The sequence below is a fragment of the Mustela lutreola genome, chromosome 3 (genome assembly GCF_030435805.1).
Source record: "Mustela lutreola isolate mMusLut2 chromosome 3, mMusLut2.pri, whole genome shotgun sequence".
In the NCBI taxonomy this organism is placed as follows: domain Eukaryota; kingdom Metazoa; phylum Chordata; class Mammalia; order Carnivora; family Mustelidae; genus Mustela; species Mustela lutreola.
The window spans coordinates 112,406,318-112,478,406 of NC_081292.1; the positions used below are offsets into that span (position 1 = coordinate 112,406,318).

At 39.0% G+C, this 72,089-nt stretch overlaps 1 long non-coding RNA gene across 1 annotated transcript; it reads left to right on the top strand.

Moving 5' to 3' along the window:
- Positions 1 to 30,566: 30,566 nt before the first annotated feature.
- On the top strand, positions 30,567 to 34,884 carry LOC131828096 (uncharacterized). The gene is made up of 4 exons (XR_009352230.1): positions 30,567 to 30,746; positions 32,083 to 32,173; positions 33,872 to 34,069; positions 34,579 to 34,884. It is a non-coding gene; the product is annotated as an uncharacterized LOC131828096 (long non-coding RNA).
- The last annotated feature ends 37,205 nt before the right edge of the window (positions 34,885 to 72,089 follow it).

The window sequence follows — 72,089 nt, forward strand, 5'->3', positions numbered from 1 at the left end:
AACCACAAAGGACCCCAAATGGACAAGATAAACTTGGGGAAAAAAAAAAAACAACAACAGCAGCAAAGCTGCAGTATCACACTCCTGATTTCAAACTATACTACAAGGTTGTAGTAATCAAAACAATATGATTCTAGCACAAAAATAGAACATAGATCAAAGGAATGGAATAGAAAGCCCAAAAAGAACACAGGCTTAGTTGGTCAATTAACCCACAACAAAGGAGGCAAGAAAATACAATGGGGAAAAGATGCTCTCTTCAATAAACAGTGTTGAGAAAGCTAGACAGTTACATGCTAAAGAATGAAACTAGATCAGATTCTTAAAAATTAAAATATATTAAGATTTGAATGTAAGACTTGAAACCCCAAAATCCTTAGAAGAAAACATAATCAGTAAGCCTTTGACATGGATATTAGCAATTTTTTTAAAGATTTTATTTATTTATTTGACAGAGAGAAATCACAAGTAGATGGAGAGGCATGCAGAGAGAGGGAAGCAGGCTCCCCGCCGAGCAGAGAGCCTGACGCGGGACTCGATCCCAGGACTCTGAGATCATGACCCGAGCCGAAGGCAGCGGCTTAACCCACCGAGCCACCCAGGCGCCCTAGTAATTTTTTTTTTTGATGTGTCTCATCATCATGAGGGAAGGATAATAAAAACAAAACTCAATTAATGGGACTACATGAAATTTAAAAGATACTACCAACAAAACAAAAAGGCAACTTACTGAATGTAAAAATATATTCACAAATGATATATCCAATAATGGATTAACATCTAAAGCATACAAATAACTTTTACAATTCAATATGAAAACTCCAATTTAAAAAAAAAGATGGGGACAGGATGGGAGTCGATGTTTTTCCAATGATGACGTACAAAAGGCCAACAAGCACAACAAAAAAATCTCAGCATTACTATGCACCAGGAAAATACTAATCAAAACCATGAGAAATCACCTTTTATCTGTCAAAATGGCTATTATTAAAATAAAATAACAAGTGTTGACAAGGACGTGAAGCAAAAGGAACCCCCACACACTGTTGGTGGGAATGTAAACTGTTGTAGCCACTGGGGAAAACAGCATGGAGTTTCCTCAAAAAATTAAAAATAGATCTACCATAGAATCTATCAATTCCACTTAAAGGTATTTATCTGAAGAAGACAAAAACATGAATTTGAAAGATGTATGCACCCCTACGTTCATCATACATTACTTACAATAATTTACAATAGCCAAGATATGAAAGCAACTAAAATGTCTACTGATAGATAATGGATAAAGAAGTAGTATGTGTGTGTGTGTGTGTGTGTGTGTGTGTATACACACACATACATATTATGGAATATTAGTCAGCCGTAAGAATGAAATTTTGCCATTTATGACAACATGGATGGACACAGAGGGCATTATGCTAAGTACACTAAGAGAAAAAAAATCCTATATGATTTCATTTATATGTGGAACCTAAAAATAAATGAACAAACAAAACAGGGTAGAACAAATTCATAAATACACATAATTGATGGTTGACAGAGGAGGGGGTGGGTGGGTAGATGAAACAGGTGAAGGAGATTAGAGGTACAGTCTTCCAATTATAAAATAAGTAAGACATGTCTAGCATAGAGAATATGTTCAATAATATTGCAATAACTTTATATGGAGACAAATGGCAACCAGACTTAATAATGCATATAAATATCAAGTCACTATATTGTATACCTGAAACTAATATGTGTCAATTATTCTTCAGTATAAAACAAAAACAAAAACAAAACAAAACAAAACAACAATAAAAATTATGGTAAATACATCTCTAAGAACTGTACTTGAAAACTGCTTGAAGATTTGTGGTGGGGGGGTAAATCTGAGAAGACCTAAGACTGGTGACAATGTAAAGCATTAGCTATTAAAGTTAAAAAATAGACACATACTATGGTTCAGCAATTTAACTCTTAGGTAAATACACCATAGAAACCATAGATACATAGGCACCAAGATACATGTACAATAATTAAATAGCAGCATAGATTTTATAGCCAAAAATCTAGGGAACACTTCAGTAGCAGAATATGTTACACTTATAAAACAGTAATGAAAATAAACTAAAGCAAGGTGCATCAACTTGGATGAATCATATAAACATAATATTGAGTGAAAAGAAGCACAGCACAATGGAATATAAATATAGACATATACACATATGCTATAGTATACTGTTTATATTCTGTTCACAAAGCACGAACAAAAAGCAATGTCAATGGACACATATATGAAGCTAAATTCAAAAAGCAAAGCAAAGAAATGATCACCATAAAATTTCAGCCACTAGCAAGTAAAGATAGGTGGGAGTAGTGCAGAATGAATACACAAGAGCTTCAGGAAAAGTGACAATGCTTTATTTCTTGACCTGTATGGTAGTTTATGGGTTTTACTTTATAAATCATCCCATTACACAGGTTTAGGTTTATACACTTTTCCTGTGTGTTACATTTAAAAGATTATGTTAAGTGAAATAAGTCACACTGAGAAAGATAATACCATATGAATTTTTCTTAAATGTGGAATTCAGAAAATAAAACAAATGAATAAACACACAAGTAGAATCAGACCTGTGAATACAGAGAATATACTCATGGCTGACAAAAGGAAGGGGTGAGGGAACGGGCAAAATGGGTGAAAGGGAGTGGGTGATACAGGCTTCCAGTTATGGAATGAATTAAGTCACAGTAAAGGGTAGAGCTCAGAGAACACAGCCAGTGGTATTGTAATAGTGTTGTAAGGTGACAGATGGTAGCTATACTTGTGTGACAACTGTAACCTAATGTATGGAAATATTGAATCAATGTGCAGTCATACCTGAAACTAATATAGCATTGTGTGTCAAATTACACTCAAAAAATAATTAAGATTTACAGAACCAAATTTTATATCACAGTCCACACACTAGGTTCAATCCCCACAAACCTATATAATTGCCCACAGTCACATAAAATGGTTGGAAAGACATATACACTTTGCTTTTCACACTGCATTCAATTCCCAATATTCAGTAAACAAATATTAGCTGAGAACCTACTTTGTGACAGGCATAGTGCTAGGCATCTGGAATTCGATCAGCGAAGCAAAAGAAAAATGGCTGCACTGATTTAAGGAGCTTAGAGTCTAGTTTATGTTTGAAATGAGGAATCTTTTCAGCAGTTGTAAGAATAAAGGGAATCTTGCCTCAGGAAAGAGCGCATCCAGGGACAGCATCACAATTCTGTCTCCTCCTCTTTATCTCTCACCTGGCTTAAAAGTTGTAGTTCAGTCTTTTTTTTCCCCCCCAGACCATTCCGTAAGTTAGAGGACATTACCACAATTAACTTGTTAGTCACAATATTTCTGTTTTTACTTAAAGGAGAAAGTAGACCATCTGTTTTCACAATATCTTAAAAAAAAAAAAAAATCCTGAGAAAGAGCTCTGATTGGCTACTTCAAGTTCATTATTTCATCCATGAGCCAATCACTGAGGCCTACCTCATGGTGTGTGGTGACTGGTTAAGCCTTGACCTTCTACCCAATCCTATAATCAAAGAAATCTGGTCCTGTAATCGGGAGCCCCCCTGGAATGGCATGGAGAAGGTGACAATTTCCAAATGAAAATAGTGCTGAAATCAGAATTGGATTAAGTAGTGCTGGGTGGACTGAAACCAGACATAAAATAGGTCACACACTGATTAAGGGCGTTCATTAAAAAAAAAAAAAAAAACAAGAACAAAGTACTGCGGATTCACAGAAAAAGGGAATAGTTATTTCTAACAGAAGAACCAAGGGAAGTTTCATGGACTCGCACCTACCCTCCCTGACACCACAGAGCCAGATCTCAATTCTATCCCTGAAAGAATCGAGCTGGTCATTTTGTTCAGAACGAAAGAAACTCGTACCTAAGAGGGACATTAAGGTCATGCCGGCTGTCCTAACACTTTCTGAACAGAACGAGCGACGGCAAAATCCATAAGGTTGGCAGAAGGTTCCAGGAAGAAACCCCATCATCTGTCTCAGCAAGCCGACCCGGAGTTTAATAGTCCTTATCTTTTCTGCCAGGTTTAAAGACTGCTTTCCTTAGCCAAGCTGAGGTAACCTGAGTTTATAAAACAGTCAATAAAGGACAATGATGCAACCAGAATGACCAGACTGGAGAGCCGAGAAGTGCTCTGAGTGTAAGCTCTCTGTCCCCAGTCAACGTTTCAGAAAGCCCTTCCCTGCAGCTCAGAGGGACCTGAATGTATGTCCAACAATGAGGTTCTGTTCTCTCCTCTGACCCGTTGCTGTGAAACTGGGGGGGGGGGGGGGGGGCTAGCTTACTGGAATCTTGATTCATTGTTTTAAGCAACCATTACAAAATATGGCTGTCTTCTTCAGACCCTGTGTTTGAACTTTTCATTCATTCAGCATAGTCTAGTATCAATATTCTGGTTACAAAAAGTTTAACATGGGCCCCTCTATGACTCCTCCTCTCCTCACACTCTGATAGGATTCTCTATGATCAACTGTGACAGAAAATGTCCACATCCTGGCAGGAGCCCCCTCCTGGGACACCCTGAAAGGTGGCTAACTCCACAGCCAGCCCCCTATCTTCATGACTTTGCTCTGTCTTTGCACCTGTCTCTCCCCCAACTCCACTGCTAAGTTAAAGTCCCTTTGGTGTAAGAGACTGCTTCCCTTATCTTTAAACTTATAAACTTATATTCATCATACTTTATGAAAAGCAGACATTTGATAAGTGGTTAACTGTTAATTTTCAAAATGTTACCTTAAAGAATAAGTGATTCTGCCATCACTTAGCTTTCCAATATCCAAATCTTGGCAGGCTTTTTCAGCTCTTTGCCTCTCTGTTCCTTATTTACAAGGTGGGAATAATGCTCTTCTCTCAGAGTCATTATGGGGATTAAGGGAAATAAAGTATGTAAAAATATTAAACTTGCATAGAGATAAGACTTTAATAAACAGTGATATATGTGGGTGGAATTGTATTTCGAACTCCTTGTCATGCTGGGTGATGGAAGCCTAATCTCAGCTAGTGTGGGGTCTCTAACTTAGGAAGTCATTTATGGAGTTTCAGGGTACAGAGTTGGATAGAGGTGTGTGTTTCACGGGTAGGCACTGAAATAGCTGGACATTTGCCAGCAGGTCATTGCTGACAGTCTCCTGGTTCCAATCTTCTCAACTCCCTAATTCTCTCAGCTCTCTGCTAACTCTGTGCCCAACTGGGAAAGAAATCTTGGTGACACCATCTATGGTCCTGTCAACCATTCCCTTTCTGGAATATTTTTGCCTGAAGAAAATACAGAACATCTTCAATCGATTGAGTTTTGTCTCTCCCCAAGTTCCTGTCAGACGAACAGTAAGTACACTGTGTCCTCTTGTAATCCACCAAACTCTGCTCTCAGGATCTCCCCACCCTCACCCTCTCCCCAACCTGTGGGATTTTTCTCTGTATAGTGAAACAGTCCTATTCTTCACAAAGTCAAGTCTCCCAAGTAACTGCCTTTACCTCAAGTCCTCTCAGAATCCTTAAGGGCCCTGGACATTGACCACTGAAGCCAGGAAAACCCCCCTTTTTTCTTCTATTTCATGCTTTCCTCCTGCAGTTGTGGAGCTGGAGGACAGAAGCAAGGATACAGGTAAAATGAAAGCAAAGGGAAAACACTAGGAGGAGAAGCCGCCCAGCAAGGGGCATTATTACTAGTTCAATAGCAGATGGAAACGGACAACGTACTTTTAATACTTTAATGCTTTAGCTATTTTCTGAATGCTTTCTCCATATTCCTTAGGGAAGAGTGTCCCAAATAGGAAACTTTTTTTTTCTTTAAATCTAGTAATTTCTTTTCTTTTTTCTTTTTTAATTTTTTATTTTTTATAAACATATATTTTTATCCCCAGGGGTACAGGTCTGTGAATCACCAGGTTTACACACTTCACAGCACTCACCAAAGCACATACCCTCCCCAGTGTCCATAATCCCACCCCCTTCTCTCAAACCCCCTCCCCCCAGCAACCCTCATTTTTTTAAAAAAGATTTTATTTCTTTATTTGACAGACAGAAATCACAAGTAGGCAGAGAAGCAGGCAGAGGGGGTGGGAGGGAGGCAGGCTCCTCACTGAACAGAGAGCCCAATGCAGGGCTCGATCATAGGACCCTAGGATCATGATCTGAACAGAAGGCAGAGGCTTTAACCCACTGAGCCACTCAGGCGGCCCAGGAAACCCTATTTTTATAAGATCACTGCCAAGTAAAAGTCACAACTGTTACAGAATTGGAGAACATGGAATTTTCTGGGAAGAAAGAAGAAAGTAGACTGTAAGCAGACTTTGCCTTTGCCTTTTCAGTACTCCTGTCTCTCCCCCAGAGGTCCCACTTTGTATTCTTTTTCATATCCTGGAAACTTCTTTCTTCTTTGATTCAGGCATTTGCTTTTTCAATCTTCACAGATATTTATACACAATTTATACACATTTTCCCTTCTGAGTCTGTACCACATGTCAGTGCTACTTCCTTTAGCACAAATTCCATCACCTTAGTAATTAGCTCATTCTCGTATCCAAACCTTGACTCAACACTCCAAAGGATGGCTCCATTTTAAAGGATACTGAGGGAAGGAATCCACAGTATCAACTAGCAGATAGCCATGCTTTTTGATAACTGGAGATTCTTATAGTCTCCCAAATTTAAAGCACATAACAACTATAGAATATATGTTCTTTTTAAGGGTGTCATTTGCCAAAATGACCAATATTGGGTCATAAAGCAAGCAGGAAATTTTAATGGAATGAAATCATACAGATTGTACTTACAACCATGCTGTAATTAGATAGCAACAAAAAATATAGCTAGCAACACACAAATTTTGAAAATTAAGGAAATATCTCTAGTTATATCAATATGTCAAAGAAGAAATCATACTGAAAAATTTAAAATATGTTTGTACTGAATAGTAGCAAAAAAATTCATTGCAAAATATGTGGGATACAGATGAAGCAAAAATTCAAGAAAAAAATTCCAGATTTGATGCATTGTATTTGAAAATAGTGTGTGAAAATCAACAGATGTTCCTCTGACCCAGATCCTTCTTCACAGAAAGACTTGCTGCCCAGATGTGGACAGTACAGTCAGTAGACAATCTTTATCAGTTAACTCCATCACTATCTGCCTCAGTCACAGAGAGCTGCCTACCCTAAGGCCATGACCACATCTAATAACTATGTGAAGAAGGGGTTTAACAGTCCAGTCCAATGCTGAAAACCAAGTGAGGACTGCATTCTCCAGAGTTTCCCACCAAGTTGGCTCAGGCTTATTCAGCCTGCATCACAGTTTGGCTTCTCCTTATCTTTTAATTCTGAGAAATTAAGGAAATAATCCCTTTTACCCTTGTACCAAAAGGAATACAATACCTAGAGGGAGCTGAAAGAGCTGTGCAATATAAATTACAAGATACTGATAAAAGAAGTGGAAGATACAAACAAATGGAAAGGCATTCTGTGCTGAGAAAATCTGGAAGAATGAAAATTGTTAATCTACAAAATGAGTGGAGTCACTATCAAAATACCAAAGGCATTTTTCACAGGAATAAAAAATAATTCTAAAATTTTCATGAAACCACAAAAAACACAGGATAAGCAACAGATAAAGCAACAGGATAAACACAGATAAAGCAACCTTGAGAGAGAACTAACCTGGAGGTATCATACTCTCTGATTTCAAAACATACTACAAGCTATGGTAGTTAATATAGTATGGTACTGGCACAGAAACCGATACATAGGTCAATAGAACAGAATAGAGAGCCCAGAAATAAACCTACACATTTATGGTCAATTAATATGCAACAAAGGAGCCAAGAATATACTGTCTTCAACAAATGGTGTTGGGAAAGCTCAACAGCCAAATGCAAAGAATTAACTGGGATTCATGTCTTATGCCATACATAAAAATTAACTCAAACTGAATTAAAGACTTAAACTTAAGACCTGATGCTACTAAACTCCTAGGAAAAAACATAGGTGGTAAGCTCCTTGAAACGGTCTTTGGGATTGATTTTATTTTGGATACAACATGAAAAGCAAAGGCAGCAAAGGAGAAAATAAACAAATGGGACTACATCAAACTAAAAAGTTTTTGCAGAGGAAAAAAATCATTAACAAAATGAGAAAGCAACCTACTCAGTAGGAGAAAATATTTGCAAATCATATATCTGATAAGAGGTTAATATCCAAAATATATAAAGAAGTCCTACAATAGCAAAGCAAAACCAATCCAGTTATAAAAAGGCAGAGTATCTGAATAGACAATTTTCCTAAGACAATACAGCTGACCAACAGACCCATGAAAAGATGCTTAACATCACTGATCAGAGAAATGCAAATTAAAACAACAATCAGATTATCACCTCACCACTGTCAGAATGGCTAGTATCAAAGAGACAAGAAGCAACAAGTGTTGGCAAGGATGTGGAGAAAAGGGAATGATTGTGAACTGTTTATGGGAATATAAGTTGGTACAGCTACAATTTTTCCTCAAAAAAATTAAAAATTAAAAAAAAATTAAAAATAGGTATGATCCAGCAGTTTCCCTTCGGGTATTTATCCAACAAAACAAAAAATGCTAACTTGAGAAGATATATATATCTTCCGTGTTCGCTGAAGCTTTATTTACAATAGCTAAGGTGTGGAGACAACCTAAATTCTAAATTTTCATCAGTGGATGAATGGGTAAAGAAAATGTGAGATACACACACATACATACACACACTAGGATACTATTCAGTCATAAAAAATGAAATCTTGCCATTTGTAACAACATGGATGGACCTTGAGAACATTACGCTAAGTGAAATAAGTCAGACAGAAAGACTAATACCATATGAACTCACTTATATGTGATATCTAAAAAAAAAAAAATCAACTGCATAAATGTAGAGAACAGATGGTGATTGTCAGAGGGAGGCTCGAGTCAATAAAACAGGTGAACTTCCAGTTATAAAATAAGTCATGGGGATATAATATACAGTATAGTGGTTATATTTAATAATAATGTACTGCATATTTGAAGGCTTTGAAGAGTAGACCTTAAAATTTCTCATATCAAGAAAAATTCTGTAACTGTATGGTGAGGGATATTAAGACTAATTATGAGGACCATTTTACAATATATAAAAACATTTAATCACTGTGTTTTATACCTGAAATTAATATGATGTAGTATGTCAGTTAAAATAAAAATAATAAAGTATTTTGAAATGCAAAGGGACCAAGGACAACCAAGACACATAAATAAGAAAATGGGCCGGGAAGGTTTCCTCTACCATATCTTAAGTTTATTTTTTTTTTTATACTTTTTTTATTTTTTATAAACATATATTTTTATCCCCAGGGGTACAGGTCTGTGAATCACCAGGTTTACACACTTCACAGCACTCACCAAAGCACATACCCTCCCCAATGTCCATAATCCCAACCCCTTCTCCCAAACCCCCTCCCCTCGGCAACCCTCAGTTTGTTTTGTGAGATTAAGAGTCACTTATGGTTTGTCTCCCTCCCAATCCCATCTTGTTTCATTTATTCTTCTTCTACCGACTTAAGCCTCCATGTTGCATCACCACTTCCTCATATCAGGGAGATCATATGATAGTTGTCTTTCTCTGCTTGACTTATTTCGCTAAGCATGATACGCTCTAGTTCCATCCATGTTGTTGCAAATGGCAAGATTTCATTTCTTTTGATGGCTGCATAAGTTTATTTTTAAACTTGGTAATAAAATATGTATGGACACATACAGCAAGGTAACAAAGAGCAGAGAAACAGATTTATCCATAATGGATATCTGATATATAACAGAGATGGCATTTCAGGTAAGTAAGAAGATAACAGACATTACAATGAATAATTCTTAGACAAGTAGATAGTCATACAGTGAAATTGAAGCCTTTCCTCATTTCATACATAACTAGCAGGTCCAGGTAAAGATCTAAATGCAAAAGGTGAAATAATAAAGATTTTATGAGTTAAAAAACATAGTTTCTTAGACAAGATGCAGAAGTACTATCCATTAAGAAAAATACTGATACTTTCAATTGCATTAATATTAAAAACTTTTGTTCATAAGACAATAAAAAAAAGTTCAGATATGCAGAAGCCATTTGCAGCAAAAACAACTTGAAGACTATCCAGGATGTATAAAAAAATTTCTATGGATTAGTAAAAACGACACTATCCAATTTCTAATGAACAAATAATTTGTACACTCACTTGTATCAAAGCAGACTAATATAAATGAAAAGTAGAGTTTCATGTAAAATCGGGGAAATACAAAAATTATAATTAAATACCACTGCACACTCACTAGCTTGGCAAAGGGTTAAAAGTTTGACGCTATCAGATGTTGGCGAGGATGCTGAGAAACTTAACACACCAAATGTGGTTGGAAGAATAGAAAATGTTTGGCATTATCTTGTAAATGAAAAATATATAACCTATGACTCAGCCATTCCATTTCTAGGAATATACTTTACAGAAACTCTTATATATGTGTACCACGGTACTTGTACAGATATGTTAATAGAAGCATAATTCGTAGTAATTCTAAACTGGAAAAGTCCACTTAGAGAAGGATAGATAAGTGGATTGCAGTATATGCCTACAACATTATACCATAACAGCAGTAAAGATGAACTACTCTGACATTCAACATTATGGATGGATCTCATAAACAAAATGTCAAGTAAAAGAAGACCTTAACATATATATTTGATTCTACTTTTATAAAACTGAAAAAATAAAAACCTAAAGTATATTAATTAGTGATACATATATAATTGATTATGTGATTTTTCTATATTGATATATTTTGCAGCACTTAAAATCAGTAACAATAAAAGTAATGATTGCAACAACTTTTTTTTTTTTTTTTTTTTTTTTTTTTAATTTTTTATTTTTTATAAACATATATTTTTTATATACATATATTTTTATCCCCAGGTCTGTGAATCACCAGGTTTACACACCTCTTAATCTCGCAACAACTTTTAATAGGAAAAATGTATCAAATCATTATGCTGTGCACGTTAAGCTTACACAATATTATGTATCAGTTATATTTCAATAAAGCTAAAAGAAACCCACTATAAGTAACAAAAGGCTAAGAACATTCATATGCCCACTTCAAAATAATAATGCATTTAATTAAAAAAAAGGAAGAAAAAGACTAACTAGTGTGGAAAATAGAGTCAAAGGAACCATTTTTTTAAGAAAATACATGACTATATTTATATATGTTATCAGAAGGTGCAGTAAGGAAGTAATCATGTGATTCTTCAGAAAGCAAAAACTGATAGAATCAGAAGGTAGACATAAGAGAAGGAAAGAATGGATGCAGATGAAAGCAATTTTGTAAATGACAGGCCACTCATCTGATGGCTCCATTTTCTCTGTAAGGTAGGAAATGAGATGGTGCTCCAAAAACTAGCCTTCTTGGCAAAAAGAAAGCTGACTGTACTTTTCCTCTTCCCTGCTCCAGCTTACTGGGTTGAAGCCTCTCATCACTGCAAAGCCAAGAGCAGCAGCTATGCAAATGATGCTCAGTGTAGATGCCAACGTGTCCACCAATGCCAATGTCATGGGCATCCAAGCTCTTGCCAAGAGCTCTGGAGCTGTCTCCTGTAGGTGTCAAAGCCTCATGCACCAAAGCTGCCAGAGACCGCTGAATTCAAATCCCACACTGATTTTAACTTCCCCCAGTGTTTTATTGAGCCCATCATATCCAATCCAGGAAAAGAAAGCTGGAAACTCCAAAGTTTTGACAATACTCAGTCATTTCTTTCTTCAGGATGCCTTTGTTACAGAAATCTCCAAGTGGTATTTGTCCAAATCTAATGGGTAGCTTCTGATCCAGTAGAATGTGAGGAGAAATGTGATTCTCCACTGTTAACAATCTCCCAGTTGACCTCGATGCTGATCCCCAAACCACACCATGACGAACAAAGTCCTAGGAATTTCATGTTAAGAGGCATTGGAGGCTCAACGTTATCTAACCACATAACATTTCAAACCATGCCTGAATTATAGGTAATACAGCTGAAGTTCACACTGGGATACTCTTCAAAACTATACCCATCTAAGTGAATGATTAGCATATCTGTCAGTCAAAACTAATTGAGCACCCTCTATGTGTCCCACTATGTGGGCTGCAGACAATTAGTAGGTATTGTCTCTGCCTTTCTTGAATTTATTTTTGACTCAGTGAGAGGCAGCAAGATACTGCAAGTATCAAGAACACCAGGGACACTTGGGCTAAAAATAGAGTATGCAACTACACACAGCCCTGTGGAACTGTACTTGAGTTCTGGGTTTCCACTTGCTGACATGTTATCAAATTTTCTGGCATACCTTGATCAAATTTCCTAGACTAGAATCACAGTCATCCTGTATGTATTTGTTTCCCCTATGGGTCTTTAGCTAAAGGAAAATTATCCAGTTAATTAGGCATGGGAACATAAAGTGGCCATGCCTTCTTTCTCTTAAGAGTAAAAACAAGGCCCTTCTAGGCTGAGAAGATGAACAGCTGGTGGTAATTCAATTTGAGATTTGTTCTATCTCATTTTGGCAAAGCAAAAGGTGTTCACCAAGAATATGGAAAATTTAATGAAAATAGAGTTACTTAGAAAAGTTTTATCTACAGATCTAGAGAAAGAATCCTACAGGGATGTGATGTGATAAGCAGTGGGTGTTGTATGCAACAATGAATTCTCAAACTCTACATCTGAAACTAATGATGTACTATATGCTGACTAATTAAATTTAAGTAATAAAAAGAATCCTATAGATATTCAAGGATCAACAGAAAGACCATGACAGAAGCAAATTTTAGCTAAATTCAGACTTCCCTTTCACAACATGAAAACAAAACAGTGTAGAATTTTAGGTAAAAAGCTCTTACCTAAAAATATCTGTATTTATTTGAGTTGTCATTTGTGTAGAAATGCTACAAATTTTTATTTTCAGATATATAAGGAATCAAAAATTCTAATACTTAAGTATCCTTTCTGAGGAATTACTGAAAGACATACACCAGCTGGCAGAAGCATTATTCAAAATTGACATTCAAGAATAAAGAAGTTGTGTTTTTTTTATTGTGATTTTAAAAGGATGAACTATGAGCACTAAAATGAGTTAACTGCTGAATTTATAAGGTTAAAAAGAAACCACCAGAATGAAAATATAAATAATCCAGATCTAAATTCCAACTTATTTAAACAAAGCTAAGAAATACATGATGAGGACAGAAAAAGCTTAAAAATGTTAACATCATTCATTTAATAAATACATTTTGAAGATCTACTAAATGCCAGATATTTTGTTAGATGCTCCTCTTACAAACTGTGGTTTATCTTTAAGCTTCAAATATTAGAGAAATTTAAGTGGCAGTATTTTTTTATTCTGGTAGACTGTTGTTTATAAGTCTGTTCTGCAGATTAAATATTCTAGTCAGTTTTTATCCAAAATAAGGTCTCCTTTTTTTTAAAATTCAAACAGCATAGAGAGATTCTAATCAAAAATATCTCATCACCTCAACTCACCCTCATTTCAGTACCGAGAAGCACTTCATTTTAATGATTTCAGTTTTGTTTTCCTAAATTTTAGTTACATATTTTCTATGTAAATGTCAATGTCTTCGATTAAATGTTTTAATGCTTCATTTTTCAATATTTGATAGCATTTGTTTATGCTGTAGACGAGAAAAATGTAGCTCGTTCACGGGATTTTCTAAAATCTGTCTGTCCCCTTTTTTCTTTCAGGCTTTAAGCTTTCTTCAGTTACCTTCCATCTTTGGGATCTGCACTCACAGGGGAGGAGGTGAGTGGACTGGCATCCAGCACTTGGCTGTGGGTCACCAGAAGTTTCACAGTGAGATGGTGGGAAGTGGGTAGTTTTGTCACTGGAGAACGATGTCCTGGGGAAGTGCCAGGGTTGCCTCCACACTCTAAATATCGGGTACAAATGAGGGATGCCAATTTTTAAATTATGTATATTGACCTTTGAGTCCCACGTTGTCAAACCACTTGACAACACTCACTTCTCTTTACCTCTGGAGTCTCAGACCTCGTCCTTTCTTGGAAATCTGCCAGGAAGACAGACACTTTCCTCTGAGGCAAACTCCTACATGTTTTCCAACTGCATCTTTCTCCACTTCATCAGCAGAGAACACTTTTTCTGTCTTCTAGCAATTATATTAAGTTCTCGTATAAGCAGATGGACCTCTTTGATCTTCTGGCTTTATGCCTTTATTTACTCTGATTCTAACGGGAGTAGCAGAAAGAAGGGAAGAAAAGTATGTACTTTTAATACACTATCTTAAACCAGAAGCCTGTTTTTTAAATAAAAAACTTATAAATAAAATATAAATTAAGATGATTTTTTTAAAGATTTGTATTTATTTATTTGACAGAGAGAGAGAGACACAGTGAGAGAGGGAATACAAGCAGGGGGGGTAGGAGAGGGAGAAGCAGACTCCCCACTGAGCAGGGAGCCTGATGTAGGCCTCCATCCCAGGACCCTAGAATCATGACCTGAGTCAAAGACAGATGCTTCATGACTGAGCCACCAGGTGCCCCTAAATTAAGATATTTTTAAAAAGATTTTATTTATCTATTTGTCAGAGATAGAGAGAACACAAGCAGGGGGAGCAGCAGGTGGGGGCGGGGGGAGAAGCAGACTCCCCACTGAGCAGGGAGCCCGATGTGGGGCTGGATACCAGGACCCTCGGATTATGACCTGAGCTGAAGGCAGACCTTAACCGACTGAGCCACCCAGGCACCCAAGATGATGTTTTGTTTTTTTAAATATTTAGAGGAAAAGAAAGCACAGAAATATTGTCCATACAGAAAAAAAATAAATCGACCACAGAAGGACTGCTTTTTCTTACCACTTTGCAGGTGTACATACATAGAAAGGGTAGATTTATCAGACTGGTAGATTTATCAGACATCTACCCTTTATAAAGGGTAGATTTATCAGACATTCTCCACAGAAACCCCATAGTGACATTTGCCTTCTCACACAAACTTTTTTTTTTTCTATCTGTGGAGCAAATGGGTGAAATTATCAAAGGTTTTTGTTGTGTGTGCTTTTTGTACCTTTTTACAGTTTTCATACTCCACACAATGAACACAGGCATGTCTTTAATTTTAAGAAAAAGAATACATTTTATTTTTAAATTGCAGGAATCGAAATAGAATGAAAACATACAAAAGTACATGCTGCTTATACAATGTTTTTATGTAAGTAATGCTTTGCATAATTGTTGCTATTCTATTGAAAAAAAAAAAAAAAGACCTCAACAAAAATAAGTTTTAAAAAAGTCCCACGGTTACCTGACTTATACTTTTTATCCCTTTCTGGTATGTTTCTAATACTGTGACCACTTTCATGTTTGATAATTGGATTGGGAGATTAATTTTTAGAAAACTACAATATTAGCAGCAGTACAGATAACATTTATGTAAGCTACATTAAAGAAAACAGAAAAGCATTTTCTAAAAATTCAGAAAGGCTGGCAAGAGAAACTGTGAAAACAGAAGAAAGAAGAGAAAATTAGTAGTAATTTAAAAAAAAAAAAAAAAGCTGAACAAGCAAACCAATGGCCAGTTTCCCCAACTTTTGTTATCCAAATAAACCCATTTTTTTAAAAATATGACTCACAAAATCAAGCTTCATTCTGATCATTTGCTCTAGTTTTTGTTGTTTATCTTCAGACTCTAAAAACTCCTTTATGGATCCTACCTTTAGCATCATGGTTCATTCATAAAATAAAATGCTTGTGAGGTCCCCAGAGATATGACAAAAAGAGAATCCCATTGAAATGAGGAAGATAAGAGAACAAAGGAAGGAGAAATACAAGTTAATGTTTTAATAAATGATCCTGGCACACTTTTATTTAGCTCAATCTGTTTTATAGACACTTCATAAAAATTATCATACAAAATTTGCATTTCCAGGAAGATGGAATAGGCACACTTCTATCTAGTCTACCCACTAAATATAAGTATAACCCTGGGTATTTTATATAAAACAGAAGACATTGAGAGAATAAGGCAGACCACCTGAGGATTTTGAGATCTACAGAACATCACACTGGTGAAATCTCTAGGTTTTCCTCCAGTATCCTCTAGCCCACATGAGGTCAGCAACCCAAAAATACAAACATACTCAGATGAAAAAAGCACCAACAAACAAAAGTCCCTTGCCAAGTCCCAAATGAAAGTGAGAGTGAAAGTGTGGCCAAGCAAGACAGTCAAACTTCAAGCAATAGTTACTCTCTCCCAGCCAAATCCCTTAGAGAAAACCATGGTGTCACCCACATGTACCAACAATGACTGAATAGGGAGACTAGACTTCCACCCTCATTAGGTAGTAACACAACACTCCAATACCCACGAGGGTGACAGCAGGAAAGCCATCAGGACTCTGAACTTTTATCTCCACCAGCTTGTATTAAGTCACCCCCACTAGGATATCAGTACAGACCTTATAAGGGGCCTAAACTTCATCTCCACCTGGCAATAATGAGATAGTTTCATCAGAGGCATACTGGAAAATCAGGTTCCTCACCATCACCCAGTAGTAACAAGGCCACCATACTGACAACAGAGCAGAGACTAGAGAGAGACCCAGAACTTCTAGTCTTAACTAGTGGTGGGAAGGAGTTCACCCCATCAAGTGTAAACAGAAACAAATAGGAAAGTGTACTTCTACCTGACATGGCAGTAACCAGGCAGCACCACTCCCTTTTCCCTACAGTATAGATAAAGAAAGCCTGCTAAACCCAAAGGCTTAAATAAAACCCAGCCTTAAAACAAAATATGAAAATGTTCAAATTGCAATCAATAATCACTCATCACACCACTAACTTAGGTAGCTCTCAAAAGGAATGACCAAAGATAATAGATAATATTGAGATGACAGAGATCTTAAGACAAAACTCTCAAATCAGCCATGATAAAAAATGCTTCAACGAACTATTATATACATGCTTCAAACAAACAAACAAAAAGATACAAAACCTCAGCAAAGATATAGAAAGTCACCACAAAGAAAGGATATAAAGATGACCTAAATAAAAATTCTGGATTTGAAAAAAAAATGCAGTAACTGAGGAGAAAACCTGTATGATCTTGGATATGGTGATAACTTTTTAGATACAAAGCCAAAGGTATATCCTGTGAAGGAAATAATTGATAAGCTCAATTTAATTAAAATTTAAAACTTAGACTCTGTGAAAGGCAATGTCAAGAGAATCAAAAGACAAGTCATAGAGTATGAGAAATATTTGCAAAAACATACCTAATAGAGGGCTATCGTCCCAAAAATACAAAGATCTCTTAAAACTCAGTAAGAAAATGAACTCTATCAAAAAATGAACTATCAATCCCAGAAAAGACATGAAAGAAACTTAAATTCAAATTACCAAGTGAAAAGCCGAACTGAAAAGCCTACATCCTGTATGACTTCAGTTATAGGACATTCTGTAAAAGGCAAAACTATATAAAAGTGTGGTTTAGCCAAAGGTTGGGAGAAAACAATGAACAGGCAGAGCATAGAGGATTTTGTAGGGCCATGAACTTTTCAGTACAAACTGCAATGTGGATACTTTTCATAATACATGTGTCCATACCATAAAATGTACAACTCCAAGGGTCATCTTAAGGTAAACTATGTATACAGGTGCTAAAAATGTGTTAATGTAGGTCCATTCACTTTCACAAATGTACCAGTCTGTTGTGAGATGCTCATAGTGAGGAGGTTGTACATGTGTGAGGACATGGGATCTATATTCTCCACTCAATTTTTCTGTGAACCTTAAACTGCTCTAGAAATCAAAGTTTACTAGTTTACTAAGTTTACAAAGTTTACTAATAAAAATAAATCTGTATTTATACATAAACACACAGGTATAAACAGCTTATAAACATAAACAGACCTTATGTAACCCTTTAAATTACAAAATTAAACAAAATTTTAATAAAAAAAATACCAAGGACGGGAAAGCTTTTTATTCCTCCTTCAAATGTTTATTTAAATTTTGGTTAGTTAATATATAATATAGTATTTGTTGCAGGAGTAGAATTTGGTGATTCATCACTTATATACATAACACCCAATGCTCATCATAACAAGTGTCTTTCTTAATACTCACCACCCACCTAGCCCATTGCCCAACCATTCCTCAGTTTGTTCTCTATTGTTAAGAGTCTCTTATGGTTTGCTTCCTTCTTTTTTTTTTTCCCTTCCCATATGTTCATCTGTTTTGTTGCTTAAATTGCACATATGGGTGAAATCATATGGCATTTGTCTTTCTCTGACTGACTTATTTGGCTTAGCATAATATGCTCCAGCCCCATCCACATCATTGCCAATGGCAAGATTTTATTCTTTTTCATGGCGAGTAATGTTCCATTGTATATATGTGCCACATCTTCTTTATCCATTCATTAACTGATGAATGTAGCTATAAAATAGCAACAGGAGATCCCTGTGGTGATGAAAATGTTCTCTATTTCGACTGTATCCATGTCAACATCCTGGTGGGTAACACTGTACTATTAGCTGACAAACAGTAAAGCTGGTATGGCATCCAGATACAGTGGTTCTCAGGGATCAGATTGTATCTCCCAATTTATTTTGCTTCCTTAAAGGTAAAAGCATTTGGCATGGCTTTAAAATTTGGGTAGTGCTTAGCTTAGAAAAGTCAAGTGGAAGGAGCCTCCCCAAAAGAGAAAAGAGCATCAATACAGCAGACCTATTTGAGGAATAAGTAGACTAATTTTGTGAGAGCCGAGTTAGGGAAAGCTGGGTTGGAAATACCTCAGGCACAGGGAGACATCGCCGTGAGGAGTCTGCAGATATTGGGCTAATGAGTTAGCCTTCTATGAGGAATCGGGAACTTAAAGTTTTGGGGCAAGACATGACTTGATAATTGCCCTCTCCAACCTCTCATAATGCTGCCAAAGTAATATCTCTAAAATACAAATATGATTCCATTGCTCCCCTACATAGGTACCTCATAAACTATAAAACAAAATCCAGACTCTATCAGAGCTCATGAGGCCATGGGTCATCTAGTACCTCTGGGCCCTGTCTCCACTGTTCTGGAACACATACTCTTGTCTCCCGCTCTTCCTTTGGATAGGACTGGCCTCCACCTGTAGTATTCCACTTAGCCCGGGAGCGTGACCAAATCTAAAAGGTAGAGAGTAGATTGATGAAGGTAAAGTCTCCTTTCTCTTTACCTCCTGTTCTCTGAAGAGGAAGCTTTGTTATTCTTGACAGCTTTCCGCATGAAAGGTAAGGTGCTGCCCTCCGCCGAAGGGTTGGTTAGAGTGTCTTTTCTCTTCCCTGGGTTCCCTCTCTCAATCTCTCCTGTGTCTGTCTCCTTCCCTCTCTTTCTCCTTGCCCCGCACTCTGTCCTTCCTTCTGTTCCTCTCTCCCATCATCAGGCTTATTGCCCCTTTTCCTTAGCAAATGCCCCTATTCCCTTAGCCTACTATAATTTGGTCAATATTTTCCATGTTATGGCTTTCTCTCCCCAGCTTCCCACCACATTCTGAAAGCTTAGAAGACCACCCAGTCCACCTGCCAAGGTATTAAACACAAAATAAAGGACCAATCCAATTTCCTAAGTGTGCATTCATCAACACCTATAATCCAACGTTCTCTACTCTTTATTCTTTCCTTTGAGGTGATTTTAGTTGTGCGTATAAACTAAGATTTGACCATGTTTTCCTTCATTTGCTGGTATGGCACCTGGTCAGAAATGTTTACATTATAATTATTTGCACTTATTTCAAATAGGATCCTTTTCCTACCTGTATATTTACACCCACATTCAGGCTTCCTCTCTTGAAGAGATTTTATGGTTTTGTACTCAAGTATACATCCATAAGTTTAGTGACTGTCAAACCTGTCCTCCACCAGCTTGATTACCAATGCTTATTGATATACAAACTACATAAAATTACTGTACTCCTAGTTTCAGCAAGAAAAATACTGCCATTCAGCATACAGTTTTGAGCCCTCATACAACTATTTCTAGTGAACTCTAAGCTACTAGCATGCATTGGGGGACACTGAGAAACGTGCCACTTTTTGAAAACGTTGACAATGATAAAATGTTGGTAATGACAGCATCGAAGTCAGTGCCTCTTCTCAGGAGTCACGAGTTGCAGGTCACTGGGAACTCAGAACCAGAAAGAGCTGCTTTTTCCTGACTGTGTTCAGTTTTCATTTTAATGGGCACCATAATTTTTGCAACAGATTGTGTTTCCCCTTTGTTGTGGATGCTGGTTAATTTACAGCCAAATTTGAAACTCATCTCCAGCAGCTGAATAGTGTCTTATGATATCCATTATGTGTTATCAAACCTTCTCTCTCTATATCCTATTTTTTCCGATTTCATTGTCCCTTTGCTGTCATTTCCTCACCTTTATTTTTTTTAAATTTATCCCATTATATTCATGCAGATAGAAGGATAGAGATGTGCCGTTTCCAATCACTTTCTTAAAATGGTATGGAGGCATAAATAAATCAATAATGTTTTTCATAACATCACTAACACTCCAATAATACGCTTTCTCTCGTACTAGCCTTAGAGCTTTTAATTGAGGCTCTGAAAAATCACTCAGATCTCCATCCACTCCATCCTCAGGTTCTTCCAGATAAAATACTTTTGGGGTACCTGGGTGGTTCAATGGGTTAAGCCTCTGCCTTCAGGGATGCCTGGGTGGCTCAGTGGGTTAAGCCTCTGCCTTCAGCTCAGGTCATGATCTCAGGGTCCTGGGATCGAGTCCCGCATCGGGCTCTCTGCTCAGCAGGGAGCCTGCTTCCCTCTCTCTCTCTGCCTGCCTCTCCATCTACTTGTGATTTCTCTCTGTCAAATAAATAAATAAATAAATAAATAAATAAATAAATAAAAAAGCCTCTGCCTTCAGCTCAGGTCCTGGAATCCAGCCCCCACATCAGGCTCTCTGCTCGGCAGGAAGCCTGCTTCCCTTCCTTTCTCTCTGGCCTCTCTGCCTACTTGTGATGTCAGTCAAATAAATAAATAAATAAAGTCGTTATAAATAAATAAATAATAAAATAAAATAAAATACAGCCTTTGCCTCCAAAGCCCTTATACCCCAACTTAGAGGTGGCGGTGGGGGTGGGGGAGGTTTGCAGTCATTAAGGACCTCGTAACGAGCTTAAGGCTACACAATAATTTAAGTCACATATTAACAGTACAATGGTAGGATCTATGGCTGGTAGAGAAGATAGCATCAGTGTATAAAGCTAGAAAAAGATATTCATGGAGATGAAACAAAATGAATTTTGTAGAATGGCTGGAATTTACATCCCACAATTATTTTCCTATTGTCTGTTTTATTTTGTTTTTGATTGAACTCCACTTCTAATCCAAAACCCTTCAATTCTGGGGGTAGGGGAGTTACAAGAGATAATAAATTCTGTACCAGGCAACAAAGCCTCACCAAACCACCATGCAAATCATCAGAAAAAGACCAGAAGCAATAAGGCTTTGAGCACTTCCCTTACGTACAAAACCTTATTCCAGAGTCATCTGAGAATGAAGGACAGAAATTGACTTCTTAGATAAAAATCTCCTCTTACTGGCTCCCTATAGTTGCTTCTCAGTCCTTGCTGGCTGAGATGAAGAGGACTCTGTCTTGGGAAAGGGTGTTGTCCACAATGTAATGTTGTGCCAGGAGGAATGAGGGTGACTGTGGGGATGAAGTCTGTGGGAGGGGGAGGAATCAGAGGGCATTGAGACTTGAGTCTGAAATGCTGGCTGGGAGAAGAGCTTGGGTAAGCTTGGATGGAATAGGAACGTCAGAAGCAGCAAAGGTCTACCACCATGTGCTGTCGATGCTAATAGCAAGTGACATCAAGTCTGGGAAAAACTGTGCAGGGTTTCTAAGGTCAGCCCTTTGTTCACTCTCCCTGCATGGATGACAGAGGCTCTCGGTGCACTTGACAGCCACTTCAGCCAGGAATTCTCCCACAGTGCAACCCGTCACTGGCATATCGAGACCACCTGCCCCTCCTGGAAAGGTACTGTTCTAGGGAACAGAGACGTCTGACCCCATGTGGCAGCCATTAGTTAACAAAGGAGCCTGGCTGCCTAGAGGTGCTGCTGTCTGCTTTCCCCTCTGGGCCACATGCATTCCTTCCACACCGACAGCAGGCAGTTGTTCTGGGCTAAAATGCCTGAGAGCAGCATCAAGCGAGATGCAACTCCAGATACAGAGCCTCTGGGACGAGAGTCTGGGCCGCAGGCTTAACCAAGGCTAGAACAAACTCAAGGCCTCCAGCATTAAAATTCAGCAGCTACAGGAAAAAAAAAAATAAATAAATAAAAAGAAGAAGAAGAAGAAAAGAAAAGAAAGATACATCCATATAAATAACCATGCTCAAGCTATTAAACATGCTCTTTAGATTAATGCTGCCCAAATTAATGCTAACCAAATCAGAAGAGCATCATGTGGCTCCACAGGAAGGCGTCCTGCTGCGAAGAAATCACACTGAAACAACAGAAGAGCCTGGCAGAGGACCAACCTCTGTTCAGTCCAGGGGTCTGTTCTCCCGTGACTGGGGGAGGGTGGCAGTTGCCATCCCCGCTGAGGCAAAAGGTGGTCCCCTGCTGCTGCGGCTCCCCTTCCTCCCACCCCGTGTCCTTCCCTCACCAGGGGAGAGACATGGCCAGCCATTCAGGGTAGCCCGGGTTAAATCCCCTTATGCAGGAAGCTGAGCCAATTGTTAACATAGCTTCTAGAGATAATGTGGGGCTGGAGCTTGCTGGGAGAGCCAAATGCAACCGTGGCCACCCTGAAAAATACAGGGACCCTGGGCAGATTTAGCATTAAATAGTCTGTCAAGCCACTATTATTTGAATATTTATCCAACATGTATTTAGTGAAAGGGGGGTGGGGCTTCTATGATACAAATTACATCACTAATTTAAATTCAGAATACAAATTAGATTCTACCCAGAGAATTTTTCAGAACACGAGAAACAAACAAACAAAAAGTCCTCCTTTATTTCATTTCTACCTAAAAACATTTGGCAAAACCTTTCCTGCTTGTCTGTAGATTTTCTTTTAAAAATCCCCCAATAATAAAAGTACTCATGGCTGGAACTTATAAAGTAAATCACCTAGCCCTAGTCAATGAGGTCAACTACCTTTAATAGTCTCTAACCACAAGAAGACTGTAGGCGACAGGCTACAGATTACTTGCGCTTCAGAATTTGAACAACACAATAGGACATCAAGACCAAATGCCATAGAGGGTGGGTGATTAAAGCAAATATTCGTGTAGAGTCAGGGCTGCGGTCAGAACCACGCAAACCAAGTTACTTGCAAGTTAAGTTCATTTGTAAAATGAAAAATGTGATCTTGAGAACGCTGTTCTGTAGACAAAAAATGAAGAAGATGAAGCAGATATGCAGAGAAAGCCTCCGATGGGAGCTCCTAGAAGCCCAGGAAAGATAGGAGGATGAGGCACGGTTCCAGACCAGCCATTTCCTATACCTCTCCAGCTTCTGCTAATCTGGAAACTATCACATCCTTCCCCCACGGACTAGTTTGAGCAGGCTTCAATTACTTATACCCAGTGGAGAGCCTTAAAACCAGTTAGGGGAGGGGTGGAGGGTTTGGGGGGTGGGGAGGAGGGAGGTTCTCAGAGGGGGGATGATGGAATCAGTTCAAGAAAAAAGGTAGTCAGATGGGTCTCTTAGGTCTTTGGAATAAAGCCAGGTGTTAACACAGAGACAAATACATTTGAACACCCTATAAGCATTGGTTGGCTGCACACAATGTGAGCAATGATGCCAAAGGACTGGTATTCTACGTAACAGCAATCAGTAACACAAAAAACAAAACCTGAGGATCGACGGGAAGACTTGGGTCTTCCCATGGACATGGGTCTACAGGGATATACCATGACTACAGGAGAAGCCCCACTGGATGGTATGCCAAGGCTAAACACAATTTATGAGGTTCCAGAGGAGTGCCCTCAGAGGATGGATGGGGAAGGCAGTTCAATTTTGGCGGCGAGCTCACTCTTTCTTGACTGGATGTTACATTCAGGTATTAAGGGAAAGACGGGAAAATTACTCAGAAACTATTAAGTCCCAAGCTACTGTCCTGTATCAAAACCCCGTAAATGTCAGCCTTAAATCCTCTTTCTTCTGGGGCACTAATTACACTGTCCTCAGGGCATTAATGTCAAAGTCTATAAGCAAACAGGACAACCACAGTCATTGGTAAATATGTAAATTAAATACATTCAGTGTCATCCGGGGGAAAGTGCTCTCAGTGGAAAGTCAACAGAGGCATGTTGAAGTCATAAAAGGATTCAGAAATTCTTCCTGGGAGAGGTGGGGCAGCTTTATATTCCCTCCTGAGTTCAGAAAGCCCCAGTATTCAGTCAAAAGAGCAAGGTATATATAAAAGTATACATAGAGCCTCACTTAGACATTAGAAATAGGTTTGCTGATATTTTGTCATGCTCAGCCTCTTACCCAAAACACAAAACTTTGGTAGTTGTTCAACATGAGAAAAATAGTTGTGGTGTATTATCAAATCCTGTGAGAGACCGAAGCTGCAGATGAATCAATAATACAAGATGACTTCTGTCTTAGTGAATTAGGCCCAAGAGCTAGAAATCTTTCTGAAAGTCAAGACAAAGATTTCACTGCACCAAGACTGAGGGAGTTTTTACCAAATCCGGCCCTATTAAGAAAAAAGCCCTAGTGATGGAAAAAGTGTTTTCTGTGTCCTATAGCAGTTTTCCTCTTGATCCAACTAAGTAATTCCTGGGGCAGGCAGAGGGGTAGGGAACGAGATTGTTAAGCTTTGCACATAAAAGCTATACCTTCAGAAACCGAAAACTTCATTTTCAGTGCAGTACTTTATAAACTAAATAGCCCCCAACTCCAACCTTTATCAAGCAGTCTGCCTTTAATATTCAGAAACCAAAATTACTTTCTACTTTAATCGATGAAAAGCAAGCTTTCACATATAAATGGATTTTTTTCCAGAATTCTTTATAAACCACTGAAAATGGATGTGTATAATGGAAGTCCACTTGGTTCTCCATAAAGCTAATTCTGGCTGGCTAATTCCCTTCAGGCAACAGCAAGCATTGTTCTCCTCAGCTCCTGTATAATTAATACTAAGATACAAATATATTCCTATCTATTTCAGGGGGAGTAGAAGTGAGAAAAAGAGAAGGGGAGAAGATACTGGTGTCAAATGAATTCTTTAATACATTTCCCAACTAAAGGGAAAGATAAATTAAATGTGCAATAAAAATTTAATAGCAAACAGTGATTGCACTATAGGAACCCTGATAGAAATAAGCATAATGGCATAATAAATTTTCTTGTGTGAGGAATGATTATTTGGAGCTTTAAGCTTTGACAGTTCTGGTAAATCTTATCCGTTTGTTAGCAATTAATAATATTAAATTGCTTCACATCTCCCTAGATAAACATCAGCAATCTTTCAAATCATTGTTGAAGAAATGCATATAATGGAGTGCACACTGCTATAAGATTGTCAAATTTCTATGAGATGTTTAATAGCACTGTTCCAAGGAGAAATAAGAGCGATTTAATCTTTACTGCTTATATAAATACATCAACAAATATTTGTTAAACCCCACTTTGCACTTAGCAGAGACAGCTAGCTGCCCATCAAAATCCATTCTTGCCTCGTCTTGACAAGAGTTCCGGCTTGTCTGGGAAGTGGCTGGTCGGGAAAGGACTATATCCCCCGGTCCCCGAGGAGGCTGATGTGGCCACGTGACTCATCTCTCCAATAACACTGACTGGAAGTTATGTTTGGGTGCCAGGTTTTAAGAATGGGATGTGGCTCCTCTAAACTCTTTCAGCTTCTGCAAGCTTGATGCAGGAAGCAATCAAACCCCAGGGAAGGGAGGAACAAAACATTGAAAGTTTTGGCGCTGAATTCACTTGTTCATGAACAGCCACACCGGGCTTGGTTAAATGGATAAGATATAAGACATAAGATGCAATATGTTTAAGCCATTATAGATCTGCGGGTCTGTTTGTTACAGCTTTTTGACCCAGCCTGACTAATACAATAACATTCTCGTAGACTTTGTGAGACCCATAAAGACGTGAAAAAACTTGTGCTTTTAAAAAAGGTAACATTCCTCTGCTTAAGGAGACAAAACATACAAAGTAAAATTATACAATGATATGTAACCGTATCTTATTTTCAGAGTGGCTAGAGGACAGTATAATAGTAAACTAACAAATAATTGGCATTGGCAATAAATGTCAAGCATTCAAAGGAGAAAAAATATTTATTTAAAATGTGTATTTAAAATATATCCATGCAGAAATAATAGGTTCTTCTGGTGAGAGTTACATATCAAAATCTAGTGCTGGTAATGAAATCATTTATAATGGAGTTTATTCCTTTGGAAAATTCCTCAATAGGGCACATAAACCTAAAGCTCCAAATATCAGCAACCCTTTTTTTGATATGTTGTAGTTCTTTTTCCCTGGTTCTAGGATCTCTGATTCACCTGCAGTTTTAAGCTTAATTTTTCTGGCAATGACTACCTTTGACCTGGCTAGTCCACTTACACTCTTAAGTCGTCTCCTTAAAACAACACATTATCATCAATCTTTTCCCATCATGTAAAAGTTATCCTAGCATTACTCAGGAAATCTACCAATTTTAGCTGAAAGTGATGCAGACCAAATACCAGCCCAACTAGAAGAGTTTCAGAAACAAGATGTATTCCTATCATTTTTTGACGATATATTGTATCGCCATTTGTTAGACACCGGGATGTAAAAATGACCAAAACAATACAGCACATTCTCTTTGGCACATATATTCTAGTGAAGCTCCCTCTAAGGGATGAGGACATCACACGTTATACAGAAAGAACTGGATATATTAAGCCTGTAAGCCTAGAGATGACGTGATGGTAAAAAGATAACGGTCTTCAAAGACTTAAAGGCTTTTCCTATGGAATATGGATTAGACTTAGCTAATGGCTTCTCGCTTCCGTCCACTGATACATACCAAGCAATTAGAACTAACTCCTGGCACATGTAGGAATTCAAAAGGTATATTTTGAGTGAATAAATGAATGAATGAATGTCAGTCTGGGAACTTAGTTACAATCCTGCTCATTAGCAACACTGAGCAATGGTGGTTAACTATGTCATTTATTTGCTGGCAAACTTTGGGGGGAAAAAATCAGTTAGCCTCTCTGAGAACCAAGTCTGCTTGGGGAGTGCTCTAGGAAGCTTGATATATTGGGGCCCAATATAAGGAAGCATTGCTGAAGATCAATCAACACAAATGGTCTCACTTTCCAAAGGCAATTATTTACTGGAGGTTCTCATGCACAGTAGACTCGGACGATGGACATTTTCTTTGGGAAACATTCAGACATTGGAGACTGGGACACTGGGAAGGGCTCAAGCTATTATCAGCTTTTCAGAGGAAACCTGGGGTGGAAACGGGCAGAATAGCCCTAGGACAATTAGGAGAGGAAATAGGAAAAAGAGCTAGATGGGGAACCAGTACTCCATCAGTAGTCCACAGGGTGGAATTAAAGCACTAGATAAGGCTAACGAACTTAATTTTGTGGGCAGGATCTCACCGAAACTTTGTCCTGTGGAGTGGGCCACCCAGGAAAGAAAGACAGGAGCTTGGGACACACATATACAAGGACTCATCCCTGAGCATCCAGGTCTGTTTGCCCATGAAAACCCAGTTTGTTTGTTTCAACCACTCGACCCTGAGCCTGGGGCTTGACGGACTTCTGTGCCTTCTTAGACAAAGGTAGTAAGGAGTGAAGGGTGTTCTTACATGCTTATTAACTCTGTGACTCTGGGAAGGTTACTCTGACCTTCAGCTCATCAGTAAATGAGAATCACAGCATGAAGCTGGTAAGGTGGCCAGGAGAATTAACCACAAGGGTTGGTTCTGAGCACAGAGCTTACTTCCTGACCTATGCTACCTATGCTAGGTGCCTGTCTCATCAATGTGTTACCCCCTTTTTCCTTCCAGTCCTGAAATTATATAATTCTGTCCCCCAGACAAACTTCAGAATCTTTTCCTTTTCATTTCCTGTTGGGAAACTTTAATTGATCCTCTGAGAAAAATCAAATGGCATTTATAGTTCCACAGAACTGGAATGTGTCATTAGCTCAAATGCATCTCCCTAAACTATAATAAAGACATTTCCTTCAGTATCACAGTCCCCCATTTGGGCAATTTTGAGATCCATCTATTTTTTCTTCCCCCTTCCTGCTGGTGGTACCCTGAATTAAATTAAGAATGTAATTCTTAAATTAATATATAAATTAAGGTGTAATGCATTCTGGAAGTTCCCTGACACTTGGAGGCTCTTCTCTAAACTGCATTTAAACCCACAGAGTCAGCGTAGCATCCTAGAAAGGAGATTTTTACATCCATTTCAAGATATGGCAGAAAACCTAAGACTGCCATTTTTCATCTAGAAATTTTTCATCTAGAGATTTTTCATCTAGAAAAATCTCTCATTACTGAAGCACATTTGCCTCCTGATTAGTAGGAGTCACTAGACTTGCATCAAATAAAAGTATGTTGGCATTACAACGATCAAAGCAGAATCAACTCTGCTCTTTAGTCTTCAAGCTCCTTTCAAACCAAACAAAAAAAATGGGCCCAAATATGTATGTCCCAAACAATACACTCCCATGGGAATGGGAGTAAAAGACCCTATTCCATTTACAAAGCAACTTTCCCTATATTTAGATCACTCAATTTATAGGATTCCAAAAACTCAAGACGATCTGATAGCTCTCCTCCCTAGCACAATTTGGTTTTTCAAAGAAATTTCTTCTTAAAAATTCTAACCCAACTCTCAGAAATAAGTGCTTTAGTTGGGATATTTCCAGCCACATTAATGTTTCTTTCTTTTTATACTTGCAAACTGTCTGATCCACTTTGTGTGGTTTTTCTTTTCAAGGGGTCTGTCTAGGCTGCATGCAACAAAACAAAACAAAAGAATCAAGCAATCACACTGTTGTCCAATATTCAAAAAATGGTCATTAATGCTTAGAATAATATTTTCAGGACACTTAAAATTCAAAATTATGCCAAAATCCTTCTAGGACTATTAGACCTTATTTTATGTTAATCTATATGGTCTGACTTGATTTCATAACAAACCTCTGGTATGTGGGTAAGTCATTTGTCCTCAATACACTTCAATATAATTTTTTTTTTCCTACCTAATAGCCAGCCACATAAGGTGAGGGCAGGATCAGGGTGAGAAAATATGAAAAGTCTTGTAAAATATTCTGAAATAAATACATCAGAGGGAGAAATGGGTCTTAAGAGCAATATTGAGGTAAAGAGATGATCAGCAGTAACAAAAGAAAAAAGAAAAAAGTTATTTCTTTACATTAGTGCCTAGAAGCAACTAAAGTGCTAAGAACCACAGAGCTTTACTGTTTTTTTATTTGTTTTCAAGTGGATAACCCTTATTTCTAAATTTACGTTTGGGTTGTAATGAGTGGTAAATGGTTAGTTTAGGCCTTCAGGCAATTTCCCGCATGAAAATGAGAGTCATTTCTAAGGTCCTACCAAAATGCAGTCCTTCATTTCCTAATAACTAATTTGACAGAAATCTAACATATGAAAATTTGAAAAGGCAGATTTTTTGCATGGAACCTCTCAATTTCAATTCAAGGAGCAACTCTTTTTTCTTTCTGGTTGCAACTGTACCTCAAAACTTTTCATGCTGTGTTGAAGTCTTGGTAGAAAGAGAATGTGAAGATCTCAAGGCACACTGGGGCGCTTCCTGGCGGGGCCCTTGAAGCACAATTAGCCAAGGAAGCAGGGAAGGGAGGCACCAGCTTGAAAAAGGAAGTCCTGTTGAGCTCTGTCGCTGAGAGCAGGCAGTGGCAGAGAGGCGTGCCACACTTCAGGTCCTGACAGATGGAGAAATGCAAGCTCAGAGATTTGAGGACAACAGAGTTTAAACATAACTGAGGCAACAGTTGAACCCAGGTCATCTTGACCCAAATTGCAAGCTCCCTTCCTGACATCACAATATCTCTGTATTTTGTAACTCTGATTGCCTGGTATAAAGCATTGTGAAGGTCATCTAAACCATTCACACCACATTAAAAGAAAAGGGCTTCCCGGCGAGGCTTAGAATCCCAAACAGATGTCCACAAAATATAGACGAACAAACCAAATGCTGATCAAGTGAGTGAGTATCAAGAGGATAGAAGAAAAACAGAGAGTAAACAGATTTGGGGGCTGAAGGCCTGGCTTCAGAAAAGGCTGCTACTGGGCACCAGTAGACATCCTAAGACCCTGACTTAATTTTTTAGAGACTTGCAGAAGTAGGTAGATGTGACTTGTCCAAATAGCTACCATTATTGTTAACTGTACTCCCTCCCATCCTGCCTGGTCTGACCAGAGGCATATGAGTACATGGTTGTCACCACAGGACCATGCAACATGATTGATGGAAAGACACCAACCGGCACTTTGGATACAAAAGTAGGTTATGAACTCACCCATGACAACTGACAGAGATAGCTGCATTGACAGAGGACTATACGTCATGCTCCCAGACAGAAGGGGAAGCTCTGCAAATCTCCCATGTAAGCGCAGGTACAGCCCTACATACAATGTCAACATTGTACCAAGTACAAGAAGTCCACATTTTCCACTCCCATGGCATTGGTGTAGAGAGCGATGGGGAGAGGGAGATTTTGTATACTCCCCCATCCAACTCCCATATCCCTCTTTCCATATTCCTCATCTGGAGATTCTTGCTCAGTCTGCCTATTCACCATATGCATGGAATTGCTACTAAACCATCCCAGTAGGTCCTTGAGTGAATCCTCCAAAGTCTTTATCAACATACAGCTTGTCATAAGAGGTCCAAGAATCAGGCTTGTTTTAGGTCCATTCTTTTTTTTTTTTTAAAGATTTTGTTTACTTACTTGACAGAGAGACACAGAGAGAGAGGGAACACAAGCACAGGGAGTGGGAGAGGGAGAAGCAGGCTTCCCACAGAGCAGGGAGCCCGATGTGAGGCTCAATCCCAGGACCTCAGGATCATGACCTGAGCCAAAGGCAAACACTTAATGACTGAGCCACCTGGGCTACCTTCGGCCCATTCTTACAGAGGATGTAATGTATGTGTATATGTTAAAAAGCTGAAGTTGGGGTTTCCAATCCTGGCTAGTCTGGAAATGGTGACTTCTGGGAAACATTCTGTTTGAAGATATCATTAGAAGTCTCATCCAATCTTCACTGTGATTGCTTTCAGGCCTTAGCTGATTTCTAATGTCCCCAGCTGATCTAAGTTAAGCTGGAAAGTAAAGGCCTAATTACAGCAACTACTTTTGACTATTATAAATGATGTAGCAGCTGCCAGAGATAGTAGGACCCTAGCCATGGCTCCTACTCTACTCAGGTTATGAGGAACCTTATTTAACACTTAAACTCTGTAGGCTGATGAAAGAAAACACGATTCTGAATTCAGCCATGCTTTCAAATATGCTTTTTGAGCTAAAAAGCATTCATGTACCTAGTAATATTATATGTTCATACATATGTTTATTAAATCTAAGTGTGTGTGTGTGTGTGTGTGTGTGTGTGTGTATTTCTGGGGTCTGTGACTAAAGCTTAGGAATCATTATACTTCATTATGAGTAAAAGGGAGCATGAGTGGCTCAGTCCATTAAATGTTGTCTCACCCTTAATTTTGGCTCAGGTCATGATCTCAGGATTCTGAGATCAAGCCCCACATGGAGCTCCATGCTGGGTGTGAACCCAGCTTCTGTCCCTCCCTCCTCAGCTCCCCACCCCAGCTCATGCATGCCATTAAAAAAAATAATAATAGGGGGCGCCTGGGTGGCTCAGTGGGTTAAGCCACTGCCTTCGGCTCAGGTCATGATCCCAGTAATATTTGAGAACCACTTGTTTCAGGTAGTTGGCAATCCTTTCTATCTTGGATATCATTCAAAAACAAGGACAGAGCAACCAATCTCCATGCATCTCAACTGACTGCACAAACAAGGTAAATTCAGCAATTTGGCCAGAATGGGTTAGGTCACCTCCATCGTATTTGGTATCAAGTAATTAGGTTATAAAACAGACAAAAGAGTACATACCATATGATTACATTTACATGAAGTTCTAAAGCAGGCAGAACTCATCAATGGTGGGGAAAAAAAGAGAACACTGTTGAGAGGGAGGGAGAGGGGGAAATTGAAGGAGCACAAGGGTACTTTCTGAGTGATAATACTTTATATTTTGATGGGGGGGCTGCATTATACAGAAACATGTGTTTCAGAAACTCATTGAATAATGCTGTTAACATGAATGCATTTCAGTTTGTGTAAATTTTCCCTCAAAGAATAAATAGTAAATTTGTGTCACCAAAAAAAAAAAAAAAAAAAAGAGAGAGAGAGAGAGAGAGAGAGAAAGATAAGATATTGGTGAAGGCACTCAATATTTTCAGTCCAGAAGACTGGAATTGAAATCCTGCCTCAGTTATGTTCCAACTTTCTTCCTTCCTCAAACCCTGAGCTTCCATTTCTCTACCTCTCAAGTAGGTATGACCATAACAATGCCTATTATCTTAAGCAATAGGATTACAAACATTTCTAAAAAGAGATCAGAGGTAAGGGGATCTGGTAGGAGATGCAAGGTCAGGGAGTGGAAAGGGGATTGATCTGGAAACTTCATTTGCCTGGCAAAATCCATCTGAGGTGGCTTTGGCAAAAATGGGGGGGAAGGGACAGATGGAGATTACTACTGCTTCTCATATGATTATTATGAAGATTAATAATAAAATATGGATTTTACATAGCAGAGTGCCTGACATAAAAAAAAAATCAATGCATAACTGTTCTCATTATTAAGTTGAATAATATGAAATTGTTGCTATTCTACTCTTTTTGACTTTCAAAAATGGCAATTCCATTCAGTTCCAACGTGATGTAATTTAATATTGAAATCCCAGTATGACACAATCAGGCAATTTCTCCCAAATTATTCAAATCCTTTTTAAGTAAGAAAAAGTGAAAGCTATATTACTGACAATATAATGATTTTTTTTCCTTTCATACCTATTTTTTTCTTTTAATGAAAATTCAAAAGGCTTCACCTCAAGTCACACTACAGTCATTTTTCTGAGTAATGATATGATAAAAAGTGAGGCAGCAGGTGGGAGTTTTGATAGAAAACACCCAGGAGGAAGTCAGATGAGGGATTTTTATGCCTTGTTCTAACTATTATTATAACAGGCTGTCCTTCTTGTAGAGCACACCCTGTTTCAGTGACTTTAATTATGACCCAAAACTCTCCTGATCAGATGTTAATGTGGCTCATAGACTCCACTCGGTGCTTAAAAAGTCACAGAATCTCTGCCTGGTGGTAATGGATGGCTCTGTATTTCCTTCCCTTAGAGGCCATCTTATAAACAAGAACTAGTCATATGGGGCGTAAAAATAATTAATGGACTTTACTGAGCTATTAATACTATGTTACTAACCAGATGAGATATCAATCTGTTTTAATTTGCTAATTTTACATTCATGTTTTACCTAAGAGCGGAAATGATGAGTAAATCATTTTGACTCTCATATGTTTATATTTTACATTTTTAAGCCTTGAAGGTGTGTATGTCTTGATTGAAATTTATTTTTTCAAAAAAAAATTAAAATTAAAAATAAATAAATAAAAAATTTATTTTTTCTCTGAGTTCTCATAGAATACCTGGAAAACTTTCTCAATGGAATAATATAAAGCTAACATTTCCTAAGTGATTACTACTCTGAAGTCCAACGTCTCCCCCAGCAAATATAACATGTGTGGCTACCTGAGGCCACATCCCCGGGCTATCATAGAAGAACAGAACCAACGCAGAGAACTAGAAGGCTAAATGCTCTATCGGAACCCCAGAACCCAGGTTTGGCTAAGTGCATCCACAACAATTACCATTGGTCAATAATTAAGTCAAGAATTCTATCTCTTGGGTGACAGACAAAAGCACTGAAGAAAAGTATTCTTTCAAAAGTAGAAAGAAAAGAAAAGTGTTCTTTTAAAAGTAGATTTAGTGAGGGTTTTCTTGTGTCTTTCATGACCATTTAGTTGTTTCTGTTTAGTTGGAAGATGGGGGAGGAGAGAGTTGATTTTGCCTTTTTTTTTTTTTTAACCTGCATTTGTATGGACCTCTATCCCTGACTTGATCTGGGGTCGGACCTGGGGAACCCCTCTGAGATTCTATTTCCGGGTCTCAGTGAATAATGTTAAGTCAGGAAAGAACGTTGAGCTTAGAACTAAGAAAATGGACTGGAGCTCTTCAATTTCCTTTGATCTGATTCAGCTCAACATATGTAAGCAACAGCATGAGGGGAACATGAACAAAATATGAATAAAAAAACACCTCCGTTCAGGTTCTGTTTCCACTTCTGGCAGGAGAAAGACCATACCATACAAAAAGCGAGAGAAGCACAATCCCTCTGCCCGCCCCCCCCCAGGTTCAACATCCAGCAGCAACTGTACAGACACTGACGTGGAAATCCTGGCACCCTGGGAGACCGCGGTCTCCTAGAGAGCACTGGGCTGGGGTTCATCATTGATAAAATGGGAGGATGCCAGAGTCTAGAGCGCAAGTAAACCACACCCAGAGGGCCAATTTCAGCCACACACGCATTTGGATTGTTTGGGGTTTTTTTGTTGTTTCAGCTCTGCTGAAGTGTTATTGAACAATAAAATCTTATTTCAAGTGTGCCATGTCATGATTTTTTTTTTTTTTTTTTTTTTTTAGAAATCACAAGTAGGCAGAGGGGCAGGCAGAGAGGGGGAGGCAGGCTCCCTGCTGAGCAGAGAGCCCGATGTGGGGCTCAATCCCAGGACCCTGAGATCATGACCTGAGCCGAAGGCAGAGGCTTTAACCCACTGAGCCACCCAGGCGCCCCCAATGTCATGATTTGATGGACGTATACATTGCCAAAGAATTCCCACCTTTGGGTTATAATTAACACATCCACCACCAATCACATGTACAAAACGGTTTTGTAGGAGAATGCTTGGTTTTACTCTATTAGCAAGCTTCAATTATACAATACAGTATCATCAACTATAGTCACCATGTTAAGCATTATATCCTCAGACCTCAGTTACAACGGAGTTTGTAGCCATTTACCAGCCTCTCCCTATTTCCCCCATCCCCCACCCCAGCCCCTGGCAATTACCTGTACTATCTACTTCTATGTGTTTGATATATTTTTTAGATTCCACTGTTAGTTTGCAACTTCCTTGGGGGCTCCGCTGTGGTCGCTGCCCTCCCCCATCCCAAGTGGAAGGCAGGGAGAGAACAAAGAAAGAACCAGGCTATTTCTTTTTTTTTTTTTTAATTTTAATTTATTTATTTTTCTCAGCATAACAGTATTCATTGTTTTTGCACCACACCCAGTGTTCCATGCAATCCATGCCCTCTCTAATACCCACCTCCTGATTCCCCCAACCTCCCACTCCCCGCCCCTTCAAAACCCTCAGATTGTTTTTCAGAGTCCATAGTCTCTCATGGTTCACCTCCCCTTCCAATTTCCTTCAGCTCCCTTCTCCTCTCCATCTCCCCTTGTCCTCCGTGCTATTTGTTATCCTCCACAAATAAATGAAACCATATGATAGTTGACTCTCTCTGCTTGACTTATTTCACTCAGCATAATCTCTTCCAGTCCCATCCATGTTGCTACAAAAGTTGGGTATTCGTCCTTTCTGATGGAAGCATAATACTCCATAGTGTATATGGACCACATCTTCCTTATCCATTCATCCGTTGAAGGGCATCTTGGTTCTTTCCACAGTTTGGCGACCGTGGCCATTGCTGCTATAAACATTGGGGTACAGATGACCCTTCTTTTCACTACATCTGTATCTTTGGGGTAAATACCCAGGTGTGCAATTGCAGGGTCATAGGGAAGCTCATTCTGATCAAAATTCCACCAGTATTTTTCAAAGAGCTGGAGCAAATAATCCAAAAATTTGAATGGAATCAGAAGAGACCCCGAATCGCTACGGAAATGTTAAAAAACAAAACTTGGCGCAAATGGATTATGGACATTGGGGAGGGTATGTGCTTGGGTGAGTGCTGTGAAGTGTGTAAACCTGGTGATTCACAGACCTGTACCCCTGGGGATAAAAATATATGTTTATAAAAAATAAAAAATAAAAAAAATAAAATAAAATAAAAATAAAAATAAGAGCTAAAACCATAAAAAAAAAAAAAAAAAAACTTGGGACATCACATTACCTGATTTCAAGCTTTACTACAAAGCTGTGATCATCAAGACAACATGGTACTGGCATAAAAACAGACACATAGACCAGTGGAACAGAGGAGAGAGCCCAGATATGGACCCTCAACTCTATGGTCAAATAATCTTCGACAAAACAGGAAAAAATATACAGTGGAAAAAAGGCAGTCTCTTCAATAAATGGTGCTGGAAAAACTGGACAGCTATATGTAGAAAAATGAAACTCGACTATTCTCTTACACCATACACAAAGATAAACTCGAAATGGATAAAAGACCTCAACGTGAGACAGGAATCCATCAGAACCCTAGAGGAAAACATAGGTAGTAAGCTCTTCGATATCGGCCACAGCAACTTCTTTCAAGATATGTCTCCAAAGGCAAAGGAGACAAAAGTGAAGATGAACTTTTGGGACTTCATCAAGATCAAAAGCTTCTGCACAGCAAAGGAAACAGTCAAGAAAACAAAGAGGCAACCCACGGAATGGGAGAAGATATTTGCAAATGACAGTGCAGACAAAAGGTTGATATCCAGGATCTATAAAGAATTCATCAAACTCAACACACACAAAACAGACAACCATATAAAAAAATGGGCAGAAGATAGGAACAGACACTTCTCCAATGAAGACATACAAATGGCTATCAGACACATGAAAAAATGTTCATCATCATTAGCCATCAGGCAGATTCAAATTAAAACCACATTGAGATACCACCTTACACCAGTTAGAATGGCCAAAATTAACAAGACAGGAGGCAACATGTGTTGGAGAGGATGTGGAGAAAGGGGAACCCTCCTACACTGTTGGTGGGAATACAAGTTGGTGCAGCCACTTTGGAGAACAGTGTGGAGATTCCTCAAGAAATTAAAAATAGAGCTTCCCTGTGACCCTGCAATTGCAGAACCAGGCTATTTCAAATTGGTGGGCAGCAGCTTTATGAAGCTGGAACTTATGAGTTTTATGTTGTGCAGAGGCAAAAACATGACCTCCAAACTGCCTGCTAAATTTTAAAGTTTATACAGAGGCCTTATCTGGGTTCAGTCCTGTATCTGTCCATAGAGCCTCAACACCACATCGGGGTCTCAAGACCATGTCCTCCGAGCAGCCTCTGGGCGTGGAGAAAGTAAGCAGAGCCCACATTCTCTGAACAGAGGAAGGGGGAGGAATTCCTAATTTCTCAGATCTCAGCTCTGGAGTCAAGGGGCAGTGCTCAACCTCTCCATAATCTTTCTCCACACTCCACTGGTCCTGACCTGTTCTTACAATCTCATGTCCCGCGCCCTCCCAGTTTGCCACAAATGGCCCGCAAGGGGTTTTACTAGACTGGAGTTGGCTCCTCTGGCCCTATCTGGCTGCACAGGACACAGATGGAATAGAAAACACAAGTTTAAACAATGATATCCAAAATCAGTAACAGTATTTTCCACCAGGAGTTCTCCAAAATAAAATGGCCTTGGACGTTATCAGGACCTTGTAAGGAATCACCTGTGCCATTATCCAAACAGAGCGTTGCATATTCATACCTGATGAGTCTACTGATGTATCAACTTTACTAAGTTACAGTATCAATTCTTTAAATGTTTTGCTTGTTTCCTCAAGTGATGTTAAGTGTTTAGTGGAATCCATCACTGAATTCACCTGGCTATGAGATTTTTCTTCGTTGGAAGGTTTTTGATTACTGATTGAATCTTTCTGTAAGTAATTGGTCAGTTCAGGTTTTCTAAGTCTAAATGATTCCACCTTGACGAACTGTGTGTTTCTAGGAATGTATCCATTTCTTTTAGGAATTCTTTTAGGCTATCTAATTAGTTATAATTGTTCCTAGAAGTTTCTTATTATCCTAATCCTGTTTGGTTCAATAATCCTTAGTATTTCTGTTATCAGTTCTAATGACTCCTTATTTATTTCTGATTTATCTGAGTCTTCCTTCTTTTCTTAGTCTACCTAAAGGTTTGTCAATTTTGTTCATCTTTTCAAAAAAGCCAGCTCTTGGGGGCGCCTGGATGGCTCAGTTGGTTAAGGTCTGACTCTTAATTTCGGCTCAGGTTATGATCGAAGGGTTCTGAGGTTGAGCCAGGCATGGACCCTGCTGAAAATTCTCTTTCTCCCTCTCCCTTTTCCCCATCTGTGCAGGAATGCTTGTACGCATTCTCTCTCTCTCTCTCTCAAAACAAAACAAATCCAGACAAAGAAAAAAACAGCTCTTAGTTTTACTGATTTCTTTCCTATTGTCCTTTTAGTCTCTATATCATTTATTTCCACTCTGCTCTTTTATTTCTGTTCTGCTGCTAACTTGGGGCTTGGTTTATTCTTTTTCTAACTCCTTGATGCATATATAAAGTTAGGTTGTTTATTTGAGGATTTTTTTTTTTTTTTTTTTTTTTTTTTTTTTTTTTTTTTTTGCTTATAAAGTATGCGTTCAAACTGCTTTTACAGAAAGATTGGACAATGGACATTTTGGTCTGCTCATCTCCAGTGAATACTCAAGTGCCCATTAAAAACTTTTTCATTTACTATAGTTCTGTGGGTCTTGAACCTGAAATCTACCTTGGCTTTGAGAGCAAACTATTTTGGGTGCCCATCCCTCAGGTGGCAATCTTAAGTTAGGGCACAACATGTCCAAATCCTTCCCTTCATTCCTTGGGGAGAACTGGGAATTAGGTGTTCCCTCCTGACTATATAGTGCTGTTTTAGGGGTAAGGCTTATGATGAATGCGTTCTCATCCTTCTCCTACACATGTTGAGGTGGGTATCTTCTCATTTGCCAGAGGTGTAGGAATCACTCCTCTAGTTTCTGGATTTCTTTCCGAGGGAATTGCTGCATGGATAGGTATACATTCAGTGCCTCCATGAAAAGAGGGAAGTTCAAGATCCTCTATGTCATCTTCTTGGTAACCCCCCCGACACACACATACACACACACATACACACACACACACTCATTTGTTTCCATGCCATCTATGGCTGCTTGCTTGCAACTACAACAGAACTGAATACAGGGGTTGCAACATATGGCCCACGAAGCTGAAAATATTTGTTATCTGCCTTTGACAGGAAAAGTCTACTGATCTCTGAACTACAGTCATTCATGAGGAAGGAAAGAATATCACAACAAAAGCAGGAAGTTATGAATAATCATAATACATGAGAGGGCAGAGAGAAGACAATCTGCTCTCAGCAAGACAGAGTGGGGGAAGGAGAGTGTCAGTTTAGAAAGTCCACGTTCTATTATGGTTTCTTGATGATCAAATCAAAGAATTTTCACTTCTTTCTATAGGTAGGAAAAAGAAAGCCACTGGAAGGGTCTTTTATGAGCATAATGAACTAAACTGGAAATCTCCAGGAAAATTACCTTCAGGATGCATCAAAGAGAAAACTGTAAATGGACCAGCTCAAGTAAAACCTAGGATTCCCTTATACCCCATTCTAGTCCAAAGATTACTGCTTCTCCATAAAAGTGAAGCATTTTGATTTTCTTCATCCAAGCATTTTTCCTTTCACACCTTGTTTTTTCTACTTTTTTCCCTTCTTAACTTAATGAGCATAGCTCTGCCAGTTGGGATCAATTCTTAAAGCCCGAGAAGGAGACATCTGTTGCTGAAGCGGGATTCACTGCTCCGCAAGCAGCCTGTAAGTTAATAATGGGACCCTATCACTGAATAATAACTGTTACTTTCCTCCTAATGTCCCTAAAGCATTATTAAATGTGGCACTTACAGCCCCTTATATGCAATTTACCTCTGTAAAAGGTCATCTGCAAGTACAGTACTTTAAAATATGCCACAAGGAGCTGTGATATTACATGTTGAACCATTCATTACCTATCACCAGACCTACATCAGACAAGTCCCATTTTTGAATGTAGACACTTTCTATTAACAACAACAATGGAACCTTCTTTGGTATGTATTCACTCCCAGCAGAAAACATCCCATCTCTCTCAGTTTTCTGAATGTTCAGAGCATTGCCTGGGTTAAGGAGGAATACCATCAGATTAAATATGAAGCAGGTGAGGTTTGCTTTCAGTGAGTCCCACAGCTCTTTTCTGGGACCTGAAGGATACCAAGGGTCACCATGCCTCCTTCAGGCTATCCAGAACCCCCTACTCTAACCACACTCTAGCTTTCTGCTCTCAACAGCATCTTAGCTTCTGGACCTTACCCAATTTTTTCTCTTTCCCAAGACTGACATGTCAAGGAAGTTCCAGGTTAAGACAGTGGATTAAAAACACAAACCTGGGGCAACTGGGTGGCTAAGTGGGTTAGGCCTCTACCTTCAGCTCAGGTAATGGTCTTGGGGTCCTGGGATCGAGCCCCACATCGGGCTCTCTGCTTGGTAGGAGTACTGCTTTCCCACCCCCCACTCCCCGCCTGCCTCTCTGCCTACTTGTGATCTCTGTCAAACGAATAAATAAAATCTTAATTTAAAAAAAAAACACACACAAACCTAATATTACACCCTCTGTATTAGTCAGGTTAGGCTATTAGTCAGGTTAGGCTATCATAAACTGTGATGAATATCATAGACTACGTGAAACTATAGACTGGTTTCACAGCAGAGTTAATTCTCACAGTTCTAGAGTCTGGGAAGTCCAAGATCAAGGTTTTGGTAGATTCAGTTCTCAGTGAGGGTATTCTTTCTGGCTGCAGTCAGAAGTCTTTCCACTGTACCCTCACAAGGTGGAGAAAAGGAAGGCTCTGGTGTTCCTTCTTTGAGTAAAGACACTAACCTGATATTCCCCTCTAAACCCAGTTATTTTCCAAAGGCCTCATCTTCAAACCATCATAGTGAGAATTAGAATTTCAACATATTAATTCAAGGGTGACACTAACATCTGGCCTATAACATTCTGTCCTTGGCCCCCCAAATTCATGTCCTCCCATACAAAATGCAGTCATTCCACCCCATCAGCCCAACTTCTTGACACCAATTCTAAAGACTAAGTCGTTAAACTAAATACAAGTGACACTCAAGGTCTAATTCATTCAGAAACAAAACTCCTCCACCTGTGAATCTGTGAAACCAGACAAGTTATGCACATCTGAAGTACAATGGTGGGACAGGCACAGGACAGACATTATCATTTTAAAAGGAAGAAACTGGGAGGCACAAGGGGATAACAGCTACCAACCAAGTCTAAAACCTAGCAAGAAAATCACCACTAGATTTTTAAGGGCTGAGAATAATCCTGTTTGGTTCAATAATCTACCTTTTGGAACCAATGGGGCCATGTCTCCACTTCTGTGGCTCTGCCGAATGGGAATTGCACCCCCAAGGCTCCAGAAGACCACTGTCTGGCTTGTTGAAACCAAAGCAATGGTCTTCCCCTTTGAAACCAAGGAAGCATTTCTGATGATTTCTGAATTGCTTTTGGGTTCATTGTTTCCTTATCTTGAAGAACTGTCATGTTCATAGCCAGATAGCTCTCTGCTCTAGTCCTATATGCTCTCTGAAATCTGAAAGCCTTTCCTCATTTGGTTCCATCTCCACCCCCTTCAGCCCAAACCAGCAGTGTTTCCTCTGCTGTGGCTGATTAGATCCATGGGTTCACACTAATAGCAATCACAAATGGTTGCTCAGCCACACCCTTGGTGTTCTCTTTAGAGCAAGCTTCTCAAGTGTTGAAATATGGAGAAGCTGAGAATTTCCTAAATCTCTAAGTCCTGAATTCTTTTCATTTAACAAGTCCTTCTTCAATTCATCTCTCTCTTCTTGAATGTCACTATGCAGTCAGAAGGACAAAAGGCACTCCTTCAACATTTTGCTTAGATCTCAATGTTCAATCGCATCACTCATTACGTTCCACAGAGCACTAGAACCTATTTGCCACTTTTTGACACAAATCTCTTTTTCTTCATTTTCCAACAGCATGTTCCTTCCTTGCCTCTGAGTCTTCAGCAGAATCCCCCTTCACATTTCTATTTCTAGCGGGTTCCTCAAGTTCCTCCAGCCTCTACCCATTACTTAGTTCTAAAGCTGCTTCTACATTTTTCAGTATTTGTTATAGCAGCACCCCACTTCTCAGTACCAAAGTCCATTTGGCCTCTTACAGCAAAATACCATAGACAGAGTGGCTTAAACAAAAGAAATAAATTCATTTCTCATGGTTCCAGAGGCTGAGATGGCCAAGATCAAGGTTTTGACAGGTTTGGTCCCAGATGAGAACGCTCGTTCTGGTTTTCTATGTCTTAACATAGAAAAGAAGAAGAGCCCAGGATTTATAGCCCAGAATCCCCTTTCCTGATGCCTAGTCTGCTTTCTCAGTCCTTTGGTGTGGGAACTATTAGTTTCTCCTCATCTTTTTCAGTTGTGAAATCTACATTTTGCCTCTGACAGTCTTAGTTTATATCTGTCTACCTTCAGTGCTTGCTATCCTGTGACTGAGTCTACACTCCGTGTTTGTTGTCTTCACACTGTGGCAGCATGATAATAGGATGGGCCAACAGCACGGTGTGTGGGAGACAGTAAGAAAGAGATAGAAGGCAGCATTCTAACACTTACTGAGCCTTAACCATATACCAGCAGCTAAATAAAATTGTTTTTTTAACTCCTCAAATAACTTTGAAAGGAAGGTAATGTTATTTTCCCCATTTTACAGATGAGGAAACAAATCCTAGTTTGTTTGTTTGTTTGTTTTTTAATACGCGTGTGTGTGTGTGTGTGTGTGTTTACTTATGTGTGAAAACACCAAAGAGGACTCTGAGCACAGGTAATACTTCTTAGTCAGCACTTTAAGAGATACCACTTAAAAGCCGGAACAACACTCTTGTGGTTAGATTTGATCTATATAACCTGACCCCCATCCTCATTCTTCTTAACTCCATGGCCTTTCCTCTAACTGCTCTTCCCACCCTAGATTCACTCAGCATCCCTGGCCATCCTGGTTTCCTCACACATTCTAGATATGCTCTTTCTCAGGACCTTTGCATTTACTGCTTCCCCTACTTGGAATGCCTTCCTCCTAGTAGCTGGTTCCCTCACCTCCTTCAGGTCTTTTGCTTAACCATCTATCTCCTCAACGATAACCACTTAACTGAAAACTGCAACTCCCCATCATTTTCCTCCCTACCTCTCTTGCCTCTGCTCTTCTCCATTGTACTTACCATGATTTGATAGGCTGTTTTGTGTATTTCTGTCTCTCTCTTCCCACTCGAATGGGAATTCCACAGGATGGGGGCTCTTTCTGATTGTTCACTCCCTGCGCCTAGACCATTTCCTGGCCATAGTCGATGTTCAATTCATATTTACCAAATAAAATGAAGTAAATGAATACAGTTTTGGAAAAGTTGAGTTAGACAAAGTTAACCAGATTTTTTAGTTGCAAGAGAAAGAGCTTTTAATATTCCGATGTGTATTTTCTTTTACCAAGAACAGAATCTAGCATGCAGTTTCCCAAACTTCTGTGAACATAGAACCCTTCTTTCATGGAACAGGTCGCAGAGAATTGTGCTTAAATAGAAATGGAGTTGGAAGAGTAGATTTTGATGAGAAAGAAAAAGGGAAGGACACCAAAATCCAACATGTCTTAGGTGAAGTGGGAGGGAGCAATTCACTCACTCACTAATTCATTCATTCATTCCTTTGTTTGTTTGGAAAATATTTATCAAGTGCATCCAATGGGCCACAAACTTTTCTAGACCCAGGAAAAGGCAGAGACCAAAGAGGTGGAGGCCCCAGGTCTCAGAAAGTTCACATCTTCTACTGATTTCTCTGGTTTTGCTGAATGCTTTTAATCCTATAAAATGCAAAGAAAAAAAAAGTGTTCCAAGCCTGTGTCACTGCTATTTTATGACACATCTTTCTGATTAGAAAGATACTGAAATATAATTAATTAATCACCAGATGAAGAATCCACATGTAAATCTGGGAAGGAACACAAGCTGTGGATTTCCCCTACTCCAGCTCCATCCCTTCAGGACCTGTCCTATAATCAATACCCTCCCTCTAGAAGGTATGACTGAGGAATCCCTGATGACCACCACCACAGAACCGCACTCTTTCATCATATCCTCTACTGCAGCAAGGGAGATGATCATAATGCAGAAGAGAGGGGGATGGCTAGAATACTAATTGGCAGGAGGGTGCTTTATCATCTCTAGGAGCCAATAAAAAGAAAGAAAGAAAGAAAGAAAGAATTTTATCTTTAAAATGCTCCTGTCCTCCTGATACACAGAACAGGACAACAACATGCTGCTCAATGAGTTATTGTGGCTACAATCTCACTCTGAAAATTACTTGTCATGGCAACAGGCAAGCATCATCCCCAAAGCCAGCAGCCTGAAGCAGATAGATTGTTTCAATTATCTAATTTTCACAATGAATGAACCCTGTTTATAGGAAATCCATAGGTGGCTGGCAGTGGCAAATGGCGGCTGTGACACGTTGGGAGCTGGTAGATTTACATTCTCTCTCAAAATACAGAACAGGATTGTAATTTTCTGTAAATACAGAAGTAAAAGAGGAAGAATAGAAGGAACTTACAAAAATTCCCATTTTGTCTTAGCTCTGGGATGTGGATGTTCTTTCCAAATCGTCCTCTCTTCTCTTAGGTCAGACAATCCTGCACAGAGGCATAGGCCCTTCTGTGGTGTCCCCTCTAACTGCACCTCCCTCTCTTCCCACTGTGCCTCTTCCAGGGCTTTGGAGGTGTTCTACATACGGCCAGCAGATGTCCCCAAGAACTCCTTGGCCTCAGCGGAAAGTGCTATCACGCAATGTAGATTTCTCATCAAATGTATGGTAAAATTTTGTATAAAGCTCTCTGCTAAACAAGAAATTCTATTATGCTACATTTGAATTACCTCTCCTTTCTGTGTCTTCTCCCAACATTTTCAGGCCAGTCGTCCAGAGCATTTCTAAGGAAGCCAAAGGGATAATATTAATTTCCTGCCTCTCCCAGATAAGTGACCTTGGTTTTATAAAACCGAGGAGGATATAGGCCTTGTGATTGGTGTGTCCCCATCCTCCATCTCTCCCCTCAGAAGCATGGACCTCACCATCATGGTCCTTCTTCATGCCTTCTCACCTCTACTATGGCTCCAGTTTTACCTCCCCTTTTCCCACCTCAGTTCCCATCTCCTACTCTCTCCAACCCTACATAACTGTTTGTGACTTTCTAGGAAGGACTACAGCAAAAAATCTGTCATTCCCTGCAGCGATTTTTTTTCTCCTAATAATCAAATCTTTATTCATGCAGATTGAAGGAAGAAGGAGGAGGAGGAGGGAGAGGAGGGGGAGGGGGAGAAGAAGGAGGGGGAGGGGACGGGGGGAGGAGAAAGAGAATTTGATTTTATTATATTCTCTTTTTATTGGTGGTGCTGACATTCATGGAGTTGATGTGTTTTCTAAGTCATGCCTGCTGAATCCCTAAAATGAACAGGGACTTGGGCATTCAGTTATGCTTCAGTTTCATATACCTATTTGCCAAAGTTCAGTTTACAAAGCAAAACTCAGAAATGATTTTTCTTTTTACTACAACAAAATAAGAAAAAGGTTTTCCAAAATCTGTTGGACGGTGTAAAATGTATGCCTCTTCCAAAAAATCTAGAGCCATATTTTTCCCCAAAAGACTCTGGTGACAAGTAAGAGAAGTTATAGTCATCAGTGTTTTAAGTTCCGGCCTTGGGAGAATTTCTGATCACTCTTCTCTTTTCAGTCTTTGTGCAAAGAACGTCTGTCTTCAGTTCAACAGTTGAGACTCTAATGGCCAAATCAGTAAATGTTTATTTTGTAAATTAGTAGAAGGCGAGGCAGAAGGAAGCTCAACTTTTCACTGATATTTTGTTTACAGTGATAGAAAATGCCATCAGATAAATTTGAGCCAGAAAGCTCTTTTCTAACAGGAGTGTAACATTTATTAATAAGAAGTTGAGGATTATTTTGTTTCAAAAAAATGAAAAATGTGTTGTAGCATTTTTAGATGTTCTGTATCATTGCCTTTTACTCATGATGCATTGAGGTGATGATGAATTCTTCATAACAGAATCAGTATATTGAGTGTTGGAGGTATTAAACACACTGCAGTGCTTGCACAATACTTGAAGAATAAATGTAATTGCGCTCTTCGAGTGGGTCGGCTTCAAGTGAGAAGTGTGGAAAATCAAAGGTAAAACAATCTAAGGCTTCATAAAATTTAGAATCAAGACTACAGTTTCTAGAATCAGAACTAAAGTTACTCCCATTCTAGTGTGGGGTTTTTTGTTTTGTATTATTTTGTTTTGCTTTCCAACCACATGCAAGTAACTCTCCCTGCACCAGCTGAGTGTCCTACAATTCAACTCAATTCTGACACTACCTACCCAGGGATAACAGCAGATTCTACCACTAAATGTTCAGTCTCACAAGACTTCCCTCCATTTCTGATACCAATCAGAAACTCAGGTTGTGGGTACCTGGGTGGCTCAGTGGCTTAAAGCCTCTGCCTTCAGCTCAGGTCATGATCCCAGGGTCCTGGGATGGAGCCCCATATCCGAGGGCTCTCTGCTCAGCAGGGAGCCTGCTTCCTCCTCTCTCTTTGCCTGCTTCTCTGCCTACTTGTGGTCTGTCTGACAAATAAATAAATAAAATCTAAAAAAGAAAGAAAGAAACTCAGATTGTTAACCTGTGTCTCTCACCAACTGGTTACAAATCATGAGTTCCTACCACCCCTTCCTTGAGATCAATTACTTTGCTAAAACAGCTCACTACACTCACAGAAACATTGTATTTATTCACTAAATTACCAATTTATTGCTAAGGATTTTTTTTTTTTAATATATGAATCAACAGCCAGATGGAAGAGATACAAAGGGCAAAGTCCTGAGCAAAAGAGCTTTCATCCTTTGTGGAGTATGGGGCCTGGCATGGTGGCACATGGAAACATTTAATTTCCCCAACCCGGGAGTTCTCTGAACCCAGTCTTTTGGGGTTTATGGAGGCATCATTATAGAAGCATGAGTGCTTAAATCATTGGCACTTGGTAATTGATTCAAGTTCTAGCCCCTCTCCCAGGGAATCAGGGAACCCCTCTATTCTGGGTTGGTTCCCTGGGTAACCACCACCCTTCCTTAGGTGCCTGCTGAAAGTCACCTCATTTAAATAAACCCAGTTGTCATGGATAGGAACCTGTGGTGAATAACAACACATCCATTTCACCTTTATGGTTTTTTTTTTAATTTAATTTTTTTCAGTGTTCCAAGATTCATTGTTTATGCACAGCCAGTGTGCATAAACACAGTGCTTCATGCAATACATGCCCTCTGTAATATCCACCACCAGGTTCACCCAACCCCTTATCCCTCTTCCCTCCAAAACTCTCAGTTTGTTTCTCAGAGTCCACAGTCTCTCATGGTTCATCTCCCCCTCCGATTCCCCCAACTCACTTCTATTCTTTACCCAATGTCCTCTATGTTATTCTCTATTCCACAAGTAAGTGGAACCTTATGGTAATTCACTTTCTGTGCTTGACTTATTTCACTTAGCATAATCTCCTCCAGTCCTATCCACATTGATACAAAAGATGGGTATTCATCCTTTCTGATGGCTGAGTAATATTCCATTTTACATAGGGACCATATCTTCTATATCCATTAATCTGTTGAAGGGCATCTTGGCTCTTTCCATAGTTTGGTGATTGTGGCCATTGCTGCTATGAACATTGGGATACAGATGGTCCTTCTTTTCACTACAGTCGTATCTTTGGGGTAAATACCCTGTAGTGCAATTGCAGGGTCATAGGGTAGCTCTATTTTTAATTTCTTAAGGAATCTCCACACTGTTTTCCAAAGTGGCTGAACCAACTTGCTTTCCCACCAACAGTGTAAGAGGGTTCCCCTTTCTCCACATCCTCTCTGACGTTAGTTGTTTCCTTTCCTATTGATTATGGCCATTATAACTGGTGTAAGGTGGTATCTAAATGTGGTTTTGATTTAAATTTCCCTGATGGCTAATGATGATGAACATCTTTTCATGTGACTGTTAGCCATTTGTATGTTTTCTTTGGAGAAGTGTCTGTTCATGTCTTCTGCCCATATTTTGACACGATTATCTGGTTTTTGAGTGTTTAGTTTGAGGAGTTCTTTATAGATCTTGGATATCAGCCCTTTGTCTGTAATATCATTTGAAAATATCTTCTGCCATTCCTTGGGTTGCCTCTTTGTTTTGTTGACTATTTCCTTTCCTGTGCCGAAGCTTTTGATCTTGACAAAGTCCCAAAAGTTCATTTTCGCTTTTATTTCCTTTGCCTTTGGAGACATGTCTTGAAAGAAGTTGTTGTGATTTTAAAGCGATTTCAGAAAGTGGAGACAAAAGACTACATATGAACGAATGATGCTCCCCTTCTTCTTATAACCCCAAGGTTTTGGGAGCTGTGAGCCAGGAATATGGATGAAGACCAAATATACATGAGATGTACATTTTGGTCATCTTAATGGTCAAATATGTGTTTCTCATAAGTCAAGATATCACAACGACTTTGTGAAAAAAGGATTTCTCGTGGTAAGGGGAATGTTAGGTAAATGTACAGTTGGTACATCCATCATGCTTCTATTTATACTTTTATTCCCAAACTGTATCATTTATATTCTTAAGTTTCATGGCATTGAAGAATCCCCAAAACCTGACTTCTTATAAATTGCAACAACCATATTTTCAAAGCAGATCAATTTACAAATATTTCTACTTGGACTTCCTACTTATATATGCCAAGAGAGGAAGTTGAGTGAGGTGTGGCTTAACTCTCATGGTGCTATATATTAAGAATTACAGCTATTTTTTGGTGTGTGTGGGGGGTCTATCAGAACACTACAGCTTTAAAAATACAAAGATTTTGAAGACTTCCATTTAATATCTTTTTAAAAGATTTTATATTGATTTGACAGAGAGAGACAGATCACAAGTAGGCAGAGAGAGAAAGGGAGGCAGGGTCCCCGCTGAGCAGAGAGCCTGATATGGGGCTCGATCCCAGAACCCTGAGATCATGACCCAAGCTGAAGGCAGAGGGTTTAACCCATTGAGCCACCCAGGTGCCCCGAAGACTTCCATTTAAACAGACTTTGAGCAAAGGCTCAGACCACCAGGTAGGGACTGTCAGATATCAGGTTTTGAGTAATCAGTATGAGGTCAGATTCCAAGAGCTCAGCTTGGATCAAGACATGAAACAGGTGCCCAACAGAGAGTGCAGGCAGCATGCCTCCCAAGACCAGCACTGAGGAAGCTGTCACATGAGGACACACAATAAGGCTGTGCCCACTGATCCAAGGGCTGAGACCAAACATCCCATGAAGTGGTTTTAAAAATGGGTAGATAAACTTCACAGATGGCATGAGAAGACAGTTTTTATTCATTCAATAAATATTTATAGCACCTCTTTTGTGTCAGGCACTCTGCTAGATGCTAAGGATATAGTGATGAATAAGGCAGATTTGGTTCCTGCCTGAGTTTATAAACCAGTGGGAAAGCAGACTTTTTTTTTTTTTAATCATCACACATGCAAAATATACACTAAAAAAGTAGCCCTAGCCTTAAGTGCTATGAAAGGAAAACACAAGAAACAGTATGAGGATATATTTTTATTTTGGACTCAGGGAAGACTTTCTGAGGAACCAACTTTTAACTGAGACATGGAGGACTGGTAGATGTCAGACAGACTAAAGGAGGGAGGAAGAGAGCTCAGGTAGAGGTAAGAAAACAGGTGCAGGGGTTGTGAAGATGGAAGACCTCACTGGATCCAGGTTGTGATAGAAGTTCGTCTATACTGCAGCACAGAAGGGAGGGGAGAGCAATGAGCAGGAGGCCGGGCTCCTGCAGGGAACTGACGGCCATGATAGGATTTGGGATTTTATGCCAAGGGAAATGAAAGGCCATTAAAAGGCTCCAACCAGGGACGCCTGGGTGGCTCAGTGGGTTAAGCAGCTACCTTCGGCTCAGGTCATGATCCCAGCGTCCTGGGATCGAGTCCCACATCGGGCTCCTTGCTCAGCAGGGAGCCTGCTTCTCCCTCTGCCTCTGCCTGCCATTCTGTCTGCCTGTGCTCGCTCTCTCCCTCTCTCTCTCTGATAAATAAATAAAATCTTTAAAAAAAAAAAAAAAAAAAAAGGCTTCAACCAGGCTTGTTAAGTGGTTACTACTGAAAATTATCTAAAAAGCTCACCTTGGCTTTCTGAATGGGAGCAGGGAGAAAGTGGAAGCCAAAAGAGTAGTCTGGACGTTGCTACAGTGGTCAGAGAGCCAGTGATTGGGCTACAGTTGGTCTACAGGGATAGAGAGAAACTAGAGGGGATTCATGTTTCAGCTGTCCTCTGCTCTGGCAGAGAGGCACCCAACCTCCACTTTCAGTCCCCACTGGGGCATCCATCCCAATTGACATCATCCAGTTGCATCTAATGGGCCCAACAGCATCAGAGAAAAGAACTCAAGACCACTTTAGTAGTTATCTGGATCAGTAATCCCCCCAAAAAGCTTTTCATAACCAAGATTCACTTGAAAACCATTTTGTTAGATTGAAAGACTGTTTAAGGTGAGCAAAAGGACCCCACTGCCTGCCAATTTTTTTGCATCTGTTTGGCAGGAGTTGTCTGAAATATGAGATCCAAACACGTAGAACAGACCTAACCACAGGAAAAGCAAGGTTGCTTAGTTGCAAACCTGCAAGAAATTCATCATTTATTATTAATGTCACCATGGGCATGGAAGGCTTTGATATGGACGCTGGAGATACCTGCCTGCTTTCCACCAAGCATGACAACTTTACACTCTCTTTTCCCTGCCCCAGAGCCTTTAATTCATGGGGAAGAAGCTTCCTCAGTGGTTTGCCCTCCAGACCGTTGGCACAAAAGTAGAAGTTTTGAGTGCAGAAATTGAATCATTTCAAAGGGGATGTGGGATTTGCTCTCAACACAATTTGGAAAACCACAAGGTTTAGTGGAAACAGGCCGGAAAAGGAAATGAGGGCTTCTGAGCAGGACTATTTGCGGGGCACAGTCCATGTCATTTAAATGTGACACCCTGGCTTGTCACTTAAGGTCTAAAGTTCCTGACTCTTCCCCTCACCTCTAGGTGCCCCAAGGCAAAAAACACTTAGGGCCAGACACAGAAGTAGGTACAATTGGCTCACAAGAAGCATCTCAGCTAAGTGTTGTGAGTTCCCAGAGGCACCTGACATAACCGGGTGGGGTGGGAAGGATGGTGGGCAGGACCACACCCTCTGGACTTCATGGGGGGCATACTACAGAGTGTACTACCCAGAAATCAGAGATATGACCCCCGTCTCATCATGCCAGCTATTCATGCCAATAGCTTGGTTTAATAAGCTCCCCTTCCCAGTCTGCTAAGTCTTCCGCTCTGCCACAGATACTGATTCCTTTAAATCAGAGAGAAGATAAGCTCTCTTGGTCAGTTCCCTGTATTGGTTGTGTAGCATTCATTCATTCATTACTCACTCAGCAAAGGTTCGAATGCCAGACACTAGGCTCCTTAGACAACTTGCTTGACCTATTGGAGGGCCCTAGTTCTCACTTGTACATTGGGGATCATAATCCCATTGCAAGGTGACTTTGACAATTTAATGAGATATAATTTTAAAGTACCAAACACAGTGCCTGGCAATCAGTAGCTGCTCTGTTTTCCTTTCTCTTGCCTTCCACTCGCCCTTGCCAATTTTCAACATAGTCTTTCTTGTGGCTGAACTTGTGCCCAGGCAGAGAATGAGCAACGACACAGCCCTTAAAGTAGCCAGTGGGAGATTCTACAGCAAATATTTTAGAGCTATCTCTGTGCTCATGGGAGAATGAATAGGAAACCCCTGTAGTTCTCTGTAGTCTCGGGACATAGACCTCCACTGGGCTGGTATCCCACCTCCACAACTGGGGGATGCATTTACTTCCCCTTCTCTATGCTGGTGACTTCTAATGTGTAACCCTTTCAAGGCCAGGTGAAACTTGTTTTCGCTCCATGGGCCCCAAATTGGGCATTTTCTTTTAGAGGGAAGAGCTTCTTTGGTTGACCTCTGGATTTCCTCAGAAGGCACAAAGCTCTGCTCCGCTGCAGCAGAGGACCTGAAAGGTCTCAAAAACATCTTGTTATTTGAAAAGGTACCATAAAACACCAAGCAAGGCTGACCACACAGCAATTGAGAAAAATAAAATATTCATCAGAAGACATTACTGGGAAGAAAACAGCATAGTTAATTTCATGAAAACTCCATTGTAATAGAGGAGCAAAATTAATCACGCAATAGCGTTATGACTTCTGAGCCTCAAAGCCAACATAAAATAACGGAAGAAAAAAAGGAAAATAAAACAAATCTCTGGCATCCATGTAGACAATGCATGATTGGAAGTGGATGGAAAAATAACAACAAGTAAAGTGTATGCTGGCTGGAGTCTTCTCGTTTACTTAGGAAAGCAAAACTTACATTTTGCTAATGTTAATGCTAATAGTTCTATCTTGTTTGCATATGTTTGATGAGAGCACTGGTGAAGTAGGAAGACCTGAAACCCAAGGGCAACAGGCAGGCAAAGTAAGAATGGGGTTAGTTTTGCCAGCCTCAGCAGCAAAATTGTGCATGCCCCGTAGTATACATTTTCCCACATAAAGTGTCTAGCGAGTCCATTTTTAAAAAATTCTGTCTCACTGCAGGGATCATTGAGAAAAAGTCCTGCCTATGAGAGTCTGCATTCCAGGGAGTGGAGCTGGAAAGAGAGTGGCTAAACCTGAAGGAGCAGCTAGCACAATGGAGCACCTGCTCTCTCCCATGGCCTGTGCCATGCCTACCTCGGATGGTTTCGGAGAAGACCACATAATATAGCAAAGGATACGAAACAAACAACACAAATGCCACGAGCTTTTGCTTTGTTTTGTTTTTTTGTTTTGTTTTGCTTTTGGAATCCTTTGAACTTAGAATACTGATCAAAGGGATAGATGAATTCTCTAAACCTACAGAGACATGGCCTCAGCCTAAATGGATACAGGATTTTGCGTGGGGGGGGGAGCGGCGGGGGACTGAATATCTCCTGCTTTTATGATTGATGTGCCCTTTGCAGAGCTCCTCACTCATTATTCCTTGCTCTAATTAAGAAGCTGCTGAAATGAAGGGAAGTTTAAGCAAGTTGTTTTGTTACCCGCCCCCTCCCCCGCCAGGAATCTTGGAGTCTCTGCAGATGTTTAAAGAGATTGGACTTGTGGGATAAACCTCCCAATTATTTCTCAAATCCCAGCAACATCCAAGCACTCTTCACATCTTTAAAGTTCAGAAATTGATAGTAGCCAAACCATCTTGCTTCTGTGTTTTCCCTTTTCAGTGACAACTGTGTGCGCTTTCCCCTCTCATTTCAAGCCTTCTTTAGAAGTACACCTGTGTAGGGGCGCCTGGGTGGCTCAGTGGTTTAAGCAGCTGCCTTCGGCTCAGGTCATGATCCCAGCGTCCTGGGATCGAGTCCCACATCGTGCTCAGCAGGGAGCCTGCTTCTCCCTCTGCCTCTGCCTGCCATTCTGTCTGCCTGTGCTCACTCCCTCTCTCTCTTTGATAAATAAATAAAATCTTAAAAAAAAAAAAAAAGAAGAAGAAGAAGAAGTACACCTGTGTAATCCCAGCAGGTCCTTTTCAGAGACGGATGTGAGATACAGGCCTTAAATCACCTGACATCACTGTCTGGGTAATTCAGAGTAGATGACGTAGATAACATTGCTCCCACCTTCTCATAGAACCTGAATATTTTAGATTTCCCAGTGGACCTTCCTGATTACCCAGTGTATGTGTCAATGAAGAAAATTTGGCCCAAGAAGGCTCAAAACTTGCCTGAAATTGGCACCTGGAAAAAGTTTCATTTACACTGGCCCTCTTTTCCTCTCAGGACCCCTCCTCTGGGTGATGAGGAACCTAGTGAGGGAAGCGCTTCACTGTAGGCTGCTGAAAGAAGTGGCAGAAGACCCTGGGAAACCTAGTGGTAGAAATCCAGAGACGTGAACATCCCAGGGTGTGCAGGAGTCTGTCCGTGTTCCCCACACAGAGTCTGTGAGAAACAGAAAACAAGACGTACATGACAGTGATGACAAATACATGTACTGAAGCCAACACAGCCGTAGGCATAAGACCTGAGGCTTGTGATCCAGAACCGAGGGAATCAGGAAGAATGGGGGGAATAAGATAAAGTGTATCAAGAGGTGCCAAGAAATGCTGTTGTTTAAATATAGAACCAAAATAGAGACTTAGGCATTATTCCTTATTTAATTTCCATTATATAACTTAATGTAATGTTTAAAAGCTGAAGTCTGCAATAACAGAAGTATTCCAAAAAATGTAAAGGATTTTGCACACACACACAAAACGATAAGTAACTCGTTTACTTGGTTACAACATCAAATAATACAGAAAATCTTAAGATAAAACACAAGTCCTATCTGACCTCTCTCTCCCTTTTCTCTACCTGAAGAAACCTTTTTTGTTTTTCTAATGTGTTTTTGTTGTTCAGCAATTTTCTAATATATATTTCTTGACTTACCACTTAACCATTTTGTTATTTTGTATCATTTTGTTTTTGTTGTCATCAGGTGAACAACTAAATATTTGGTTAAACTAAATTAAGTAGGTTTCATGTCTATAGGGCTATTTATAACCTATGAGGCCACTAAAGTATGAAAAGTTATATGAGCACTGTTATCTCTAGGTAGAAGTAATGAGCTTATTTATTTCTCTCTGAGCTTTGACATTTTTCCTAAGTTTCTTACGTAGAATTTTTCTTTTTACTCCTAAACTCTAGAAAAAAAACATGCATTAATAAAACTTAAACAGGGAGACATCTAGTTAGGAATGGTGAAACCAAGATATGTCTACCATCAAGCAAAAACCACACAATGAGTGAGAGGGAGAGAGAGATGTGAGAGACAAGGCAAATCCTACCCTCACTAAAGTTAGAAAATACCCATAACCCATACATTAAGTTTTTATCAAATATGTGGAATAGTCAAAACTATCGCATGTACCTTTTTGTTCTCACATGCCAGGAAATGTCCTGTGTTATATGGCAAGGCCTTGAAAAGCCCAAAGTACAACTCCCTTATTTAGGGCAACAAGGTTAGGGGATTGAGAGGCTATTGATGTGGCACCAAATTCTTGTTCCTCTGAGGGATATGAGGACAAAGGAGGAAATCAGAGGCATGCTGTCTTCTCAAGAAGCCAGGTTCTGGTGTGGCCGTGTAAGTGTTCTGTTTTGCAGCTGCTTCTTATAATCAAATAAAAAGAAGAAATTAAAGAAACACTTAGAACATTCAGGAGAGAGAGAGAGAGCAATGAGAACAATGTCTAGGAATGAAAATTATGCAAAGTAAGTAAGAAAAGACTGTATTGCTTTCTCAGATAAGGATCTTCCAGGCGGAGTGAAGAATTGCTCATCATTAAATAAAACATAGAATGAAGTAATAGAAAGCTATTGCAGGTCCACAGACGATATAGCAGATGATATTATTGTCGACAAGTATTCATTCTTCCCCATCCTCCATCCGCGTGGTGTACTGCCCCTATTCATTAATGCAGAATTCGACCACATGACTTCCTTTACTTAGTGCAACGTTAGCAAATTGGCATAATCTGGGGTTTCTAATGAGATTGCACGATTGGGTATATTCTCTCGAGGCTCTGACATTGCCATTAGGTAACTGTATCATATATCACGTAGTCCCAGAAGTAAAAATAAATGGGTGCTTACAGACTAAAAAGATAAGCCATGGACGAGGAGAAAATATTTGCAAAACACTTATCTGACCAAAAGTCTACTTTTGGTCAGTTTGGTGTACTCCAAACTATACAAAGGACTCTAAACACTCAATAATAAGAAAATAAACAACTCAATTTTAAAATAAGCTAAAGATTTGTACAAACACCTCAGGAAGAAGCACAAATGGCAAGTAAGCACATTAAAAAATTCTCTACATCATTTCTCATTAGGAAATTGAAAATTAAAATGTAATACCTCTATACACTTATTAGAATACCTAAAGTACAAAAAAAAATAAGAAGAAGAACAACAACAACAATAGGAAATGTTGGCAAGGATGCAGAGTACTAGGAGTTCTCATTAGTTGTTCGAAGGGATGTAAACTGCTACAGTCATTTTAGAAGCAAGTATGACACTTTCTTACAAAGATAATTATAGTCTTGCCATATAATTCTGCAGTTGTGCTCTGAGTTGCTTCCCCAAATGAGTTGAAAACATGTCTGCAGAAAATCCTAAACAAAAAAGTTTAAAGCAGTTTTATGCATAATCACCCAAAACTGGAAACAACCAAGATATCCTTCAATAGCTGAATATATAAACAAACTGATACATCATAGGGACAATACTATTCAGTGACAAAAATAAACAAACTGTCCAGTGACAAAGACATGGAGGAGACTTAAAAGCATATTGCTAAGGGAAAGAGGCCAGTTACAAAAAGCTGCATACTATAAGATTCTAATTATATGACATTCCGGAAAAGGAAAAAGTAATATAGGGAGAGTGAAATGTTCAATTGTTACTAAGGTTTAGAAGAAGAGAGGAAGGGATAAAGCAGTGAAACAGAGAGCATTTTTAGGGCGGTGAAACTGTTTGTGTAATACAGTAATGACATTACACATTCATCAAAATCCATAAAACTTTACAATACACAAAATAATGAACCTTAATTAATGCAAATTTTAACACTTCATTTGGGAGGTTGGGGATCCCAAGAAACAATGTAGAGTGTGACAAGAGAATTTAATTGCATTAAAAATACATGAAACAAACTTCCTGAAAAAGTTAAGCGGGATATGTGTTTGGCCAAAGTAAACTTGGAAATGGGTAGAATCTGTAAGACTAAAGGCAAAAGGAAATGTATGTAAGCACTGTACTCTAGTTCATAAAATTGTGTCCCATGAGTTATAGGTTATTAATTCTGAGCTGCTGTGCATGTCCACTGGAAATGAATATCAGAGATGGTGGGTGGTGAGAGCCAGATTTCTCACTTTTGCAGTGGGAGGTTACCTCCCAGCAAGGAGAAATAGCTAGCATGACCATGTGGTAATGGATTACCACTGGGGTTAGAGACCTCAGTAAGAACTCAGGTATAACCTAAGATATACTTCATTACATATAAAAATATTTATATATGTATGGATAAATATTGGTTAGTATATACACATGTATTTTTGCTCTAGCAGATAAGAGGGGCTACAAGAAATGGGGTTGAAATTCTACCCCAGTAGAAATGAACACACCTCATAGCCATATCTTGGTTTCTAATATCATTTTCCAAGAAGGGACCAAGGCATACTGGATAAATGGCAGTTTCTAGCACTGAGGCAGGAAATATTTAAGATGTTCCTGGAGCATCTTACAACTCAGAAGGTAAGGAAGTGCTTGAAGGGAAAAAAATATACAAGTATACTGATGAGAACATATCAAAGGGGCAAAATAGATAAATGAAAGAGCTCCCGACAGCCACAGCTGAAACAATTTAAATAACAGTGAAAATGCCACTTTATTTCTATGAACTCCTTCCTCAAAATCAATAACTTCAATCTAATCATTTAAAAAAACTGAAAAATTCCAGGAGAAATACATCCTATAATATACCTGACCAAAACTCCTTGAAACTGTCAAGGTCACTGAAGACAAGGGAAGTTAAACTGTCACAGCCATGAGCCCAAAGAGACAGGACAACTAAAAGGAATATGGTAATCCAGATAGGACTCTGGAAGAGTTAGCGGACTCTAGGTGAAGAATTAAGGAAATATGGATAAACTACGGACTTTAGCTAATAACTATGTATCAGTATTGGCTTACTAATGATAATAAATACACTAATGATAATAAATAAATAATTAATAATAAATAAATAAATAAATATGGGATATTAAAAATAGGGGGAACTTCCATTTCAATTTTTGAAATAGCTTCAGAAGAATAGGCATTAATTCTTCTTTAAATGTTTGGTAGAATTCCCCCAGGGGGGCGCCTGGGTGGCTCAGTGGGTTAAGCCGCTCCTTCGGCTCAGGTCATGATCTCAGGGTCCTGGGATCGAGTCCTGCATCGGGCTCTCTGCTCAGCAGGGAGCCTGCTTCTTCCTCTCTCTCTGCCTGCCTCTCTGCCTACTTGTGATCTCTCTCTGTCAAATAAATAAATAAAATCTTTAAAAAAAAAAAAAAAAGAATTCCCCCAGGGAAGGAAAACTTTTTAACTCTTTCTATGAAGCCAGCATTACCTGATTCCAAAACCAGAAAGACCCCCTCAAAAAGGAGAATTACAGATCAATATCCCTGATGAACATGGATACAAAAATTCTCACCCAAATACTAGCCAGTAGGATCCAACAGTACCTTAAAAGGATTACTCACCACAACCAAGTAGAATTTATTCCTGGGTTTCAAGTTTGGTTCAACATCCTCAAATCAACCAGTGCAATAAACTACATAAATAAAAGAAAGGACAAGAACCATATGATCCTCTCAATAGATGCAGAAAAAGCATTTGACAGAGCACAGTATCCTTTTCTTGATTAAAACTTTTCACAATGTAGGGATAGAGGGAACATAACTCAATATCATAAAACCCATCTATGAAAAGCCCACAGCAAATATCATTCTCAATGGGGAAAAACTAAGATATTTTCCCCTAAGGTCATGAATGCAGCAGGGATGTCCACTATCACCACTGCTGCTCAACATAGTACTAGAAGTCCTAGACTCAGCAATCAGACAACAAGAAAGAAATAAAAGGCATCTAAATCAGAAAAGAGGAAGTTAAACTCTCACTCTTTGTAGATGATATGATATTCTATGTGGAAAACCCAAGAGCCTCCACCCCAAAATTGCTAGAACTCATACAGGAATTCAGTAAAGTGGCAAGATAAAAAATCAATGCCCAATGCAATGAGTTGCATTTCGATACACCAACAATGAGAGAGAAGACGGAGAAATTAAGGAGTCAATTTAATTTACACTTGCACCCAAAACCATAAGATACCTTGGTAATAAAACTAACCAAGGAGGCAAAGGATCTGTACTCAGCCAACTATAGAATACTCATGAAAGAAATTAAGGAAGACACAAAGAAACGGAAAAACATTCCATGCTCGTAGATTGGAAGAATAAATATTGTTAAAATGACTATGATACCTAGAGAAATCTATACATTTTCAATGCAATCCCTATCAAAATATTAACAATTTTCTTCAGATAGCTGGAATAAATAATCCTAAAATTTGTATGGGACCAGAAAAGACCCTGAATAGATAAATGAAGGTTGAAAAAGAAAACCAAAGTTGGCAGCATCACAAATCCAGACTTCAAGCTCTGTTACAAAGCTGTAATCATCAAGACAGTATGCTACTGCTCATAAACAGACACATAGATCAATGGAACAGAATAGAAAATCCAGAAATGGACCCCCAACTCTATGGTTAACTAATCTTCGACAAAACAAGAAAGAATATCCTATGGGGAAAAGACAGTCTCTTCAATAAATAGTACAGGGAAAATTGGACAGCCACATGCAGAAGAATGAAACTGGACCATTTCCTTACACCATACCCAAGGATAGACTCAAAATGGATGAAAAACCTAAATGTGAGATAGGAATCCATCAAAATCCTAGAGAAGAACACAGGAAGCAACCTCTTTGACCTCAGTTGCATCAACTTCTTGCTAGACACACCTCCAAAGGCAAGGGAAACAAAGGTAAACATGAACTATTGGGACTTCATCAAGATAAACACATTTTACACAGAAAAGGCAACAGTCAACAAAACTAAAAGACAATAAATAGAATGGGAGAAGATATTTACAAATGACAATATCAGATAAAGGGCTAGTATCCAAAATCTATAAAGAACTTATCAAACTCAACACCCAAGAACAAATAATCCAATCAAGAAATGGGCAGAAGACATGGCCATTTCTCCCAAGAAGACATATAAATGGCTAGCAGACACATGAAAAAATGCCCAACATCACTTGGTATCAGGGAAGTACAAATCAAAACCACCATGAGATACCACCTTACACCAGTCAGGATGGCTTAAATTACTAAGGCAGGGAACAATAGATGTTGCTGAGGACATGTAGAAAGGGGAACCCTCTTACACTGGTGGTGGGAATGCAAGCTGGTGCAGCCACTCTGGAAAACAATACGAAGGTTCCTCAAAAAGTCAAAAACAGAGCTACCTTACAATCCAGCAATTGGACTATTTGGTATTTACCCCAAAGATACAAATGTAGTAATCCAAAGGAGCACCTGCACCCCAATGTTTATAGCAGCAATATCCATAATAGCCAAACTGTGGAAAGAGCACAGATGTCCATCGATAGAAGAATGGATAAAGAAGATGTGATACACACACACACACACACACACACACACACGTGTATATATTCCAAAGTAATATTACACAGCCACTAAAAATGAAATCTTGCCATTTGCAACAATGTGGATGGAACTAGAGGGTATTATGCTGAGTGAAATAAGTCAATCAGAGAAAGACAATTGTCATATGATCTGATATGTGGAATTTCAGAAACAAGACAGAAGATCATAGGGGAAAAGAGGAAAAAATGAAACAAGATGAAACCAGAGAGGGAGAAAAACCATAAAAGACTTGTAATCATAGGAATAAAACTGAGGTTTGCTATAGGGGAGGGGGTTAGAGGGTAAACTGGGTGATGGACCCTGGGGAGAGTATGTGCGGGAATGGGCACTGGGTATTACAGAAGATGATGAACCACAGACCTATACTCCTGAAGCAAATAATATTCTATATGTTAACTTCAAAAAAAAAAAAATCGGGGGAACTGTGTGGGGAGTGCTATATAGGCTTTCAGTACTATTACTATAAATCTAAAATAGCTTTAAAAAATTAGAGCCTATTCATTTAAAAAAAAGTTAAAAACATGGGACAGATCTGACCCTGTAGAAAAATGAGGAACAAAGTCCAGCCAGACCCATAGCAGGAAGCAGAGCTTCTACCCAGCCCAGATGACCTGACTCACAGATGGAAAGGAAATTCTGAAAATTATTGGAATTCCTAAAATAGAGGACATACAACCTCAATTTTGCTAAATATTGCCAAATTGCTCCCCAAAGTGGCTTTACTATTTAAACTCCCACCGAATGCATGAGTTTCTGTCTACTCCCTTTTTTGCTACCACTTTGCAATACAAAAGCTTCAATTTTTGCTAATTTAACCAGTGAAGTTTTTACTTCCCTGAACTTGTATGTTGCTAATCTCTAATAAAGATGGACATCTTTTACCAGTAAATACTTCAGTCAGCATTTCCACAGATAAGGACTTATGTAAAAAAAATCTGACTCCAACAATATTACCATGAAATTAACAATACAGGTTTCCTCTGCTATTAGAAAATCGTGCAAACTCAAAGAGGATAGAGCAAATAAGCAATTACTGTTAATTGATATGGATTTGTTTTTATGTTCCTAGATTCAAAAAATAATCTCCTAGGTTTTTCTGATACCTTTCAGGGCACATCTTGCTAACAAATGCACAAAATAAATCAAGATAAAGCCCGGATGCTCACAGAGTTCAAAGCTCTGGCAGCTTGATGCTGAGATGTTGTCATTCCCAAGGAAGGAGTGGTCAGGGCCACTCTCGCTGCTTCGGGTGTTCACCTCCCTGACAACAGCTCACTGCAAAACAAATGCTAACTGCTACTTTTATTGTTCATATTTTTTTTTTGTAAAAGCAAAGATTTTTTGGATCTCTTTCTGTTAGCAAAAACAGGTAATAATAATGTAGATCTTCTGTAAATGCAAAGTGGGGGAGACCTACGATTTCTTTGTGACATCTTAATAACTAGTCCAAATTCAATGTTCTCATTGAATTATTTTTTTATTCAATAAAATTCATATTATCTAAAATATCTTTTAAAAGTTGATTTGCTTGGATCAGGATCCAAACAAGGTCTACACATTGCATTTAGATTATATATGTCAAAAGTCTCTCTTAATATGGAAGAACTCTCCCTCCCCCTTGTGCTATTTTTTTTTTAAAGGTAAATAATTTGTCTTACAGAATATCTGGATTTGGCTGATTAAATTCTTATGATGTCATTTAACATGGCCTACATTCTCCAAATTTTCTCTAAACTAGGAGTTAAATCTAAAGGCCAGATCAGATATGGATTTTTTCCTTTGTTAACAATACTTCACAATGTTTCTGTACACTTCCTATTGCCTTACACCCCCCCCCAAAAAAAAAAAGTAATGTCCTGTTTGCTCCTCTTTTAGCGACACAGAGATTTAATTAGTGGATTCAGGTCATGACAGTCTGATCTATCTGTTACAAAGTTTCCCATCTAATGTTTCTTATCTAATGGTTTTAGCAACTATTGATGACCATTATCTAGATCCATTAAGGTTTGTAAATGTGGTTTTCTATTTCTATCATTTCTTCTCATTTTTCACCCATGATTCTTAAAAAAAAAAAGACAACACAAAACTTGACTTTGCTAATTATTTTCCTGCTCTGAAATACTTTTCATGCAAGAAAGACAACTGACTTTCTTATCTGGAATACAAACTAAGAATCTGGGAGACATTGCAACCTTCCTCTGCCAGTGGATGAGGGAAGCTGACTCAGGAAGTACAACATGGGGATTTCTTCAGCATGCGATTTCTTTTCCAATGCAATTAGTTGAGCACTGAATGCCTCATGCCAACCGCCCTCATCTTCACCCTCTGAGATCCTTCTGAGGGCATTTGCCAGGACTTCATCTGGAGAATATGAAGACACTATCTGTGCCAAGCAGGCTGCGTAGAAACCGACGAAGCGGGAAAAGGACAGTGACACTGTCGACATTGGTATTACAGATAGGGTTTGACTGTCTTTGAGGTAGCTTTCTATTCTGAGGGACTGGAAGCAACATGTAGTAGCCCACTTGGCACTCTGTCACTTAGCTTGATTTCTTATTCTTTAACTCTTAGGATATATGTCAGAACTGATAAAATAGACATGCAACAATCTTTAAAAATCATGCCAAAACTTACATTAGTACCTTCTCTATCCTGAAGATATTTGCTTGTGTATAATACCAAGAACAAGACCAAATCTTTGTCTATAGACAAAGATATATGATTTGTTTGTAGTCAAAGATATAAAATTTGCAGAAATCTTTCTAAGTCTAGAAAAGCACAAATCTCCTCCATCACCATTAATAGGAACTTGTTAGTCCCTAGCTATATACCATTACTATGCCAAGTGATTGAAAATTCATCATTTGGTTTTGACTCTTCAAACTCTGCAAGGTTGTTTTATGAATAGGTACAGTACCCATGATTGTTCAGAGTGTTAAATGGTAGAACTGATATCATAACCTAGACCAGTACTGTTCTAAGGTCTGCATTCATTCTTTCATCCCACACCACCATCAATACTTATTGAGTATCTTTGATGTCCAAGGCACTGTTCAAGGTGCTGGAGAAATAGAGCAGTACGGTGGCTCCTACCCTCTATAACTTTGCTACCTGTTTCTCATGTGTGGTCTGAGGTCTAACAGCAAAAACATCACCTGGGAGCTTGTTAGCTATGAAGTATCTAGGATTTCATCCCAAACCTACTGAAAAGAAATCCGTATTTTAAGAAACCTAGGTGTTTCATATGTACATAAACATTATATTTGGGATGCAGTAATGAAGAATTTTCAATCTAACTGTGAAAATAGCACACAGAATTTTAAAAAGAAAACTAACCACAGAGACAAGCCATCGATAAGTAAACATTGAGTGCAGCAAGAAGTCAGCTCTATGGGAAGACATGGGAACTAAAAAGTGTGCAGCACAGATCCTGCAAAAACTGTTTGGAGGAGGTAGAGGTCAAGCTGAGTCATGCAGGATGGATGGAGAGAGCATCCTATGTAGAAAGACTGTGACAAGGAAGCCATCAAGATGAAGACATTGATAGAAAATCTGAGCACCAGAACTGACTACCCGGAATGACCACTCACCAGACTCTCCAGGAGAGGGAAGAAGCTCTGGTTTCATCTCTTCGCCTAGGATCCTCCCACAACCTAATACTTTGTTGGTATTGAATAAATATTCATTGAATGAAAGGCACGTCATAAAAGTAACACGTCTTACTAAAATATTTTATATGTTTTTAACTTTCCTTATAGTTACTGACATTTTCCTAATGAATCTGTTGGTGATGGTGTTACCTTGAGGAGAGATGCCCAAACATTGCTGACCAGAACTTTGTTTGGAAAAAAAAAAAAAATGTATACACAGGATTAATTTCCTTAAGTGCTATGCAGAGATCAGGAAACTACCTAAGCATCTGATTTCATGGATGGATATATTATAGCCAGTATTTAGGAATATTTCCTTAGAATAGGGTCATAAATTGGAACTACTTAATGAAAGATATATAAACATTTTAAAGTTTCAAATCACACTGCCAAATTGACTTTCAAAAATTATATTCCCTTCAACAGTACCCTGATCTGGAAGAATTGCTTAGGAAAAAGAAGGTACAAAGAAGTTGGTTAACCATTTGATGAATAACAGATAATTGCTTCTGTGTTGAGTTATTATTATTTTCCAGGAAATTTAAGAGCCACTTTACATTTTAATTCTCAACACAGCCTTTAAAAGATGTATCATTATTATTATTATTATTATTGCCATTTTACAGACTAGGAAATGAAGGCTAAGAGGCACTTCACAGTTGTCCCCAAAGTCAGAAAGCTATTAAATGTTGAAGTCCTTATTTGAAACCAGGTCTGTAAGTCCCTAAGGTCTGTGCTCTTCCACTGTACCAGAACTCCTGCCCTCGATATCTACTGCTACAAATGAGTTACCCCCAAATCCAATGGCTCAAAAGAGCCACTGTTTTCATTATATCTCCCAGTTTGGGGGCTAGGACATTCTTTTTCTCCACATGGCATTAGCTGGGGCAGTTCATGTAAAGGTGAAGTATCAAAGTCCAAGGTAGCTTATTCACATGATTGCAAGATAATGTTAGCTATTGACTGGAAATTCATCTAGGGCCATCCATTGGTGGCGGGGGAGTGGGGTGTCTTACTTTTCTTCCACATGAATCCCTACATTGTGATGATTGAGTTTTCTCACAGCATGGAAACTGGGCTCCAAGATAAGTATGCCAAGAGTTAGGAAATAGGGTGAGCCTGGGTGGCTCAGTGGGTTAATCCTCTGCCTTCGGCTCAGGTCATGATCCCAGAGTCCTGGGATCGAGCCCCACATCGGGCTCTCTGCTCAGAGGGAGCTGGCTTCCTCCTCTCTCTCTGCCTGCTTCTCTGCCTACTTGTGATCTCTGTCAAATAAATAAATAAAATCTTAAAAAAAAAAAAAAGAAAGAAAGAAAGAAACAGAGGAAATAGTAGCTTATAATCTCCCATGACATAGGCCCTGAAACTGGCACAGAATCATTTCTACCTCATTTAATTATTCAGAGGGGTCACAAAGCCCACCCAGATTTAAAGGAAAGGTCTATATAGCTATAGACCCCCATACCAGTTTCAAACAATCATCTTTAATTTATCACATTTCCTAAAATAGAATGCCAAAATTACATGCGTTCCAGTTACATATCATATATACTTATTCCAGAATAGTCAGAGATGCTAATATCGGAAAGAAAAACGTTGTTTGCCTTTATAAGCCCTTCCATTCCATACTATTTTCTGTAACTATGTACATGAGGTATTTTAAGAAGAAATAAAGACATCTTCTTCCAATTTTACCATAAAGTTTCTGTTTATGTCAGAAATCAGAAGTGGTCAGAGAGAATGCTGAATCATGGAAAGTGTGCTTTGCACTTTTCGTTTTCTCTCTCCTTTGCTATATGACCTGCCTGGCTAAGTCACCAGCAAGAAGCTGCAATTTGAGAAGTGACAACTCTCTGGAGGGAAGATGTGGTTTCCAGGATGATAGCAGTTAGATAGATGCTGCTGTTTCTTCAGTAAAGCATGGCAAAGTGATGTGCTTCATCGGTAACTGCTGAAGAGAGCCCTGGTTTTCCCAATTACAGGATAAAACTGGCCTGGCTTCATCAGTGTCATTAAGCCTTGGTTAGAATTTAAATGAGGTTCCCATTTTGCAAATCCACGCAGATCTCATTCTAAGCCAACACAGGTGTATCTGGCTTTCTGGCAATGATAAGCAGTCTTGATATATTTCTACTCCATTAAAAATTTCCCTTCCTTCCGCATCTGTGTTAAGACCCCCACTTGTAGTTGGCCAAGTGCACCGGTTTCAGGAGTCAACCAAAGCAGCATATAATCCATTTTCCCAGTTTAGGCAACTATGGAAATCCAATCTAATTTCCATTTATCCATTTAATTTAATGCCTACTCTCCTCATCTAAATAAATCTCCCTTGGAGACTCTCCCAGAAATCCAGGCTCTTATTCCTGCCCTCTGCCCAGCTAAGTCTCAGAGTCTCGACCGTGAGGCCAACTTGGAAGAGCAGCCACAGGGCGAATGGATGAGAAGTTATAAAATTGGCCTTTACAGTGCAATAGAAATTTGCTTTATGAACTGATCTCCATACAGGATGAGTGTATGATGGGTGTACCTGATCTAGCCTGTCACACTCTAGATCTAGGCCCATAACTTCAGTGTTATCTGCTGCTTCTGAAATTCACACAGAAAAGGAAGTATTCTGAATCATATATGCTCATTTGAAAATATATTTACAGAGGGACTGCTAGCCCCTGCAAGACTATGTAAACAATATGGTGGAGTGAGTGCCATGTTCCATGTTGCCAGGAAGTTGCCAGCAGCTACAAAAATGGATGTGGATCAGGACTGCTGGGGAGATGGTGCTAAAATGACCATGGTGAGTTGATAAGCCAGAGATCAGCCTTGGCTGCCCAGTTTTGAGAGATTCTAGTTATTCCAGATTCTAACCACTTCTCAACTTGCTTACACCCACTCCACTTGGAACACCTGATAAGAAGAAAGACATCCTTTAATTCCTTCTCCTCTGTGCACAATATACTAAAACTGGAGCAAAAGCTAATGAAGTTCTCTCTCCATCATGAAGGTGGGAAGGTATACATAACCAAACATCTTTCCAGCAACAGAAATCCAACATAGAGCATCCTAATGACATTCTTTTGAGCTACTTCATATTTTCTGAAAGATGACTTCTGTGGAGAGCAATAACTATTTTATAGTGTAATTCAGAGAAGAATAAGGAACTAATTCAGGCTTCATTTTATTTAGCTACAAAATTAAAGTACTGAAACACATCACTTAAAGGATTTCAAGTAACATTACATCTAAAGATACACAGAGAGGTTCTTTATCACACTGAATGCTCAAAAAGTAATAATATAGGTTTTTTTTTACAATGTATAATAATAACATAATTCTTTTTATGATGGAAATGGTAACAATCAATGAAACATGAAAGCAAAAACACATGTACGTTTATAAATCTGGATAAATCTGATTTAAAAGTAGGGTGGTGTAATGAAATGAGTACAAATCCACGTACCTTTGATCTAGAAATTCTATTTTTTTATGATATATATTTCTCTAAGCCCAAGTTTTCAGAAGAAAATCCTGAGGCAAAATATACATATAATGTTCTATCAAGGATACAATCTCAAGAAAACTAGAAGAGGGAATAAAGAAATGAGATGAGGAATAAGGGAAAACAAATACGGAGTGGTGTATTATGAACTTGGCCACAGCACAGCCTTACCAGAGAGCACACCTGGTTGCTCTGTCAGACCACACATCTCCCGAGAGGGCATGTGAAAACACTATACCTGGCAACAACCCATCAGGTGGAAAAAGGGAGAATAATTATCCACCGGCTCCATAATGTTCCCTATTTGGCAGTGATCAAGGCTCCCTTCTCAATTTGTAAGAATACAATTAGTGCCAAGCTAACTGCGAGGTCACCCAACAGCATCCCAGTGAAAACTACAGCCAAGAAAATCTGATGAGGAACATAAACTTGATCCAGCACATTTGCAAGGAAATACTCGCCCATGATCTTAATGGACATTATTTTGTATCAAGAAACTGAAAAGAGGCTGAATAGTCATTCTTAGGGAAATGATTAAATATATTATAGTATACCTGTACCACTATAATACAGGTATAATTAATGTCATAAAATCATAATATAATGTTATTATATTATTATCATTATAAAAATAATTATATAATTATAAATATCATTATAAAAATAATGACTGAGATCTACTTATCCAAAAAACCCAAGGCTTATTAAATGAAAAAAATGAGTCATAGAATTACACACTTACCACAATTTACTTGAATACAAAAAAATCTCCATATACATTTATATCCATATAGAGATGACATTAAATAGATAAATAGTTGCTAAGATACCTATCAAAATATTAGTGTTTACAGCTGAAGAGGGGAGTATGGAAGACCCTTGGAAGTTTGATTTCACATTTATTCCAATTATTCTTGTACAACTTGAATTTCTTAATAAAAAAAGTTAAAGGAAGAAAAGGTAGAGAGTGAGGAGAAAGGGTGGAGAAGGGCAGAACAGAAGATTGGGTTCCGGATTTCACGATTTCTGAATCCTGGTAGGATGACCAACTGTCCAGCCATGCCATGTGGTTCCCCCTTAGCTCCAATCCTAGTACTTACTGAAGTGAGTCCTGAAAGCTTTTGCTTTTGGAAAGTTTGGACACTATGTTTTAGTATTATAATGATATATATATTTGAGATAAATCCAGTATCAAGATGAAACAGAGTTTGAATGACTTTTGTTGAATGACTTTTGTTGAAATCTACAGAAGAAAATAATCATTCTGAAAAGAAGGTTCTGGAGAGCATATGAGTGAAACCAGAGCAGCCAGACATATCAAATCCCCGCAGTTGAATGTGGTCTCAGGAAGGTAGGGTAGAAAAGGACAAGACAAGCAAAAGAGCAGAATAAGCTAATGACTACTGAGAGGGCTGAAGATTTTGCTGAAGCAATCTAGGTAAAATACGCTTTCCAAATGCATCCTAAGCGACAGCCGAGAAAGAGCCTTACAGCCATCCTCAGTCTAATAGTCAGTGCAGGGAAATAGGAGCTCTGCTGAACAGTGAGGAACTAGCCTCATTTTTTCCAATGCCTTTTAACTAAACAGAAGGAAAGAAAAAGGAAATAAATCCCATAAGTGGTAAACAAAAGATCTTATTTTGAAGTAGGTCAGACTAAGTGTGATCATTCAAGTCAATAAGAACTAGTGATGCCAACATATTCCAAGCTGTCTTGTGTGTCTTCTAGGTCATTAACTTTTTCAAGGGTCTTTGACTTTTAAAGCAGAGATAGACCTCGAAGACTATCTTGCAGACTACTTATTTTGAAAGCAAAAAATATACAGGCATGGAGAGTGGTGGCATGCGGTGTCACTTGCTGGGTCTTATCAGAAGACTTGGGTGTAGTCCTAACTCTAACCTGATGACCTTTGTTACCTTAAGGAAGTTGCTCAACTTCACGGGAGCTCTGTCCCCTTCTCTGTAAAGTGAACACTTTAAAATATGATATGTCTCTGAATGCCCTGACATATTGATACTGTTATGGAATATTTCTCTTAGGGAAATAGGACATTTTCTTGAGCCACAAATAATCACACCCTTCTACTTTATATATGGGCTAACTGATATCTAGGAGCATTGAACTACTTGTCTAAATGCTGGTACCAAGAACTTGCATGAAGAGGTTTAAGAAACTGCATATAGTTTATTTTTTAAATGTTACACATGCTCATTGTTTAAACCAAAATGTAGGGAAAAAATATTACAAAAGAATCACTGGAAATCTTATCACCTAGAAAAAATACAACAGAAATTCGGATGAAAATATATCCTTAAATAACTCTCTTTCTCTCTCACTATGTGTGCAACATCCTGTCTCTCCCATTGGATGACAAAGGTGTCAAGCAAAGCTTTAGTTTTGATATTTTCTTTGCCAAACATTCTACTAGTACCCAGAGTTTGAACACTGCTCAGATATGTGAAGAACATATGCTATAAATAGAGCTCCCTGGAGGGGAAATTTCAAAGCTCAACAATTTTTGTTAAGATTGTAAGATACAGGGGCACCTGGGTGACTCAGTGGATTAAGCCTCTGCCTTTGGCTCAGGTCATGGTCCCAGCGTCCTAGGATCAAGCCCTGCATCGGGCTCTCTGCTCAGTGGGGAGCCTGCTTCCCCCTCTCTATCTGCCTGCCTCTCTGCCTCTTGTGACCTCTCTGTCAAATAAATAAATAAAATCTAAAAAAAAATATATTGAAAGATACAGAAACATTGGGTTAATCCAGTCTGATCAGCAAGACCACTGTGAAGAAATCCCTGCAAGGACAGAGAAAAACAAGACCAGTGGGTGCTTCCAGGCACCAAGGATTGAGCCAACAACTGATGAACACTGGAACCCACCAAACCTGACTTGCTCCCCAAGTGGCTGTGGGGGATCAGGATAAAGAGGTATCCAGAGCTGTGTCAGTGGGAATATTCCTCCTTTACTCAACAGAGGTTCACCTGTGTTTTTTTGAAGGAATCTTCTCTAGGGTCAGGAGCAGTGATCAAAACTAGAGATTTAGTCTTGGTCACATCAGACTGAAAGGATTTAAGATATATTCCCAGCTGTGGATGCGACGATATCAACCAACCAGAAAAAGTTACAACCCTCAAGTCTTTGGCTTGGTAACTGATGCCCCTACCCAAAGGAATCAGTATTTAGTTGTATTTGTGGGCATCTCCAGCCTCAAGGGAACATGGCTGTGAGCCAGAAGTAGCCTGAACTAATCCTATGGGTAAGAAAAAGTTTACCTACTGAGGCCATCATAGGAAAGGGAGGGAGGCCCAACAAGAGGAAAAGACCCCCCAGTTAGAGGCCAACTGGAGACTTGGGCATTTTATTTTAAGAATTTATAAGGAAATATAACATCTTATTTTGAAGAATAAGCTCATAAAATGGAGCATATTGATTACATATATATGTCATACTTTTAAATAAATGGTACCATATTATACGTGTCATTGGGCATCCAACTTTGTCATTCAGTGCTATATTATGGCTGCCATTCTATGTTATTTAATGTAGGCTGACATCCTTATTAATAGCTGCATACTATATATGAGGTACATCTAATTTAATTGTTTATTCATGGACATTGAACTTGAAACTTTTTTGTATAGCATTATAAGCAGTGCTATAATGATCATTATTAAACATTTACCTTTTTTTAATTTTTTATTTTTTATAAACATATATTTTTATCCCCAGGGGTACAGGTCTGTGAATCACCAGGTTTACACACTTCACAGCACTCACCAAAGCACATACCCTCCCCAATGTCCATAACCCCACCCCCCTTCTCCCAATCCCCCTCCCCCCAGCAACCCTCAGTTTGTTTTGTGAGGTTAAGAGTCACTTATGGTTTGTCTCCCTCCCAATCCCATCTTGTTTCATTTATTCTTCTCCTACCCACCTAAGCCCCCATGTTGCGTCACCACTTCCTCATATCAGGGAGATCATATGATAGTTGTCTTTCTCCACTTGACTTATTTCGCTAAGCATGATACTCTCTAGTTCCATTCACGTTGTCACAAATGGCAAGCTTTCATTTCTTTTGATGACTGCATAGTATTCCATTGTGTATATATACCATATCTTCTTGATCCATTCCTCTGTTGATGGACATCTAGGTTCTTTCCAT